The 60,948-nt window shown below is 48.2% G+C and overlaps 1 protein-coding gene across 2 annotated transcripts; it reads right to left on the bottom strand.

Moving 5' to 3' along the window:
* Nucleotides 1–440: 440 nt before the first annotated feature.
* Nucleotides 441–34,742, bottom strand: SLC25A33 (solute carrier family 25 member 33). 2 transcript variants are annotated; one of them, XM_030325658.1, is made up of 7 exons: nucleotides 34,533–34,742; nucleotides 20,351–20,530; nucleotides 9,654–9,731; nucleotides 7,775–7,875; nucleotides 5,240–5,306; nucleotides 2,121–2,401; nucleotides 441–923 (listed from the first exon to the last, which is right to left on the bottom strand). In XM_030325658.1, the coding sequence occupies exons 1-7, from the start codon at nucleotides 34,586–34,588 to the stop codon at nucleotides 721–723; spliced, it is 966 nt and encodes a 321-aa protein (XP_030181518.1). In that variant the 5' UTR covers nucleotides 34,589–34,742; the 3' UTR covers nucleotides 441–720. The 2 variants fall into 2 exon arrangements, with proteins under 2 accessions (XP_030181518.1, XP_030181519.1); XM_030325659.1 differs by lacking the exons at nucleotides 20,351–20,530; nucleotides 34,533–34,742 and adding an exon at nucleotides 10,587–10,777.
* Between the last annotated feature and the right edge of the window lie 26,206 nt (nucleotides 34,743–60,948).

Raw genomic sequence — 60,948 nt, 5'->3', positions numbered from 1 at the left:
CTGGGCTTGACCAGGCTTAACTTCTGGAAATAGGTCCAGGAGTAAGGCAATTGGCACATAGTTCGTTAAAACTCTTGCCTTTGGTTCAAACTGGGGATAAAGGATAACTTTAGAAACATGTTCACAGTTTAAAACATTTGGTGGCAGAAAGTTTTAATTAATTTATTTTTTTTTTAACTCAGTAGCCTGAAAGCTTAAATTATCAATCTGCACGAGACTTGGAAATGTATAGAAAAGAAAAATGGCTGGGAAGTCTGTCCTGGTCCACCCAGTGCCACCAAAATGTGACACATCTTACTGTTCAGCAGTGTGGCTTCAGATTACGAAACAAATTGGATTCTGATTTTACGGGTTTTCTCTGCATTTCTAGGGTTACATTTCACTAAATTCCTTAGCCATAGTTTATAGCACAGTGAACATAAAAAAGGACACAAACCAAATTTATACTGAAATTAAATAGCATGATTTAATTTAGCTGCTGCTCAATCCTGAATCCTTTTAAGTTAAAAAAAAAACCCACCAAAGTTATAATTAACTATTAACGTTAATGAATTTAAACCTTCCAGAAAACATGAATCCAAAAGGAAATGTCCGACAGGTGATACGAGCCACATATCTTATGGCCTTTCCTGTTTCCGTCCCAAACGTTCTAAACATCAACGGAAAAAAAAATTCTCTAGAGTTTTTCAATTTTATTCTAGAGCACAATTTTCTGGCCTCTTACTGAGTACGGTCTTCTAACAGGTACACAATTAACTCATACGTAGACAACACGATGGCAGTATTCGGTATCTGCCGGATGAGCTGGGCAAAGAGTCCCCTGTAAAAGGCAAGGTAACCTTCTTCCCGGAAGACCAGCCGAGCGGTCTGGATGAAAGACTTGTACTTGGTGCCTTCCTCCCGGAGCCGTGTCCTTATGACTTCTGCAGAGAGAAACACATACTTTATGCTACGAACGGACTGCATTATCAGGCAATACGATGAGAGAATTCAAAGCACACAGCCCCGGACTGTCAACGTACATCTCTGGCTATTTGCCATCTCAGCTCTGTTTGGACAGCACGGTCACTTCGGAACAATGAGAAGTCACAATCTTTTTAGAACCTTTTCTGACTCTGGGAAATGGTCAATTAGGGACATTACATGTAATACAAAAGTACAAAGTAATTTTTAAGGGATTAAAAAAAGCTTGGTTTGAATGGGACTTCATTTAAAGATAGTCTGTGGTTTTCTACTCTCAATTAAACCAACACTGTAATTTCACGGAAGGTGTAATTTTTATTAAGTGTGACAGTATCATTAACACGATTTTTTTTTCATGTACTCCCCAACCTTCTCTCCTATTAAAATCCTTCTCCACTCTGTCCAGCTTAAAAGCTGCCTCCTCCATTTTCAAACCTTGGCACACCTGGCCCTCCCCCACCCCGGCACCCCCAACATGACACCTGTCACTGCTTGTCTCGCGGACCTCAGTGCACACACTTCTGTCTCCCTACCCCACGGGAGGTGTCCCGCCCTCTTCTCCGTGAGCCCCGTGGGGCTGCTTCGTGCCCTAGTATATGATGGGAACTCAATTACCTGCTTGTGAAATGACAGGTACATTTGTCATAGCCGACAGTGTAGCAGGCTTTTGAAAACAAAACCTGTTTTTCGTGGTACAATAAACTAAGCTATTTTTTTTAAGTAGGTCAATGGAACATTACGTCTATAATTCCTTAAAAAATGGACTTAGCAGAGTAGCCTTACTCAGCACAAAGTGGAAGCTGAGAGGTTTGTTGTTTTGTTTTGTTTAGTTTGGCACTCGTGTCATTTTTTTAAATCGAGGAATGTAAAATAAAATCCAGATTTTTGGCTTCTTTGAAAACATCTCAAGTTCTACAACACAGGGCCCACATTCTGCACAGTACGTTTTGGCCACAATTAGCTGGAACGGAGTAGAGCTGAGTTCCTGCCACTCGGGTAACCTACAGACAGCTGAAGCCAGTTCCACACGTCCCCCGTTACTTAGCACCTGCAGGTGTCTGCACTTTGACGTGAGCCGCGGATACACTAGATAATACCGCCAAACGCCACGAACCGCACGGCTGTTCTACTGTTTGGGAAGAAAAAGCAAAACACACCGTGTGGATAAGCAATGCAGGAAGCACATCCTTTAGAAATAGCAGCGGCTGCCATAAGTCCAAAAAAACTCGTGGAAGTTTTCTCAGTCCCATTTGTAGAAGAGGCTAATGGAGCTTCTTTCAGATACTTCTTTAAACTTTCATAAATAGCAAAACAGATGATAGTTTCTGAAATCCCGGCATACGAGGCAGTTAATCCCCTGTAGAAGCCACGAATGCCTTCCGTCTGGTAAACGTAGCGAGCACACTGGAGTGTGTTCATCTGCTTGGAGCCTCTCACTCTGCGGACACAAGACCAGCGAAAAGCCGTTAAAAGGCACGCTCACGAGCCCGGTTCCTGTCCCAAGCCGCAAAAACTGAGCGCTGAGTATAAAGAGAAATGGTACGCACGGCAGGTGACATGTGTCTTCCTTCTTCTGTGTTCAGCTGAGCCCTAGCCCACCAGATGGGACACCCGATAAGCCCACAGAACACTACGTGCATCTGTACCAAGAGTCCTAAAAACATGTCCAGAGCTCCTGACCTAATTTTGCAAAGAGCTGTACAAAGGAAGATGTTCATCAGAGGAAAACACAACCGCAATATAATCAGAACAATCCAAATATCTAAAAATAGAAATAGATAAGTAAACCATGATACACACACCAGATTGAAATAGTTGTAAAGGCAGGAAGCTAGGCGGAACCGCGTGAGCAGAAAGCAGGACAAAATTACATGCAGAGTGTAATTCCAATCATGGTACAAACAGGCTTTAAGAAAATGCTGAAGGAAACCTCACCAACATTCTGACTGGGCACTGAGTGTAAGGGAGTGCTTTCTTAACCCGAGTCTCCAGATCCCATTATTTCTCAATTTATGAAATTATGAACATGGAAACGCTGCCCGGTAACTAATAAAAGGCCTCAGGCTTGGCTGCTCTTGGCTCACGATAGAAAGCATCCTAAACTGCCCGATGCAAGCCGAATCCTGGGACCTGACCCTGTTTCCACTGGCCCACATCAAAGACCCCTCCCTTGGGGCTGAAGCCCACCGCTTCCAACCGGTCACAGCAGGCTCCCTCGCTTCTTCACTGTGTCTTTCCACATCCTAGCTGGAGCGACCTTTCTAGCACCGAGCCAACCACACCACTGCCCTGCTTAAAATCCTCTAACGCAGGGCTTCTCAACCTGGGCACTGACACTCTCAGCTAGATGATTATCTGTTGTGGAAGCTGTCCTATGCATCATGGGAAGTTTAGCAGTACCCCAACCTTTACCCAGTAGATGCCAGCAGCACCCTACCTGAATTGTCACAAGGTCTCCACACACTGTCAAATGTCCCCTGGGGGACAAAGCGTTCCCCACTCCTGCCCTGAACCACGGCTCTAATGGCTCTCCATGGCCCTCAAAATACAGCCCAAGGCCAAATTCCAAGCCCTCCCAGGGTTTTTAAGAATGTGCCCCCCCCCCCCCGCATTTCTGCAGCCTTGGCTCTTCTCCCTGCTTTAGCACATGCACGCGCAGCATACTCCAGATGTTTCCCTTCTTCCAGCTCCCTGCGAACAAGGCTTCTCTAGACATTCCCCACACTCCGTTCTCTGCCCGATGCACCTGCCGTGCGGCCCACCCCCAGTTATTTTCCAGAAGGTAAGGGGGCCATCACTGCTGGAGGAGGCCCTCCCTGTGCCCACCCTGCCTGGAGTGCACTAGGGACCCTTTGGGGTCCTTACCACTTCCGGCCCCTATCTCGTTAGACTCTAATGCTCTTTATTTCTGTAAAGCTGTGAGCTTCTGGAAGGCAGGGCCTAGGTCTTACTCCCTGCTGTTTCCCCAGTGACCAGTGCACAGCAAGCATCCACGCTCGTTGTTGCAGGACGTGTTAGCAGAGCCCATCCAAACAAAGCTTTAAAATGTCCTCAACGTGGAGCGTTCCCAGGTGGATTTAAAAGAGCGCACATAAAGGCTCTGAGCTGACTTGCACACGTATGTGCTACTAAGCAGGAGTGACTCTGTGTGGCACACCTGAAGTGCAGAGTCATCACCAAAGGTTTCCAGGAGAGGATGCTGCTCAGAAGCCTCAAGGACAAGCAGGTGTTCTTGAGGGACCAGAGGGGGAGAGGGAGTCCTGGCGAGGGACAGCACATGGGGAGACGGATGCATAAGAGCACACGACAGTTTCAGAAAACTGCAAAGGACCTTGGATGTTAAGCCCAGCAGTTAGGATGTGACCGTGAGAGAAAACAAGACTCCTGGAAGGAGTGAGCAAGTGATCTGTCCAAAATAATGAGATCTGATACATTCTAGAAGGTTCTTTCGCACAGAATGGCTCGAGGGAAACATGGAATCTGAGACCAATTCAGAGGTTTTTGTGGTCACTAGAAAAGCTAAGGCAGACCCCTAGCTACGCTTCCAGGGGATGTTCTAGTTCTCCCTTTAGAGGTGGCTCAGAGTTAGACTAGACTAGCTGACAGTTTCCAGAGCCCACACACATTTCCCCACGACACAGTCACACAAGAGTTCTTAGAACTCTAGTACAGGGGCGCCTGCGTGGCTCTGTCAGTTAAGCATCTGACTCAGGCTCAGGTCATGATCTCACGTCCGGCTCTGCGCTGGCAGCGTGGAGCCTGCTTGGGATTCTCGCTCTCCCTCTCTCTCTGCTCCCTCCCCCCACTTTCTCTCTCTCTCAAAATAAATAAAAATAAACTTAAAAAAATTTTTATTAGCGTCCTGGAGGCCTGACAGCCCTTGCTGTCCTACCCTTGACCCACCATCCTACCCTTGTCCTACCCTTGTCCTACCACTTGAGAGAGAGGCCATCTGGAGGAGATCCCTCAGTGCTCCAACTGGGGGTGGGGTCGGCCTAGAGATCCACCAACCATCCGAGAGGAAGTCAGGAGCACCTCAGGGGCCACGTGAGTGAACTGCCAACCTCTGTTGGGTGTTGTTTCTGTTGGCCCTCACCTCCCCACGGTGCCTGGCAACACACATCTCAAAACAAAAGGAGTTTCTACATAGGCTTATGTTCAGAAAAAAAACCAGGATGGGGATGGCTAAGGACTCCGTACCCATCACTTCACCACTGGAATTGGGAGGAAGAAAAAGATCCCAAGAATATTAAGGAAGGAACAATTGGTAACTTACTTCCGTTCCAGCTGCATCCGGGTTTTAACCATCCATATAGGATTCATTAAGGTATTTGTGACAAAAGCTGGAAGATAAAATCCAGAAAATATCATCATTGAACATAGTCCATGTTTATTCAAGTTGTCTATTTCATATGATAAACTTTGAGGTCAGGAGTTAAATGGCTTAATACTAAAAATAGATACGGGCACTGGGATGGTTCAGTCAGTTGAGCATCGGGCTTTGGCTCAGGTCATAATCTCACGGTTTGTGCATTCAAGCCACACATCGTCCCCCATGCTGAGTGTGGAAGCTGCTTGGGATTCTCTCTCTCTGCCCCTCCCCTGTGCTCGCTCTCTCTCTCTCAAAATAAATAAACTTAAAAAAAAAAAAGGAATAGTAAGAAGCAGTTCTATACTGCAGATGGAAGTTACAGCCCTAAAATGTAACATCCATTGTTATGCTGGACCTAAAAGAAATCTCTCAATTTTCTAGAGCCCTGTCAAGTCTCTCCAACCTGTAGGTGGTGCTGTTGATATTTTGGTAAATCTAATCTCTACGGTAAATACGGAAACTATTCTAAACCTCAATTTATAAATTTCAGGTCCAGAAGTATGTTTTAAGGAGCTGGTGATCTAACCCAAAAAGGTCACCTTACATCAAATGTAAAACAGAAGCCACGAAATCTCCACTTACCTGAATTCAAACACCTACATTTTAATATCCAACTCATCACTTCAAGAAATTGAAGTTTTAAGACTGCTATGCTTCTAGGAACCATTTTTTTTTTTTCAACGTTTATTTATTTGTGGGACAGAGAGAGACAGAGCATGAACGGGGGAGGGGCAGAGAGAGAGGGAGACACAGAATCCGAAACAGGCTCCAGGCTCTGAGCCATCAGCCCAGAGCCCGACGCGGGGCTCGAACTCACGGACCGCGAGATCGTGACCTGGCTGAAGTCGGACGCTTAACCGACTGCGCCACCCAGGCGCCCCAGGAACCATTTTTTTAAAGTCGCTCTTCCTCATCTTAATACTACTGACCGTTCCAGACCAACCAGCACGCACAGTGTCACGGTGTCAGCCTGACACACAGCGAGTTCTGAATTCCTCGTCCTCTCCACGGTCCGAAGCAGGTTCATGAGGAACCCAGACAGTGGTTTAGAAAACTCCTTCCGGGTCCGCTTTCCTTACCAAAGGTTCCTCTGAGTTAATTTGGCAAAAGTTTCAAAACCGATGACAGGGTGGAGCTCCTGGCTCGCTACCGCCCTCGGAGGTGAGGACCCACCGGCTCCCGCTCTGCGTGTCCCCCCGCCCCGGACCTCCATGTTCAGTAGGGTCCCGTTTCTCTTGTGAGAAGCAGCTCTGCGTTCACTATCCTCCTGCTTGGGGTCCAGTAATTATCATCCGTGACTACTCAGATGGGCTACTAGAACTTCCATCTGGAGCGACAGAGGCAGACAAGACTGGCGGACGCACACCTCACAGGCCGGCAGAAGGCAGAGATTTTTCACAGAATGCCAACTTAAGTTCTCCGAAAAACCTTCTATTTACACAAGTCATCGAATGACACTTAGGGGCTCCTGGCTGGCTCGGTCAGTGTAGTGTGTGACTCTCGATCTCGGGGTCATGAGTTCGAGCCCCAGGCTGGGGGTAGAGATTACTTAAAAAAAAAAAAAAAGATCTTTAAAAACAAAAAATGAAAACCGCATACAATATCCGTAAAGACACAGCCTCCCCTCAGCAATCTGCAAGTCCGTGGTCTTTTCCAAGTATTTCCTGGGGGAATAAATCCTGTTATGAATTTTCTAGAGTAAGTACAATGACTCCCTCAAGAGAATAGATACTATCTGATCTGGTAGGAGCCTTACTCAAAGAACACTCCACAAGCCCCAAGCCGTCGTCACAGTGTCCAGCTGTTAAGGCCAGAAATGCCAATAGTACACAGGGTAACTTAGCTGGACACCGTGGGGAGTCACAAAAAAGCCCTCAAATTTTTAAAATAATTTAATGAAACAGAAAGACATGAAAATGCATTAATATGCCTTTATTTTTATTTATTTTTAGTTTTTTTCATGTTTCTGTATTTTTGAGAGAGAGAGAATGTGTGTGGGGGGGGGGAGGGGCAGAGAGAGGGAGACACAGAATCCGAAGCAGACTCTAGGCTCTGAGCTGTCAGCCCAGAACCCAACGCGGGGCTCGAACGCACAAACCGAGAGATCATGACCTGAGCGGAAGTCGGATGCTTAACCGACTGAGCCCCCAGGCGCCCAATATTCCTTCAAAAGAAACAGAACACTGACCAGCAGTATGCATGGGCACGTGTAAATTCTGAGGGAGAATAAAAGTTTTAGTTAGCGGGGAAAATGGAACCAAGTTACAAACTATTCTCACACATTCATGCTTCCTTAGTTCTAACATGAAGCTCCAGAAAAATGGTTTGAGGCAAAAGAGGAAGAGAGCTGATTTCTAATTCCTGGACAAAGCTGCATGGCACAACACGTGCTTCAGGAAAGCGAGAAGCTGGTCTCCACTCACTGGGGGGGTGACCTACCTGCAGAGCCGGCTGAGAAAATATGCACAGTATTACTGTTAGGCACGAAAATGCCATTGAACTGCTCTTTGGCTTTGGAGTAACACGCAAAGTACACAGCCCTGGTGGAAGAAAGAGAGAACACTACAGACATCGGCATGGCACTATATGCGTCCCTCCACGACCTCTGAGAAGTTTAGGAAATTAGGAGAAAGAAGGTTGACGTGTAACCAAAAGCTGGACCTTATCTGTCAAACCAAAAGCTGCTGCAGGCACCTGCAGAAAGCTCCTGCGTGTCCCTCCAGAAAGGGCCCAGTGATGGTCAAGTATCCAAAATAACTGAGGCCGGTGAGATTTGGGTAATATACAGAGTCCATTTAGATTCTTCATTCTGGATAAATGTCAATCCTTTAAGCATCAAAATACACACTAAACCTTCTAAAATCTCTAATACTACTTCTAAAATACAGCACGCTTGTCCTGCCTTACACCACAATGAGTACGTCAAATGTAATCTGACCGGTTTTTGAGGACTCAGGGTCAGTAGGAACTACCAGCATACGTGTTTTCAATGCAGAGCTTCCGCCATTGGACACGCACACCCCCCACCCCCACCGCCACCCCTATAGGAGGAGTCTGGCCTCCCCCACGGCTCTCTGGTCCGGTCTCTGCTTTCCCTCTTCTGACTCGGCTCTTACTGGGGCTGGGGAGTAGGCGCTGGTTGGTATTTTCCCCGCTTCTTCACCAGCAATGCCAGGGAAAAATGCTTCTTTATTTTGGCTGGCCAATGCATCAATCATAGAGTGTATTTTTCAACTTAGGATCTGGACTACTTATCTGTTATTTAACATTAGTCTGCTTTTTATAGGTCCCCGCTGTTCTAAACGGGTGTGGCAGCCAGGAACCTACAGCAGGTTAACAGGCGTTACCAAACTTTCCACAAGGAGATACAACTCAATTTCCTTTATTTGCTATATGTATCCACCATCTATTAATGCAAACCCCATATAATCTCACAGACTAGTACTTGTATTTCTTAAACAGCTTATACACCTATGCTATAAAATTCTAAAGGAACAAAGGGTTTAATAAGAATCTGAATTGTTACAACATTCTCAGGTCATTTGTGTATAAGTTGGGAGCACTGATCTGCAAGAATTCTAGGAAGCTTTTAGTCTTTACCTTGTATAAGACATTTTCGTTTTTGTTCTAAAAAATAATTCTCTTTAAAGTCGACCAGAGTATTATATGAAATAACAGAAGTACCTTACTCGTCACCCAGCTCCCCGCCGGGCCTCCAGGCCATTTCTAGAAGGAGTTTCTCATCTACTTTTCACAGATATGCTATACACACACTCACCTATTACTCACTCTTGTCAAACAGACTTTACAGGGCATTAAGCCTTGTGCTAGAAAGGAGGATGTTTTAAATCAAGTAAAGCCTACAAGCCTTGAGAATTGCTTCAGATCAGCAGTTCCAAGCGCATATGAATCACCAGGGGATCTTGTTAGAATGCAGATTATGATACATGTCTGGGGCACAGTCCGAGAGTGTGCAGTTCTAACCAGCTCCAGGTGACGCCCACGGTGCTGGCCACGCACCGTACTTGATGTAGCAAACACTCGTCTAGAGAAGACTCCAGGTGACGTGAGCAGATGAATTTTCATTTAAGAATAAAAGAACTAGATGCTTTCACACACACACACACACGACACACGTGCACACATACCCACACTAAAAGACACACCAGCACTTATCACTATTCCATGTGTCAGACGTTTATAGGCAAATCCCATACTGAAAAAGACACTGGCCATCTAGAAGTAATGCGCTTCAGTAAGAAAGAAGTCAGTATTATATACTACAGGTAGCGAGCCAGCTGAAAAGTTTAAAGCTTACCTTGATGGCGCAACTCCGACCAAATTTGGACCCAAGCCTCTAAAAAGTGACTTTGGTCCCTCCTTCTCCAAGATCGACCTAAATGATAAGAGAAGATCTTTAAAATCCTGAGGCAGAGCCTAGGCAAAACACTGAGGCGTCAGCCCTCACAGCTCCTTGAAGGAAGAACAGAATGTTTGCAAGACCCCAGACTCTTATCGGATTATAGTACAATACAGCATCCGAAATCTGAAGAATACTGCTTTCGTATTACAGTGGAAAAGCAGGTTTCAAAAGCATCAGTTTGACATGTTTTCAAGGAGCCTTTTCCCTGGCTCACACGGGACCGAGATATTCAGGGTCTGTACTCCACATGCACTCCTAGTAAGGTAGGACAAGCATCTGGCGGAGCATCTGATACGGGGAATAATGCCCTCATTATAGCAAAATTCACTGAGAAATGGGTTCAGAGATGTCTCTGGATGATATTTCTTTGGGATTTTTTCCTTATTTCTAATAATCCTATCTTCCAGATATTGACTTATTGCAGAAGAGCCCCAACCAGGGATCTACAGAATGGAAAAACCTAATGATTTTCACAGGCTGGATGAACGTTACTTAATTTTTCTTCTTGAACATTTATTTATTTTTGAGAAACAGAGAGAGACAGAATGTAAGTAGGGGAGGGGCAGAGAGAGAGAGGGAGACACAGAATCTGAAGCAGGCTCCAGGCTCCCAGCTGTCAGCACAGAGCCCGATGCGGGGCTCGAACCCATGAACCGTGAGATCACGACCTGAGCCGAAGTCAGACGCCCAACCGACTAAGCCACCCAGGCGTCCCTGGATGAATGTTACTTAAAGCCAAAGCATAGTATCTCAGGGTCAAAGAGAATATCCCTTTTGCTTCTTAATTTTTTAAATTCATGGTGACATATACACAACATAAAAATTTACCATTTTAGCCATTTTTTAAGTGTACAGTTCAGGGGCATTACGTATCTCCACAAGGTTGTGCGACCGTCACCATCCATCTCCAAACCTTTTTCATCTCCTACAAACAGAAATCCACACCGGGTTAAACACGAACTCCCTGGGGCGCCTGGCTGGCTCAGCCTTCAACTCAGGTCATGATTTAACGGCCTGGGGCCTGCTTCGGATTCTGTCTCCCTCTCTTTCTCTCTGCCCCTCCCCTACTTGCTCTCAGTCTCTCAAAAAAATGAATAAACATTAAAAAATAAAAACCACCCCATAACTCCCCATTCTCCTCTGCCGGCCCTTGGCAACCACCGTCCCGCTTTCTCTCTCCTGAATTAGACTACTTCAGGGACCTCATAGGAGTGGAATCGTACAGTATTTGTCCTTCTGTGGCTGGCTTATGTCACTCGGCAGCGTCACTGAGGTTCATCTATGTCACAGCAGGTGTCAGAATGTCCCTTTTGAAGGCTGAGTGATACTCCATTGTGTGTCTACCGCATGCGGTTTGCCCATTTATCTGTCAACTGCCTCCGCCTTCGGCTACAGTGGATCAACGCGGCTATGAACGTGAGCGTCCAAGTATCCGTTCAGGTCCCCGGTTTAAATGCTTAGGGGAACATGCCCAGAAGCGGAATTGCTGGCTCACGTGGTAATTTCTAGGTTTGATTTTTTGAGAATCTGCCCTGTTATCTACCACAGCGGCTGTACCATTTTCCGTCCCCACCGACAACGCACAGGGGTTCCAATTTTCCCACACCCTTGCCAACACACTTAAAAAAAAAAAAAAAAAAAGTGCTCATGTGTTTTCTTCTTTGTCTCTTAAGTAGGCTTCATGCCCAGCGCAGGGTCCAAGGCGGGGCTTGAACTTACAACCCTGAGCTGAGAGCAAGAGTCAGACGCTTAAACTGAGCCACCCAGGTGCCCCGTGTTCTGACTGAAAGCGACTAAGGGAGGATTGTGTAGAACATTCTTTAGAGGCATTTTCCCACTCCAACATAGGATTCAAATTGAAGAATAAATTTGGTTAAATGTATTCTTTTTAATGGCTCCATTTTCATGGTGTCCAAGAGAAATTTACGGTTACATTGAGGTCTTCTCTAATTTAATCTCCTTTTCTTACTGCAGATTTTTCTGCTCTGCACTCGGTAATTAGGGCCTCCGATCTGACAGCATTCTGAGTTTATCTAGAATTGTCAACAGTTTATAAAATGCTTTACCTTCATTATGACATTGAGAGTAAAATAAAAAGGTGTCTTCCCACCTCATGGAAAAGCTATTGGTAAAGTGAATCCTGCCAATTCTATTTCTGCTACCTTCCACTTTTCCCATAGAGAAAGTCTCTAAAAACAAAGCTGAAATTTTTGGTGAAGAGGTTAAATTGATGTTTTGGTCCCTGGCACGCTGGAAAATGTTCAAGTTTTATCCATTCGTAGCTTTCTTTCCTTTTTCAGGTCAATGTAATTTTTCACGGTCTAGAGTCCTTGAATGTACAAACTTAAAAATATAAATCTTAGCTTCTCGTCTTCAAATTTTTAGATGTTTATAAAATATTTCAATTGCTTAAAAATGAAAGAATATAAGGGGCGCCTGGGTGGCGCAGTCGGTTAAGCGTCCGGCTTCAGCCAGGTCACGATCTCGCGGTCCGGGAGTTCGAGCCCCGTGTCGGGCTCTAGGCTGATGGCTCAGAGCCTGGAGCCTGTTTCCGATTCTGTGTCTCCCTCTCTCTCTGCCCCTCCCCCGGTTCATGCTCTGTCTCTCTCTGTCCCAAAAATAAATAAATGTTGAAAAAAAAAAAAAAAAGAAAGAAAGAAAGAAAGAATATTTGTACCTGTAAGAGCTGCCCTCAAAAGTAGCAGACCAGCAGTTAGGTAAGAAAAAAGAAATAAAGTATCTAGACTTGAAAGGAAAAAGCAAAGCTATCTTTATTCATACAGACTACATAATCTTATTACACGGAAATACTAATGGGGTGCCCGGGTGGCTCCGTTGGTTAAGAGTCCAATTCTTGGTTTTTGGCTCAGGTCGCGACCTCACAGTTTGTGAGATGGGAGCCCCACGCCGGGCTCTGTGCTGACATCGCGGAGCCTGCTTGGGATCCTCTCCCTCCCTCTCTCTCCCTCCTTCTCTGTCCCTCCCCTGCTCTTGCGTGGGTGTGCTCTCTGTCTCAAAATAATTAAGTTAAAAAAAATACTAAGGAATACACTAAAAAAATTACTATAGTAAGTTCAGCAAGGTTACAGGACACAAGATCAACATATGAAGCAACTGTATTCATACACAGCGGCAATGAACAATCTGAATACGGAAATAAAAAACAATTCCATTTACAACATCATCAAGAAGGGTAACATTCCTACCCACAGAGAGATGAAGCAGATCAGTGGTCGCCAGGGGAGGGGTGTGGGGAGATGGGAAGGACTATTAATGGGTACATGTTTCCTTCTGGAGTGATGGAAATGTTCTAGAATTAGATAGTGGTGGTGGTTACAGAACTCTGTGACTATACTAAAACCACTTGTACACTTTAAGAGGATAAGTGTTATGGTATGTGAATAACTCAATAAAGCCATTATTTTAATCTTTATTTATTTTTGAGAGAGACAGAGAGACAGAGCGTGAGCAGGGGACGAACAGAGAGAGAAGACGACACATAATCTGAAACAGGCTCCAGGCTCCCAGCTGTCAGCACAGAGCCCGACGCGGGGCTCGAACTCACGAACTGTGAGATCGTGACCTGAGCCGAAGTCGGACGCTTAACCGACTGAGCCACCCAGGTGCCCCAATAAAGCTATTATTTTAAGTAATAAACTAGACCTCGGTTCCACCGAAATAATTAAGTTACTTCAAAATATTAGGGAGACAACAGTCTTATTTTCTAATCATAGAATGTTTTCCTTACTGGCAGTTATCAACCCAGGCCCTTTTAAGTGATCCCATGACATACTCTGGTTTGTGTGCAGCCCAGCCTAAACCCTCTGGCCCCGAGTATCACATGAAGGGCCTCTGACACACTGGACAACTAGACAGCACATCTCGCTAGAAGTACAATGGACATTTCTTTCTTTCTTTTTCTTTCATGGCATCTGGGGAATGTCAAAGCAATGCATTTAAAATGAGACCTAGTTACACAACGTAAGATTACTCGGCAATAAAAAAGGAAGGAAGTACTGTTACACAACACCAAGGCTGAACCTTCGAGAAACATTAGGTTACATGCAAGAAGCCAGACACCAAAGGCCGTGTGTTGTATGATTTCACTTATGTGAAATGTCCAGAGGACGCAAATCTGGAGACAGAAAGTAGACAGTGATTGGTTGCCTAGGCTGGGGGCAGGCGATGGGGAGTGACAACAGATGGGTGAGGGGTTTCCTTTTCATAGGGATGAAAACGTTCTAAAATCAGATTAGGGGTGTTGACTGCACATCCTAAACACAGTTGAATGGTATTCTTTAAACAGGTAAATTGTACGGTATATGAATTACATCTTCATAAAGCTGTGTTAAACCAAAAAACAACCCAGCGAGGAGGAATGAAAGGCTCACTGAAAAAGGTCTAGGAAGCAGAAAAGATCTTGGTGGGAACAGAGTTTTAAAATAAAATTTAGTTCTTCTGTGAAATCAATCACTTACGGTGACTGCTTCAATGGGAGTATGGACTGTAGATCACTTAAAAAGCAATATATGAATACTGAATGTCTTGAATTTGAAAACCGTGCAGTGATTTTAAGAGAATACCTTTGTCCTGAGGAGTTAAGGGTAAAGGGGCATGATGAGTGTAACCCAGGTTCCCAATGGTTCAGAAAAATACGTAGACGGAGCAAAAATAAAAAAAGCAAATGTGGCAAATGTTACAAACTGGTGACTTGAGGTATAACCAAGTTATTTGTACCGTTTCTGTAACTCTTCCATAAGTTTGAAATTCTTTCAAAGTAAACAGTTCTTAAAAAAAAAAAAAAGGTATAGGTCATAGGTTATAAAAATACCAAACTCTTGACGATAGCTCATAAATTCACAGAAGCAAGGGTTGGGGTAAAGCTGGGTTTCTGTAAAGCTAATCCACCAAATGAAGCTCATGCCCTCCGAGTAACCTTTCACACTGGCTGAAAGATAACTGGCTCTTAATCGAGACGTGACAATTTAGTGTTTTCAACTGTAAATACTTTTCCTCTTTCTCAAAACAGCCCTGTGCTTTTATTTTACTTTTTTTTTTTTTTTTTTTTTACTAAGCGCAGCAACTTTTCACCCAGAGAAATCAGGACCGTGCTTTTAAAAAGCCAAGCTGTCTGAACAAAAACTTCTCTCAAGCAACACCTTGAAGTGACCTACAATTCAGAATATAGTATGTAAAAGATTTCAAATGGTCAGTATGTTCAAACATTTTGAAAGTTTGGACTCGGTCTGTGGCCCCCGTTAATGTGCCCTGGGCAGCCAGGCCCGGGAGTCAGTCAAACACAATCAAGGGCGTCTCTGGCTCCAGGAAGCTGGAAGCCCTCATCTATAATGCAGCAGGGAACGCGTGTCCTCAAGTGACTCAGGCCTTTTAAGAACTGCAGAAAAGCTGTCTCCATAGTGACGCATATTAACAGTGGGCAAAAAGTCAAATCTGTTACATAATTCAAACTTCTAACCTATCGGGATGTTTACAAAATTTTTCTGGAACAATCAAGTTTCTACTATAAATGGCACACTTCAAGCTTCATAATAAAGCATGTTGGGATCCAGACTAACTTTCCCACAGTCGTATAAACTTTCATGTAAAAAAAAAGAGATACAAAAGGAAATTAGGGTCTCGTTTGGAACATTTCCTTGTCTTCACTAGTTTTAAATCATAGCACGCATACTACGGACTAATCCAGAACAAAGATCTCGTCAGAACAGGTACCTAAGTTTTCACAAGATGGAGACTAGCTCGCTAATAAATTGCTTTACAGATTAAAAAAGGTACCTGAAAAAATAAAAATAAGGTAATGACGGCGTAGTTTACAGAATAGGAGTTCTGACTGAAAAGAAAAAGATTAACTCACAAGATTGTTTTAAAAGCAGACCTCAGAGATAAAACGGATATATTAATACTCCCTTTAGCGAATCTAATAGAGCCTAAATATGCTAGCATCTTGCCTTTTTAAAGTAACTATGAAAAATGTGAAGGTTACTGGTGCTCAACGGAGGATTCTTTCTTTCCTTACATGAGACACACGCAAACACTGACTTGCAGCTTGAAAAATAAACTCCCCGTAAACAAAGTCTGTTGGCTGTTAAGTCTTCTAAAGTGGCACCGCCTGAGAGAGTAAGACTAGAGAGAAGGTGCTGAGTTTTAAATGAATAACCATTTTATTCGTTTGGGTTTCCGGTAGCAGTGCTTCTAAAACTGCGAACCTTGCCGGGCTTTGTGGTCTAGAGAAAAGGCCGGACACCTGTCACTTAGCAGGTCAAAAGCCCTGTCTGCGGACCATCATCGCTGCCCTTAGCTCAGCCACGTCGAAGGAAGGAGGAAGCTACCTAATGATCTAAGTGCAGGAGGAGGGGGAGCTTCGACCAGGGTGGAGGCGGAGAGAGGCGGAGAGTGGCGTGGCGGAGAGCAAAGTCGTCAGGGTCTCCTGGGCCACCCTGAAAGACCTCTCAGGCCCCGGCGCTCTCTCTCTCCACGCCAGTGCTGAGCAACAGACTGCCTTCGGAACGTGCAACAGGGAAAGACACACACTTCCCCCGAAGAGCAAGTATGCTTTCTTCAGACGAGAATTATGTAATACGATAGATATTTCCCTTTTTGCCTTGGCCACCAAAAAACCCAGTCGTAAGTCATGTTAAAAAAGCACAGGAGGTACCTATTGTGACAGCAGTCGGTTTTTTTTTTTTTTTTTAATTTTTAATGTTTTTTTTTTTTTTTTTTTTTTTTGAGAGACAGACACAGCATGAGCAGGGGAGGGGCAGAGAGAGAGGAAGACACAGAATCCGAAACAGGCTCCAGGCTCCGAGCTGTCAGCACAGAGCCCGATGCAGGGCTGGAACTCACAAACTGTCAGATAGTGACCTGAGCCAAAGTCGGACGCCTAACCGACTGAGCCATCCAGGCACCCCAGCAGTCAGTATTCTTTACAAGGCGGGGCGCGCGCATGCGTGCGTGTGCATGTGTGTGTCTGTTGAGCACTTTATACTCCGTATCTTCCCAACAGGCCAAAATTCATTCATTCGATTTGTACTGAAAGCTTAAGCTTACTACGTGACAGGCAACATTCTAGGTGAATGGCGACACCTCAGGGACCAAAACAAATCAAAGTTCCCTTCTGGTGGGGGTAGAGAGAGAAAATAAACAATATAAATATGTAAACCACACTGCTGGATGGAGGTGAGCGCTGTAGATAAAAATAGAGCAGGAAGAAGGGATGGGGCGTGAGGGGAAGGCTGTTTTAAATAGCATGGTCACGGTAAGGCCTTCCCGCAAAGGTGACGCGAGCCAGCCATGCAGATGACGTCCAGTACAAAGGCCCTTCCCGGAAAATGTTCCAATGTTCCCAGTTGAAAAGACTGCGAAGGAACAGCAAGGAGGCCAGCGTGGCGGGGTGCGGGCGGGGCGACGTCAGAGGTGAAGTAGAAGTCATGGGAGGGATGGCACCTGTGCAGAGCCTCGTGAGGGGGTGAGGGGCGACTACAACTTTGGCTTTTCCTTGGAGGGAGAGGACAGCCCCTGGAGAGATCTGAGCCAAAGACCTCCCGACTGCTCTGCGGAGCACACACTGAGGACTGGGGTAAGGGCGGGGGTGGGGGAGACCACTAACACCGGTGAGACATGGCGGCTTCCATCAGGACAGTGGCGGAGCGAGTGGCGCAAAGGGGTCAGAGCCCGCACGCACTCTGAAGGCGGAGTTGGGAGGTTTTCCCGTGGGACCGCGAGAACAATCTCAGGATGACTCTGGGCTTCAGATCCGCACAGAGGGAAGGATGGCGTTGCCTTTGATGGACACAGACAAGACTCTGGGAGCAGCAGGTTTGGGGAAGTTCAGTGGTGCACAGGTTCCACTCTGGACGCCCGCTAAACACCCGAGCAAACAGGCAGGGGGACCAACGTGCGAGGCTCGGAGGAGAGACACGGTCAGCTTACAGATGGCACTTAAAGCCGCAAGACTCAATGTGATCCACTCCCGGAAGGAGGGGCTGCCGCTAGGGCAGGGGCCACCAGAGGAGCCCCGGGGCCCTCCAACATCAAGAGGTCATCGGGAGACTCGGAGGCGGAGCAGAGGCAGCGGCCGGCGAGGCGGGACTGTGGTCCCGGGGGACTCTGGCTGGAACTCGGCCGTCTCCACGCGGCAGCGGTGTAGGTAAGGGGGCCTGCCGTTGTCTACTCTCAGCTGCTTCCAGTCGTTCTCAGAAACAGGTGAATGTACACGGAACGACACTGAGCAAGTCGATTTGCCTTTCCTCGTCATAAAACAGGGGTAACACCACGCCAGGGTGCTAACCTCAGGGTTCTTGTGAAAAATCGATGAGATAATACCACATAAGTGTAGTCATTTTTTAACCTGAGAGCTAACATCAGTTGAGAATCTTAAAACTATATATACACCAAGTTGAGGGCATAAGGCTTAACGAAACAGCTCTTGGGTGAAAAATGCCACTTTACAAATACTTTTCTGACAAAATATCACTATGACAAAAATTTTACTTAATACTTCCATTACTCCTATTTTGACGTGAATATAGAATAAGCGGTTTTAAAAAGTATTCACGTGTCGAGGCGCCTGGGTGGCTCAGTCGGTTAAGCGTCCGACTTCGGCTCAGGTCATGATCTCACACAGTTCGTGAGTTCAAGCCCCGCGTCGGGCTCTGTGCTGACAGCTCAGAGCCTGGAGCCTGCTTCACATTCTGTGTCTCCCTCTCTCTCTGCCCCTTCCGTGCTCATGCTGTGTCTCTCTGTCTCAAAAATAAATAAACATTAAAAAAAAAAAGTATTCACGTGTCAGTGACGGCTCTTTTCTGTGTAGCTGAGGCTGCACGAACTGATGGCTGCTTTGGGTCCACAGTGAAAACAAATTGTCTTGTGTGTAGTGTGATGTGGGCACTGTTCCTGTATTTTACAAGATGGACAGGCTTTTTTCCCTCTGATTTACATTTTAATACATAATTGTGTCCATTTTTGGGGGGGGGAGGACATACATATAGAGAGACAGGCAGACAGAGACAGAGCAGAGACTTACAAGAGGTGGAGAGACAGATACCCGAGATATAGAACAGACACCCTAGAAACTTCAACTAGAGAAATATCCTCATGCCACATGCGTGGCCCTGCTGATACCCACAACTTCTGGGTAACAGTCTCCCAGTTACTGTAAATATATAAATCTACTTGTCATGAGTTATTTGGCAAGCACCTAAGGGGAAGTTCTTTTTGGATGTCAGTAAAGTTGGCAAATTACCTGTCTGTCTCATTATGTCCAAAGCACTTTGTGTTCCTCAGAAGAAAGGGGTCATTTGAGACACTGCCACCGCCCAAACATATAAGAAGGCAAACCAGGATGGGGATGTTTTCACAGTCATGGATTTAAGGATGCGGGCTTGTCTCTCTCTCTACTGATCTCGAAGTGTTACCTCCACGTCTCTGTGTTTCTCTTTCCCGGGCCTACCTCCAGGCGGGCTTTCTGCCTTTCACGTCTCCACTCCTGTCCTCGGTGTTTATCTGAACTAGCTGATCCTCCTGGAGTCTTGGGGACCAGCCTCCTTTTTCTCTAGCTGATTCTCTCACTTGGGTCCTTGCCCTCAGCGGCCGGTTTTGCTGTCCAGTTTTGCTCAATAAACTCAAAGGCTCCTTCATACACATGTCTGGCATGGACATCTGGGTGACTCATCAGTAGACTTTACAAACAAAATGTCCCTAAAAATAAATGAACCACTTTCCAATTCATTCCACCTTATCTGAAATGTGACTGAATTCTGTCCAAAGTGCTAAGTGATGGGGTTATTAAGACAGAACATTTCCATTTTATGGCATCTTTTTCTGATGTTTCCCCAGTAAACATCTACAATGATAAACAGCATTGTCTTCCTTGAACACACCCTTTCCCAGTGATGTCTCAGAGGTCTGACAACCACGTTTAGCTCAATTCAACGGCACCTCTTTTCAAGTACACAGCCCCCCACTAAAAGGCCGGCATTGCCAGGTGCCCTTCTGAATTTCTGCTTCTGCCTTAAGCATAGAGACTAATAAGCCAAATTCAGCCTATGAATATTTAGCCACTTTGTAATCAAATAAGACATATTTAATGCAGTAAAAATAATACACCACGAAGGCAGCCTCAGTATTAAACAAACACGGGAAAAAACAATTTCACCAAACAGGTGTTGCAACTTTTCTGTAAATGTAAATGATCTCCAAACAAAAAGTAAAAAAGCCTCAAACATTTTGTTTCTGTGTTATTTTCTCTTAAAATAGTCACAACACTTCTCTGGTGCAGCTTTAACATTTTTAACTTCACTCTGCCACCCCAGATCTTGCTGGCCCTCAAAAGATCTGGGGCAAGAGCAACTCTGATGCAACACTTTCAACATGGATTTTTGGTTTGCTCTCTTAGGTTATTCTGACCATCGCCGGATGATCACAGGCAGCCCCACTGCCAGGGGAGGTCAGAGCTCAAAGGTTCTGGTACAGGAACCAGATTCTTCAGTTTGGACAGAGGCTGCAAGCGGAGGACCGTCTCATCTGACGGGCCCGATGAGAGCGGGGGCAGGGGTCCAGAAGGGGAGGGAACTTACTTCAGAACCTGGAAGAGCCCAGGCGTCACCGATGCTGGTCTCACCATTCCAGCCCCACTAATGGTCCCCAGATGAACCTGAGGATAATAGACTGTCCGAAGAGCTAATCTGGAAGACTGCAACCGTGTCTTAATGACTTCCAGCGGACAAGTGAAAATAGCACCAACCGTGCCCCCACACCTGTCAGAGAAGAAATCACAATCACATCAGAAATGCTATACCATTCCTTGTACAAAGAAAATGTAAAATTTAATGTTCCCCTATTAAGAAAAAAGGCACCGAGGTTTATTTCATAATTAGAACATGCTGGGAGGGCAAAAAGAATTTGTTGAAATCCCAGCAGCTAAAGAGAGAACCACGGTTAACACATTAGCGCATCCTTTAGGGTTTTCATTACTGACTTTTTAATCCCCATGACCCCCCCCCCCCCACTTACCTGGATGCTGTCTCTCTGTGTCACATCCACACCTACATCATCACTTGTAATGACAACGTACTATCACTCTGTGCCAACATTTTAGCCTGTTACTGTTAGTCTTTTCCAACTTCACTGCCATGCTGCAATGAATATTCTAGAAAATGCAGCTTTTCACAGTCAAGTATTATTCAGGTAATGCTACTATTTTGAAAAATCAACGTTTACCACAACACAGACTTCTAATAAAATAGGATTGATTTGGGGGTGCCTGGGTGGCTCAGTCAGCTAAGTGTCTGACTCTCGGTTGATCTCACAGTTCAGGAGCTCAGTCCTGCATTGGGTTCTGTGCTGACAGCGTGAAGCCTGCTTGGGATTCTTTCTCTCTCCTTCTCTGCCCCTCCCCTGCTCATGCTCTCTCTCTCAAAATAAATAAACTAAAAAAATGAAAAGAAATAGGATTGATTTGAGGGCACCTGGGTGGCTCAGTCGGTTAAGTGTCCAACTCTTGATTTTGGTTCAGGTCATGATCCCAAGGAGCTTTAGCTAAAGTTCCTTTTTTTTTTTTTTTTAAAGGTTTATTTTTGACTGAGAGAGAGACGGAACAAAGCAGGGGGGGCAGAGAGAGATAGAGAGGGAGACACAAAATCTGAAGCAGGCTCCAGGCTCTGAGCTGTCAGCACAGAGCCTGACGCGGGGCTCAAACTCATGAACCGTGAGATCATGACCAGAGCCAAAGTCGTACGCTTAACCGACTGAGCCACCCAGGCACCCCATAAAGCTCCTCTTAATGATGAAGTCCTCACGTGTCCCTCAGTCTCCCTCAATCAGGGCTCTCCTAATCACCCTTTACCATTTGTTCAAATCAAAATATTACCACAATTAAGAATTTAAGTATTTTTCTTCAAAACAACTCACCTGGTTTATCCTAAAATACCCACTTTCACTTTTCTTAATAATATCCATGAAATTAGGCAACAATCAGCAAAACTAAAAGGCAACTGACGGAATGGGAGAAGATATTTGCAAACGACATATCAGATAAAGGGTTAGTATCCAAAAATCTATAAAGAACTTATCAAACTCAACACCCAAAAACCAAATAATTCAGTGAAGAAATGGGCAAAAGACATGAATAGACACTTCTCCAAGGAAGACATCCAGATGGCCAACCAACACATGAAAAAATGCTCAACATCACTCATCATCAGGGAAATACAAATCAGAACCCCAATGAGACACCACCTACACCTGTCAGAATGCTAACATTAACAACTCAAGCAACAACAGATGTTGGCGAGGATGCGGAGAGAGAGATCTCTTTTGACTGTTGGTGGGGATGCAAACTGGTACAGCTGCTCTGGAAAACAGTATGGAAGTTCCTTAAAAAAACTAAAAATCGGGGCGCCTGGGTGGCGCAGTCGGTTAAGCGTCCGACTTCAGCCAGGTCACGATCTCGCGGTCCTTGAGTTCGAGCCCCGCGTCAGGCTCTGGGCTGATGGCTCAGAGCCTGGAGCCTGTTTCCGATTCTGTGTCTCCCTCTCTCTCTGCCCCTCCCCCGTTCATGCTCTGTCTCTCTCTGTCCCAAAAATAAATAAAAAGCGTTGGAAAAAAAAAAATTTAAAAAAAAAAACAAAAAACTAAAAATCTAACTACCCTTCGACCCAGCAATTGCACTACTAGGCATTTATCCACGGGATACAGGTGTGCTGTTTCGAAGGGACACATGCATGTTTATAGCAGCACTATCAACAATAGCCAAAGTATGGAAAGAGCCCAAATGTCCATTGATGGATGAATGGATAAAGGAGATGGGGTATAGATACACAATGGAGTATTACTCGGCAATCAGAAAGAATGACATCTTGCCATTTGCAACTATGTGGATGGAACTGGAGGCTATTATGCTAAGTGACATTAGTCAGTCAGAGAAAGACAAGTGTCATATGACTCCACTCATATGAGGACTTTAAGACACAAAACATGAACATAAGGGAAGGGAAACAAAAATAATGTAAAAACAGGGAGGGGGGCAAAACAGAAGAGACTCTTAAATATGAAGAACAAACACAGGGTTACAGGAGGGGGTGTACGAGGGGGGATGGGCTAAATGGGTAAGGGACATTAAGGAATCTACTCCTGAAATCATTGCTGCACTATATGCTAACTAATTTGGATGTAAATAAAAAAAAAATCCATGAAATTGCACGTTTGACGTGCTAGTTATAATTAACAACGTGACATATCATCTAAAACCATCCTACCACCACAAATAAATGTTTTATTCTTTGGAAAACACTGATGATCAAGATCCGTGTCTGAATCATCTTTGTATCCCTGGCATCGGGACTCACGAGTTCACAAACAGTATTTGCTAAGCAAAGGAATTATTAAATCGAGATTTCAAGAAGAATGTCTTTCAAGGGATCTAAATGTTTGAAAACAGCACATACTCTCTACCTTCTGTCACAGGCTCCCTTAGCCCAGGAGCTCCGCGTGGGGAGGGACTGTGTATTTACATGTTCTTGCACTTCAAGGACAGCACCTGGCAGACAGGTGGCTCAATAAAAATGATAAGCACCAGCACCTGTGATTGGGAAACAGTAACAACAGGAAAGGACAGGCGCTGGCAGACACAGAATTACTTAAGTTAGCTTCCCTACCCCACCAGAAAGAAGTGTTGGAAATCTGGAAGTGAATCCAGCACCCGGCACAGACCCTGAAGTAGTAAAACCCCATACAGTAGTAGTAGTAGTAATAATAATAATTATTATTATTAATAATTATTAATAATAATAAATATAATCACGATCTCGCGGTCCGTGAGTTCGAGCCCCGCGTCGGGCTCTGGGCTGATGGCTCGGAGCCTGGAGCCTGTTTCCAATTCTGTGTCTCCCTCTCTCTGCCCCTCCCCCGTTCATGCTCTGTCTCTCTCTCTCTGTCCCAAAAATAAATAAATGTTGAAAAAAAAATAAAAAAAAATAAAATAAAATCAAGAGCCCGAAGTTTGATAGAGCAAGTGAAATATAGATAACTAAGAGCTGGAAGCTAACTAGCTTCCAGTGATTATCACTTTAAATAATAGCATTATTGCCAATGACTGATTACGGTAGGCATTCAATCCTCCAACAAGCCTATGAGGTAGGAGTTATTATTTACCCCAATTTACCATGAGGAGTATGAATGGTAGAAAAAGAAAACAATATATACAGACTGGGGGGTGGGGGCTGTGGGAGGGTGGAGAGGAAAACAGTAATTTTTGGTTATTTAGGCAAACCTGCTTTAAAAACATGATAATAACACACCGTAAATGAAGCTGTTCATGCAGCAGTGTTTTCTGAACTGTGGGCCAAAGCCCACCAACCACAGATGCAATTTAGGGGATCACAATCAGCATGGGAAGGGAGAAAGGCAGGAAGGAGTTGAAGTATCAAACCACTATCATTTGACCCTCACGGACTTTGCAGGTGGCATTAGCCTTACTTTTTAGATGGGGAACACGGGTCTCAAGGAGGTCAGTCACACACTTTCTCAAAGTCACAAAGTGACTACGTGTCTCAACGGAGACCCAAATCCAGACCCTCTCCCTCCAAAGTCAGCGCTCCCCTCACTATACTCTTCGGGAGTATGACAGAAAGATGGTTTTGTTGGCTCATTTAGGCTATTTACTTTCACACTCAAAATGGGAAACGGCTGATTAGACAACTAGGTCTTTAAAACTCTGTGTTCTTTTGCATCAAGAAAAAATTGTGAGCGTAACTGAATACTGGCCTGTGTAAGTTGCTCTAAGCACTGGAATATATCCAAAGAAAATGGGTCACCACTAAAGAAAGTGGTGGTGGTGAGGTGTTAAAAAAAGAGATAAAAATTAACTTTCTAACTCAGGTATATTCACACAAAATAAATAACCGACTTATGAGGAAAATGACCACGTGCTTAAAAGGTGTAACATTTGGAAATACTGGAAAACTTACACACTGCAGAGTAAGATAAAGAAATATCTGCAATCTATTCATGTTCAATAACACCACTCCACACTGCGGGGAAAAAACAGAACTTCTGGGTAGTCGTTCATAAGAAAGTCAGTAAATTCAAACACAGGTCAACCGCCTTTGCTTTGTCCCCATGTCAGTTACATTCCTTCATCTGGCCAACCATCAACCAAATCCACGCCACCGATCAAAGGAGGACCCCCTGGAAGGTGCCCTCACCCAACAAAGCCAAGTGCCCCACTGAGAGCAGGGCGGTGACCTCTTTGAGGGCAACAGACCACACTCAACGCCAGTCACTTTTTGTGTTACACACTGTGCCTATGGCAAGAGGGGCAGGGGTGTGAAAAGGCCCTGGCCTTCTAGACCACTCACCAGGCGCCTCTTCTACTAGACAGAGGGGATGCCGCCTCAGGCTGTTACAGGAAAAGACTAAAGGGAGAAACACTGCCAACTGTAAACAATGGTAAGAAGTCACTACTCTGGGTGAGCCCCTCCCTGCCTACTAGGAAAAAAACCCCTCAAATGAGAGAAATGACCATCTATTTTAAGACTTTTTTTTTAAGTTTATTTATTTTGAGAGAGAGAGAGAGAGAGCGAGTGCGTGCGAGCATGAGCAAGGGAGAGGGAGACAGAGAAGGAGAGAGACAGAATCTCTCAGTGCAGAGCCTGACATGGGATGGGGCTCAGTCTCACAAACTGTGAGCTCATGATCGGAGCTGAAACCAAGAGTCAGACGATGCTTAACTGACTGAACCACCCAGGTGGCCCTAAAGTCATTTTAAGTCACTAGAAAACATTTTAAGTTATTAAGCTGTGATGGATACATAGCCGCTAAAATACTCAATTTTAACTAGAAGGAAAGAAGTTCCGATACTGAATTGAAATTCCCAAAGAAGATTCTTCCTGAAATTCAGAACATTTCATAGCAGAATATTTTAAAATACCTTTCAGCTCAACTTTTTTTTTTTCCTTCATGAACCAGCAAGTATAAGACCTTCATCTGTCTGAGAATATGTAATAGAAATGTGGACTTCTCTGAACTGGCTTTCCAACTTTTTCTAAAAATATTTAATCACGTTGGGTCCAAAGCACTTATGATTACAACAAATCAATTACATTAAATGTAGGAAAAAGTTCCTACATCAATTCTCAATTCTATGATACAAAGACGACCTGTAATATTAGCTTGGCTCCTAACCGTGGTCACCTCAGCTCGGATAAAGCCCTGTCCACCGTGACTCTGTATTTATTTTTTTTAATGCTTATTTATTTATTGTGAGAGAGGGAGAGAGAACACGAGTTGGGTAGGGGTAGGGAGATAGGGAGAGAGAGAATGCCAAGCAGGCTCCACACTCATCAGCACGGAGCCCGACGTGGGGCTGGATCCCACAACTGTGAGATCATGACCCAAGTCGAGACCAAGAGCCAGACACTCAACTGACTGAGCCACCCAGGCACCCCATACAGTATTTTTTAAACTGGGCTCTTCCTGAGTCTCGGTTCAGAAAAAGACATTAACTCTGTCCACCAGCCCTCCCCCATCTCTGCTCTTCAGGTGCGCTGAACTGGATTCCCCCCTTTCTTATCTATGACACCGTGAGCAGATTCCATGATTTTTCCAGTAACTTCCAGACCTTCAAATTCAGTCCTAAAACTTCAATCCCAAATCTGATCCAAAACGTCCCTCCAGCACCGCCAGCTAGAAGTGTGGCTTGATGGGACTCGGTCCGCTTTTTCTTCCCTTCCTTCCAGGGTGTTCTGGGCACGAGGACAGAGAGGAGCGCAGCGGTCTTCCGCAATTGGTTGGTCTTGCCGCGGGTCCACCTGGCTGTGTGTTACGTTAATGGCCTCGGCAAATGTTACGATTCCAGATTCCAGCGTAGATGCTGTGCAAGCCTGCTGGAATGGTGTTCGATCTCCACCGCGAGCCCCAACACCGGGAATCCTCCTACTGGTCCGACCAGCAATTCGTCCCCCGATTTCCTTTCAGCTTTACCTGCAGGCAGCACTAGGCGCCTTTCCTTCCTCTGCTCCCCATGCTCCGTGACGCCAAGCCAATGGGCCCACCAGAGTATGCTCCCATGCTAGTCAGGGGGCAGCAAAACTGGCACTTGGTGGGAAGACACCCCCATGTCCGCCCTAAGCACACCACACCGGTCCCTTCTCATCCACCTGGCATGGCTAATGCAGCGGCCTCCCACCTGCAGGGGGCACTGGCCATGGCGCAAGGTACCAGTCAGTCCTGTATGCTTCTAGTCCCCTCTAACTACAGCCCAGATCAGTAGGGACCGGGACAGGGTATGGGACGGGACAGCAAAACCCTCTCTCAACACTCCACATGGCTGACAACTATAACCTGTCTGCTCCGTATATACAGTGTGGGGTGAAGTGGTCAGCGGCAGTCAGGCAGATTCTGCCCCCTTTTTCTAAGTTTTAGGATAGACTCCTCTGGGTTCAGCTGTGGGGCGAAGGCAGCGGACGCACGGACAACAGGAAAAGTCACACCCATGGTGACAGTGCTGGCATCACATCGTCAGGAAAGCAAGTCTGACTGGATGCCAATATTTAAGACCACTCGTCTCCAAAGCGGGGGACACGCTCTAAGTGTGCACAGTGGAATACAGGAAAATAATTACAGGAAAAATAAAATAAAATTCCAGTTTATTTCTAATCTCCACCATTTACTTTCTATTTTGTGTATATGCTTTATAATATGTATGAAATGCACAGAATATAAACATATGCAGATATGCGCAAACATTTTAATCATAGGGCTGTGCGATCAAGATTTGCAGAACACTACTCTAGGCCAGTGGTTCCCAACTGTGGCAATGATGCCCCTACCCGAGTGACACCCAGCTGGGTCTGGAGACATTTTTAGCTGTTGCTCTTGGGGGAGGGGGTACTGGGCATCTGGTGGGGAGAGACCAGGGATGCTGCCACACATCCTGCACGGGGCGCGCAGGAAACCGACAGTAACACCCTGCCCCTCCCCAAACGATGATCTGGCCAAGGTTGAGAAACGCTGTTCTGTATCAACAAACTGGACATTATATTTGAAGGCAGTAGAACCAATGTGGAGGGCACTGCTGTTTGCCTCGCCGGCCTCCACTCCCCTCTTCCTCTGTCTTCATAAGATGCCTAATTTCTTAAGTCATGCAGTTTGGACCACATCGAACCCATTTCTGGTTTTAGCCCTGACTCACTTAATCAACGTAACACCATCTATGTTGCCATGTCATCTGTTCAGAGTTGGGCACATGATTCGGCCCAAAATAAACGGCATAATCCCCTGGGAGCAGTAACTGGTTTAGAGATGGGTGCATTAGAGTCGGCCCAATCAGATTAAGCTCAAGACTTTTCTTTTTAATTTTTTTTTTTTAACGTTTATTTATTTTTGAGACAGAGAGAGACACAGCATGAACGGGGGAGGGGCAGAGAGAGAGGGAGACACAGAATCGGAAGCAGGCTCCAGGCTCTGAGCCATCAGCCCAGAGCCCGATGCGGGGCTCGAACTCGCAGACCGCGAGATCAGGACCTGAGCCGAAGTCGGCCGCTTAACCGACTGAGCCACCCAGGCGCCCCAAGCTCAAGACTTTTCAATGGTGGAGAAACACTAGGAACTTCTGGAAGCCATTCTGTGTTCATGATCTCCAATCTTGGAATCATGCGGCTGTTTCTGGAACACAGGAATCACTGAGGGGTCCTGCAGTGATGATGTCGAGCCGTTTAAATAAGCCCTCCCCGAAGCCTGTTCTCTAAAATTTAGGTGTATGTGCCAATAATCAAGCCAGTTGGAAGTGAATTTTTATTACTTACAAATGAAAGCCTCCTAAATGAGCCTAGTCAATAAGAAAAAATTTACACCCTCACTAATTCAAGAAACCACTTACGGAATTTTAGTATTATCAATAATCTTCCAAAAAGCAGTTAGGACTTGTGTTTCTAGGAGGCTATGTTTCTTCCAACAGTTATGAGGAAACTCCCTGGATAGGATTTTGATTTTGTTCCTAAGGTAATACTGCTCTAACTACTGATGCCCAAGTTCAGAGATAACTCTCTGTGGGATATTCTACTCAGTGAAACCATGGAAAGGGTTTGAACAGGGTAGCAGAAAGGCCATGAGCAGCGAGCGGTTAAATTATGTCTTGAAGCGGTCATGAGAGAGAGCTGCTCTCTAGAATCTATTTGCCCAATTTTCTAAAAAATCTATTACCTGGATTTTTCTATGTCTTTTCCCCCTCTTACTAATTATTCTTATATGCACCACCCCCCCTCATTCCTTCAGCCCAGAACTGAAGTCTTGTGTTTATCACATAAACATGTATTTAACCTTTTCATTTTACCCACATAAGCCGTACCTGATTATTTTCCCGCTATGGACTAGGTTTCTCTCTTCCAGTTTATGCAGAACAAAGCTAGACTATCACTATTACAACATTCACACTAGATTTTTTTCTATCTTTATTAGACCAGCGACACAAAAACGTTTAATTATGCAAATTTTTACCTTTTAAACTCTGAGTATCAAGTAACAAGGACACCTTTCAAAAGCTAGATGTTTTCAACAAGAACCAGTTTTCTACAGTCACTCATCCTAGACACTAAAGCCGAGATCAATATGCTCTTTATTATAATTGCTACCCAACTGAGAGTAAACTGTTTTTCAGATTCACAGCTTCTACATAATAGCTACAACGTGGATTCCACCAACAAATGATACCCGCCAGACAACCTGTGATCCCAATCTATGGAGTTTTCAGTAATTCCCCTTTTCATTGGCTACCTCCATAGTCACGACTTGAAAACACTAGTACCTGTTTATATATAATATTCTGGAATGTCTTATTTGAATACCTAGCATAAGGCTTAGAAGATTTCAGTTAATGCAAATTCTGTATTTACTCAAAGCAAAATGCATCGTTTTTATGCAGCTAATTATCTTTTAGATGCTATTTCCTATATTCTGTATCATTTAGAAAGAACATTTAAATAGCACCCTACTTTCTTTTTTTATTTTTGAGAGAGAGAGAGAGAGAGAGAGAGAGAGAGAGAGAGCGAGCATGCGAGCGAGTGCAGGTGGGGGAGGGACAGAGAGAGGGAGACACAGAATCTGAAGCAGGCTCCAGGCTGTCAGCACAGAGAGCCCGCCGCAGGGCTCGAACTCAGGAACCTCGAGATCATGACCTTGAAGTTGGACACTCAGCCGACTGAGCCACTTAGGCGCCGGTAAATAGCGCCCTACCGAATGAATAAAAAACTCTTCAGTATTTTCTAAACCTGAGGAGAATCATTTTTAGCAAATCCACAAATCCAAAATAATGTTACTGTATGCCAATTAGAGTTTCAGCAAATCTTAATAGAGAACCATGTTCCCAGTTCATAAATAATCAAAGCACTACTTTTATTTGGGACAATTTAACAGAGCACATAAATCTAAACCCCAGATAAGCCACACACTACCTTTTATTCAGTTAGTCAATCATTAAATAAGTATCGATTAGGCATCTGTAACAAGTGTGATACTGTACTTGAAGTGTACCGGTGATGCAAGGTGATGAAAACTGACACGGTTGCTATTCCCATGAAGGCTACTTCCAGCGGGAATCCTTCATACAAACACCGCACGGCCTTTAAAACCGTCTGTCACAGGGGTGCCTGGGAGGCTCAGTAGGTTGAGCGTCCGTCCATCCAACTCTTGATTTTGGCTCAGGCCCTGATCCCGGGGGTCTCGGGATTGAGCCCTGTGCTGGGATCGGCACTGAGCACGGAGCCTGCTTGGGATTCTCTCTCTCCCTCTCCTCCCCCGACTCTGCCCCTCTACCCCGCTCTCACGCACTCTCTAAAATAAAATTAAAAATTAAAAAAAATGTCTGTCACATATGTAAAATACACTGAAGAAGCAAAAGCCAACGTATATTCTCGATATACGTAAGTCTTATATAAAATATTATGTGCACACTGTGACGTGTCTTTTACTAAAATTTCTTCCAGCATGGCAGGCCCCCTGTCAAACACAACACGCGCCTCACTCCCAAGGGGACCATTAGCTGATACAGATTACATTCCTAGGCACAAGCAAAGTACAAGTATACCAGGTGACAGATGTCCATAATGCAGGGGAGGGGGGGGCGATACTCAATCTTGGACACACCTTGGATTACCTATTTTAAAACCTTAAAGACATACTATAGTCCCACTAAAATACATTTTAAAGGCTATGGTGAGTATATTTGACGACAAAGGAAAAAACACATGCCACCAAAATAGGACTAAAGCATATAATCCAGGTCATCTGCCTCTAACTCCCGGGACAGCTTAGCCCGGCTCTTCCAGGTGCTGAGCACGTCTACTAAGTCGTCGCCTGGCTGTCACTGCTTCTTCAGCAGCCGAAGGGTGTCACTAACATTATAGGGACTGCCAGAACCCCCGAGACATCTGAGAAGGAAAGTTTAAAGGATTTTTCTTTTATTTTTCTTAACGCCTTTTTTGAGAGAGAGAGAGAGAGAGAGAGAGAGAGAGAAGGGGGGAGGGGCGGAGAGAGAGGGAGACAGGATCTGAAGAAGGCTCCAGGTTCTGAGCTGTCAGCACAGAGCCTGACGCGCGGGACTTGAACTCACCTGAGATCATGACCTGAGCGGAAGTCAGACACTTAACTGACTAATCCACCCAGGCACCCCATTAAAGGATTTTTCTTAATAGATATAACGTCTGGACCCAGAAGGGCCACTCCAAAGGATTTCGGTGTTTCTCTTCCTGAGAATGCTTAAACAGTAGAAAAGGAACCACAGGTTTTGTTATGTAGTAACAAAATCTGTTTAAATATGCTTTTTATTTTGATAACAATACAACCCAGATTTGGGGACGAGAGGGAAGAAAGCAGAAAACTGCAGTATCCCTAAAGATACTAAAAATCAACATCCAACGAATGACGTTCACCCATGCAGAAGTAACACATCGTAAGAGCTGGTTACGAATCAACGTGCCACAACAAGGTAGGTGTCTAAACCTTAAAGATGGGTTTTGCCTCAGTGATTGTACATTTAATGGTTTATCCTAAGAAACCAATCAGAGACCTACACATACATGTACACGCAAGGATGTCCAGTTATTTGTTTGTAAAAAATTAGAAATAAGATTAAAAAGAAATTATGTCATCAGAATAAGTTAGGGAGCCCTGTCATAAAATTACTTTAACATCCTCACTGAACTCCAGTCACTGGGCTTGGAAATTGTGTTCACCTTTTTCATGGCAACCACTGAACAGTAGAGTGACTACAGGTATACTCAGAAAATTCACTCCCGTGCTGTCATTAAAACTCAATATATTACTAAGAAGAAAGCAATTTAAAGAATACGAGCCTATTTTAAAATTAGCTATGAAATTACATTTGGTACACATATACATGCAGAGAACCTTTTCCAAAGAGCTTATTTTTAGGTGTTGGTTTGTGGGTGGTTTTTCCTGCAGTTCTCTTCTTTAAGGGTAACACTGTGTTAAAAAGAGGACTATTACAGATTAATGTAGGAGTACTTTTTGCCTTTGCAAAGAACCCAAGAAACTGTCTTTAAAAACAAAGAAACTTAAAGGACTAGGAGTTGTTTGGGACGCAGTTTTTATTTCCCAGGCTCTAATGTTAATTTTCAACTTAGTCATAAGCCTCTTATACCTGATAAACATAGTTATTCGATGTCATTAATTACTGATAAGTTAAACTTGCTTGGTATTAGTTCCCAATGGCTATTCACTAAATGGGAGGAATGTGACAAATTTACAAACAAAGGGCTCTGACTTCCTTACAAAGATAATGAATCTTAGAGTTTTGGAAAGATGCCAGCTTCACAACAATGGAAACTACTAGTTAGAGCAAAGCAGGGAGTCTGCCTTTGGGCCAGGTGGCCCCACTGGGTTTACTGATTTTAACTATATGATATACTAGTGTTCTTTCATAAAAGGAAAGGGAAGTCACATACATATCTTAGGCTAGTGGGAATGTATCAAAATCCAATTCGTTACGGCCAAAACAGCCCTTCGAAGATTCATTCTGTCTTGAGTATCTACAAGAAATCCCGAGCTGCTGTAGAAGATGGAACTGAAACCTGTTAAATACGATGGCTTCAGGCACCACCCTAATAAACTCTACATTTTAATCAGTCCGTGTGAGTTGTGCCGCTGCTGCAATTTTCCTCCATCACAAGGGAAGAGGCTGGAGCTCCAGTAGGAGAATTAGCAGCCAGAGGGCACTGTGAAGGGCAGGTAGGGAAATTCATCAAGACAGGGCGACAGATTTTGCAGTAAGCCTCACAGAAGCTGCTCCACACCAGGTAACTCTCCTAGTCTGGGATACAAAGAATTTTTTTAAAAAAACACCTCACTAAAAACAGGAAATCAAAATTACGGAGTAAGAAATCATTTTTAAAAATTACCCTTCTTGGCTTGAGAAATGACTTTTGCACGGCCAACCTGTTTCAAACTCCCCAGAATGAAAATTAATACACTAGATTAATTTAGGAATACACCCCCATACCCGTTATTCTCAGGAAACACTGGGGGATGATGTGACCGGATGGAGAAGGAAGGACAGGTTAGAGATGAATGAGAAATTCTTCCTATCTATGAAGAACCAAAACTTTTTGGCTGGAGAAACAAAGTGGGTGATCACCTACATAAGAACAAAGAGTTCAAGAACATTTTCATCCCTTACTTTTGGGCAGGTTAAGTTCTCCACCCTTACTGGTTTGTAATAAGGAGCACACTTCAGGCCAAGCTGCAACTGAAATACTCAAGTCAAGATGATAATCCACAATAAATTCTATTTTATGCAGAATGTCCCACACTTAAAAAATTGCTGTGCCAGGCCTCTTATTTGAGGTCCTCAAATAAGACCAAATACCTGGAAGACTGCAAAAGGACCCAAAGCCACCAGCTGTATTAAAAGGGAAAAAAAAAATTACTAATACTCAAAAATATTTTCACTACTATTTTCCGAAGAATCGAAAGATCAGCTCCCTTCCTAACCCCCCTACCACCCAACCTCCCTAAAACTGCGTTGCCACCGCTGAAAAATACAAGGTGCACGACGATCACAAAAATGCAGCTCTCAAAACAGGGCACATCTTACGGTGGACGCGTCCACCGGCAGGTGAGAAGCATTTCAACACACCGCCCCGACCTCATCCTCCCACCCCCACCCCAAGGCCCCCAGAGGCCCTCCCGCGGGTTGCGGGCCAGCATCGCGGCTCGCCAGCGCTACTTTCCAGGCCCCTGCTGATGCCCAACACCTGCAGCCCTCTAGGCTGGCGGAACTCGCCGCGGCGCGACCCCGAGGACCCCCCGGGCCCACCCCAGCACCCGCAAGACTGCCCAGGCCCTTGGGAAACAGGCCCTGAAGCACAATCCGGGCAGGACAGCGAGTGCAGCACAGCCAGGGCGGCCGGCCGGGAGGATGTGGGGCGGACCGAGCCACAGTGGCCAGGCAGGACCGCCCCCGAGTGACACTCGTCACGCCAGCCTCTGATTGTTTAAGAGGAGAAAAAGCCAGACTCGCCGAGGCGGGGGAGAAAGGGCGTGGGAGCGCGGCGGGCTCCGGGTGAAACCACCCCCGGGGGATGCGGCCCGAGGTGGGGGAAGGCCCGCGCCCCCAGGGCCTCCCCACCGCCGGGACTTCCTCCTCTGGGAGCCGGCGTTCCGGCCCGGCGAGGGCGGGTAACCGGGGCGCGGGGGGCGCCCCAGGGCGTGGGGGGGGGGAACGCAGGGTCTGGACGGGACGCTCACCCGCCGGCGAAGAGGTGAAGCAGCGTGTTCTCCTTCTGCTGCGTGCCCGTCGCCATGGCCGCGCCGGCTCCACGGCCCGCCGCCTCCGGGTGCCCGGGGAGCGAGGCCGCTCGAGGGATGCGCGAGGTGGCCCGCTCCGCTCTTCCCGCGGCCCTCAGGCGGCTGCCGGCGCCGCCTCCATGCGCGCGCGGCCGCACAACCCGCTCCCTCGCTCAGCGCCCTCCGCGGCGTGGCCGCCGGCGCCTCACCGGCCTCTGCGGCGCGAGCCCAGCACCAGCCGGAGCCCGGCGCGCGGCCGTCACGTGGCGGGGGCCGGGCCGTGACGTCACGCGGCGGCGCGAGCCCGGGGCGGCACGCGGCGGGGGTGTGGGCCCGGATCCCGCGCGCCCATTGGCCGGCATGTGAGCGTGGGCGGGGCGACGGCGCAGCCTGGGCGGGCGTCTGCTCCGAGCGAAAGGCTGGGCGGGGCCGGCCTGGGCCAAGGCACCGGGAGTGAGAACCGGCCGACGCCGCTCGGTCCGCGCTCTGATGCAGACAGAGCCGCCTTGGCAAAGCCTAGGGGGACTCAGGGCCGGGACTCTTCCTTTTTTTTTTTTTTTTTTTTTTTTTTTTAGTGTATTTTTAGTTTAGTTTTTGTGATACGATGTGCAAAAAGGTGTATAAATTACATATTGCATCCCGCAGCTCTGTATTCAACGTCCAGCTTAGGAAAAACACATAAAACAGCCTAACTTATTTTTGATTTTTCTGTAATTAGCATTATGTCCTGCAAAAAACGCTTTTGGCCTATCCTTTCTGATCATCTGCCACCCAGGCTTCTGAGCTCCAAGCTTCTATATTCAAGCTGCTTCTCTACTTGTCCTTGGGTCACTGTCAAACTCAGCTGGCATCTTCCCTCCAAGTCTGATAGGCAGGCCTTCCCTGGTCGCCCTGCAGCACCCTCTATCACATGATTCCACTTCATTTGCTCACATAGGCCCCTGCAGTTATTTTGCTGATTTATTCCTCTAAGCTGACCGTCTACCCCTGGAGTGTAAGCTTCAGGAGAGCAGGGATCTTGTTTCTTATTTCTGGTTGTTCCTGACAAGGTACCTGCCGCCAGTAATGACCCAAGAAGCTAATGAATACTTGTGCCCAACTGAACTCATCTTTCCATTCTGCCCCTTCCCCAAACCTGCCCTGCCTCTTGTATTTCCCGTCCTGGTGGTGACACCAGCATCTGCACAGCCACTAACACCAGAAACTTTACCTTGGACTCCCCACTCTCTGTTTCTCTCAGCAGCCCCTCACTCACCTGGCATTTCTGTCTCCTGAAATTCTCCCAAAGCCATCTCCTTCTCTGTGTTCCTTCCATTACTGCTGTTGAAAGTTTTCATGCCTCTCACCTACTCTGCAGTAAAAAAAAATCTGCCCCTTTACCCAGTCTGTCATTCCCCGCTTCCATCCCCCTCCGGAGCACTACGTACAGAATATACCATGTTTTCAATCTCCAGAGTTGCTAAAAGCAGTACCTTGACCTAACCAAGCTGCTAGATGTCCAGTGTGTAAACACAAAGAGAGCTTAAGCAGAAGGGAAATTGTGTGCAAACACAGGAGCTGGGTATTTGATTGCCGGGACTCTTTAAAAACAGCTTTTAGGAGCAGTCATCCAAAACGCAAATGCAGTGAATACTCCATATTAAAACCATTACTCCCAGGCTTAGAAAGAGGGAAAGCCATACGAGTGCTCCATGATATGAGGAAAAAGAGGAAAGGAAGGAAATAAGGCAAACAGGAAGAAAAAAAAATCAAGTTTCTTCGTGTTTCCTGGATCTCCCAGATCCCTTGCTTTAGCTGCTTGTGAAGTCAGCGTTGGTCTTAGCTGAAGATGATTTATGGGGCATGAGTACAAGGAAGGAGAAAGTAATACAACCCTGTTAACCAGGAAGGAACCTCTCTCATCTAGGCAGGATTCTAACCCGAGGGGATGCCATCCTTGAGACACAGCCCTCCACATTGGCTGCTCTCACGGAAGTGTCTGAGGCTGGGACCCAGGCTTCTAACACCAGGGCTGGGTGCCAGCCTCTATTTATTTATTTATCTTGGTGGCGACTCCACGCTCAACGCAGGGCTTGATCTCATGGCTCTGAGATCAAGAGTCACATGCTCTATCAACTGAGCCAGTGGGGTGCTCCCAGCCTCTGGCTTTTTTTTTTTTTTTTAAGTTTATTTATTTTGAGAGAAAGAGAGAGAGAGAGAGAGAGAGAGAGAGAGAGAATGTGCACGTGCAAGTGGGGAGGGAGCAGAGAGAGAGGATCCGAAGCAGGCTCCACACTGTCCACGCAGAGCCCAATGCAGGGCTCGAACCCATGAACTGGGAGATCACAACCAGAGCAGAAGTTGGATGCTTAAAAGACTGAGCCACCCAGGTGCCCCCAGGCTCTTGCTTTCTTTTGCTCAGCTAGCCTAGGCTGTGCTGGACGCATGCACAGCCCTCCCCGCCTCCTTGTTAATAGTAACTCTGCCTTCATGTTAGAGTTTTTCCAAGGTCTTTCATGTATATTATCTTGTTGGATACTCACCATGTTTGGCAGCCCTGTTGTTTTCGTTTCCTTTTTATGGATAAGCAAGACAAATTTGCCCAAGGTCACACAGCTAGTGAGTGGCTGATGCAATGATCTTTCATGCCTCTGTGCCTTAGAACATGCTGTTGCCTAGGATGCCCCCTTCCTCTGCTGGCCCGATGCCTTCTGGACCTCATCTGAGACCAGCTCAAAAATCAGCTTTTCTGTGAGGCCACTGCTGTTCGCGTGGGGGCATCGAGTGCTTCCCTCTCCTGTTACCTGGCACTCAGCAAAGGGATCGTGGCTGTGGCTACCAGGTCATGTTGCTGTGCATTCTTGCAGTGCGGGGCACCAATGTTCCCTCCCTGCCTGGCATACGGGTTGGTGGGAGTGAAGGCTGGGACAATATTTTCAGAAGGAAGTCTGGACGTTTTGCCAAAATGTTGAAATGTGCACATCCTTTGACTGCCACGTGGAGGAAGAGATTTCATTCATTCATTTATTCAACACCTATTTATTGAGCATTTACTCTGTTTAAGGTAGTGTTCTAGGCTCGGGGTACATCAGGGGTTAAAATGGGTAAAAATCCTTGTCAAAACAGGAGCGCTCAGATCCAGCGACACATGAAAAGGATGATGCATCAAAGCAAGTGAGAGATGTCCCCAGGACGAAAGGTTGGTTAACATTTGGAGGTCGATCAATATAGCATAGGAACAGAATAAAAGAGAAAAACCAGGTGATTGTGGCAGTAGATGCAGAAAAAGCATTTGACAAAACTGAATACCCATTCCTGGAAAAAGCTCTTGGCAAACTGGGAATATGAAGGAGTTCCTCTCCCTGAATAAGGGCGTCTACAACAAATCTACAGCTAACTTCATACCGGTAATAAGATTGCTTGCCTGCCTCCCTAGGATCAGCAACAAGACCATCTGTGCTTACCACTTTTCAGTGTGGCACTAGAGGTCCCAGTCAACGCAATAAGGCAAGAAAAATAAATACAAGATATAAAGATCAGAAAGGAAGAAGTAAAATCGTCTTTAGTCACAGATGATATAACAGTTTACTACGGAGTCCTAATGAATCTGTATAACAAGAACTAAAACTAGTTAGTGAATTTAGTAAGATCACAAGACACAAGGTTAATTATACAAGAAAGAAATAATTTTTGCTAGCTACGAGCAATTTGAATACGAAAAAAATTTATTTTAGTGTTTATTTATTTTTAAAGGAGAGAGACAAAAAGCATGAGCGGGGGGGAGGGGCAGAGAGAGAGGGAGATGCAGAATCAGAAGCAGGCTCCAGGCTCCGAGCTGGCAGCACAGAGTCTCGGATGCGGGTCTCGAACTCATGAGCTGTGAGATCACAACCTGAGCCAAAGTCGGATGCTTAACTGACTGAGCCGCCCAGGCGCCCCCCCCAAAAAAATTCTATTTACAACAGCATCTGAACAACAGCAACCATAACAAAGAAGTCAGACATAAAGGAATGCATGATTCCATTTATATGAAAATCTAGAAAAGGCAAAACTAACGTATAGTGACAGAGAGCAGATCAGTAGATGCCTAGGGCTGGGGCTAGGAAGGGAGGTTGACTGCAAAGAGGCCAGAAGACATTCTTAGGGTGATGAAAATGTTCTCAAGCCCGATCGAGGTATACATACTTGTCAAACTTCAGTAAAATGGTTGCATCTTATTGTACGTAAATTATATCTCAATAACATTGATTGGAAAGGAAAAAAGCCAAGCAGACTACATGTATAAGCATACATCCAACATATCAAGTTTAGGGATGAGGAAGGGCACAGACAGATGGTTCTACAGGGAGATCCACTTAGGCGCTAACCCCATTTAAGCCACCACTCCCAGACTTGGTGGGTGGGGGAGGAGAGGCTTGTTTGGGTTTTTTGCAACTGTTCAAATTTTGAAGGGCCTGAGGCTCCCTGATGACCCGTTGCTGGTTTCTTCTTGCTTTCTTCCTCTGATTGGTGGCTGTCAAACCTCTAATTGCTTCTGTAATCCTTGTTTTTCTGCAAAGCTGCCCGCTCCTGGGAAAACACCTCCCACTGCACCCCCACAGGCTAGGATTTCAGATCTTTCCAGGGAATTGTAAGGAGCATTTTGCTTCCTTATTAAGCCTAAGGTTGGAACAGGGCTCTTTTCCCTCCTGAGAGGCCTCCCCTAGAATGAGCTGATGTTCAAGGCCCCTGTCTTCCCAGGGGCTGGTGGGTAGCAGGGGCAGGGGGTATGGTTGGGGGGCAAAGGACAATTGCCCAGCGGGCTGCTGCGCTCCTCCTTTTGTTTCTCCTTAAGAAATCCAGCCAGAGCCAAGTTTCTGCCACAGTCCTAATGAGGCTCTGCGAGCCCAGCCTCCTTGCTCATAAAAGGCCTGTGTTGTCCCGGCTCCCGCAAGGATAAGCCTCGGCCAGCAAGTTGCCCTCTTCAGGTCCGCCAGGCTGGAACCTGTTTGTCCAAGCTCTTTGTGAGCCCATCGCCCCTGCCCCCATGCTTCCCTGTTCCTTTCTTAGAAGGAATGCACTGTAGGGGAGGAAAAAGAAATTTGCTTCTACCCTTCTAGGTTCTTGGCTGTGACACCTCCTGTAATAAAAGAGAGATTAACAGGAGAAAAACGATTTAATTTCATACGTTTGGGGCCCCCAAAGACATCGGACCCAAAGAAGTGACCGGAGCAGATAGGTTTTCTACCTTTTTGACAAGGAAACCATAAAATTTGTGAAGAACTGACAAGACAAAGAAGTTTGGGCTTTTTTGGAAATTGGAAAGGAAGTACCAACGTTTGTTTATCTGGCCTTCAGTACTGAGCAGCAGACCCTGTTACGGGGATTCTTCCTCATACCTATTGGCAGCCGTTGAAATGCACAAGAAGTCTAGTTCCAGAGTGGGCTGGAGACAAAGAGGTTAAGGAGCTGTGTCACCCTAAAAGAAGGGAGGGTTGTCTTTTATTGAGTACCTGCTGTCCGCCAGCTTTGTGTGGAGGATGCTGTAAACACTTAACCCCTGATCCCAAACCGCCAGAGCTGTTCTGATGACCTCAGAGAAGTCCCAGGACAGATGGTCGCAGCTACCCTATACTAAATGACACCCCCAGGGCACCACACCCTCTTCAAGCTCCAAACGGTTTTGAATAGTTCTCCTTCCTGGGATTTAACGACCCCCTGTAAATGGCCTCCCGGTCAGGCAAGGTCAGGGTTTGCCATCAAATGGGGCGGACCAAGGTCGGGCTCGGCTGCTGCTGGGGGAGTTAGCCTCCGGGCTTCAGGGCCGGAGGTTCCTCACGGTTCCTCCAAGCCCCTTTCACAGATGAGCAGACCGAGCTCAGGAGAGGCTGAGGAAGCTACCCCTGCCTGCAGAATGGGGGCGCTTCCCCGCCAAGCTGAGGCCGAGGTGAGCGCACCCACCCTAGAGTCAGGCCGTGTGGGCTCAAGTCCCAGAATCTGGGGCAAATCAGCCTCTCTGAGCATCTGTTCCCCAACTGCCAGAGATGATAAATAATAGTACCTGCCTCCCGGGGTTGTGGTGAGGATTATGTAAGGTAACTGCGCCTTGGCCAGAGGAACACAAGCCTCGTCACAGTCCTGCTTCTGGCTCCCCAGCCCCTCAGTATGGGATCAAGTCACATTATTGGTGGGACGTGGCTGGCAGCTGGAAAGGCTGTATAGGGCAAGAATCTTTGAGGACCCTTGGTATAGGAAGTGGGGTCTGGGTTCTCGTCCCCAGCGTGGGGCCCTGAACTGAGGAGATGCCCGTTGCCCTCCTCAGCCCCACAGCGCTGAGTCCTGAGGGATGCTGGGCCGGGAGCGTCCACATGGGTGTCGCCGTTCCAGAAGCAACGGTGACCGGACCCTCAGCAGCTTCCCCCGGTTGAGGGGGGGGGGGGTAGGGCAGGGCAAGAGAGAGAAATGGGGTAGACACCACTCACTCACTCATTCATTCCACGGGACAAATGCTGCCTTGTCCCCCACTCTGTTGTATACCTGGGTATGGCATGGGGCATCCGTGGCGGGTGAACTTCACGGTCCCGCCTGCCTGGAGTTTCAGTCTTGCAGAGAAGAACATCCCGGGTGGGGAAGAGTTCTTGTTCTCCGGGCAGCTTCACCTCAGCTGCACCTGACAGAGTTTTGACAAGTAACAGCTCTCTCTGGCTTTCTGGAAGACAACACAGAGTTGCTAGGCAAAGGATGGAGAACGGGGCCAGGAGTCCCAGCGGCTCAGGGCACGGGTCCCCACCTGGGTCCCGGAACCGTCGGTGAAGCAGAACGAGCTTGGAGGAGTCACTTTTTTTCTGTTTGTTTATTTAATTTAATTAATTTATGTTTAACCTTATTTTTTTTTTTAAATGGCTTATTTATTCTTAAGAGAGAGAGAGAGAGAGACAGAGCAAGAGCAGGGGAGCGGCAGAGCGAGAGAGGGAGACACAGAATCCGAAGTAGGCTCCAGGCTCCCAGCTGTCAGCACAGAGCCCGACGCGGGGCTCGAACTCATAAGCCACGAGATCATGACCTGAGTGGAAGTCGGACACTTAACCGGCTGAGCCACCCAGGCGCCTCTAATTTATTTATTTATTCTTTTTTTTTAAAAATTTTTTTTTTCAACGTTTATTTTATTTTTGGGACAGAGAGAGACAGAGCATGAACGGGGGAGGGGCAGAGAGAGAGGGAGACACAGAATCGGAAACAGGCTCCAGGCTCCGAGCCATCAGCCCAGAGCCTGATGCGGGGCTCGAACTCACGGACCGCGAGATCGTGACCTGGCTGAAGTCGGACGCTTAACCGACTGCGCCACCCAGGCGCCCCTTATTTATTTATTCTTAAAGGGAGAGAGAGAGTGAGAGCGAGCAGGAGTGGGGGAGGGGCAGAGAGAAGGGGAGAAAGAGAGAGAGAATGAGCAGAGGAGGAGCAGAGAGAGAGGGCAGTGCGGAACCTGATGCAGGGCTCGAACCCATGAACCGTGAGATCATGACATGAGCTGAAATCAAGAGCCAGCTGCCCAACAGACTGAGCCACCCAGGCGCCCCCGATGGGTCCCTTTCCAATGGGCTTTTTTTCCGGGCCTGCCCGCTCAGGGAGGCAGAACCAGGCCACCCTTCAGAGGGCTGAAGGGGTGATGTGCCAACAAGCCCTGGGGAGTTTGAAGAATTCATTAGCTCCTGGAAACGATCCCAAGTGCACCGTGCTCTCTGGGGAGCTAGCTCCGGTTGCCGGCCTGACGTTGCTGCGGTCTAAGTAGGGCAGAGCTGGGATGCCGGGGCCCTGGCCCTGGTCAAGGGAGGGGCACAGGTCTGCAAAAGGGACCCAGAATCCTAGCTAACATTTATAGAATGCCCATGCTTGTGTCAAGTCACCTGACTATTACAACAGCACGGTCAGGGGGAGACTATTATTATTGTCCCCATTTTACAGAGGAGATCACTGAGGCCCAGAGGATTTCAACCAGTGTGTTTTGGTTCCAGGGTCTGTACTGCAACCTCCTCCCAGGACTGGACTAGAGGCTCTAAGCAGAATGCATCCCTAGACTTTCTCCCTCTGACACTCAAGTTAAGCTGATCTGTGAGCCACTTTTCTTGGCGCTGATATGCAAACCTGTTAGAAGTGAGGGAAGAGGGAGGCAGGGTCAAGGAAGGAGAACAGGCTGGGGTCTCATTACCACGGGCTTTATCTGCCACGACCGTGGCCATCGACATCAAAGCTAAAAATAACTGGGGTGGGGGCGGAGCCTGGGTGGCTCAAGTCAGTTAAGCAGCTGACTTCCGCTCCGGTCAGGATCTCATGGTTCCGGAGTTCGAGCCCTGCATCGGGCTCTGCGCTGACAGCTCAGAGCCTGGAGCCTGCTTCCGATTCTGTGTCTCCCTCTCTCTCTCTGCCCCTCCCCCACTCATGCTCTGTCTCTCTCTCTCTCTCTCCTTCAAAAACAAATAAAAATTAAAAAAAAAAAAGATAACTGGAGGCACCTGGGTGGCTCAGTCGGTTAAGCGTCTGACTTCGGCTCAGGTCATGATCTCACGGTTCGTGAGTTCGAGCCCCGCTTCGGGCTCTGGTCTGACAACTCGGAGTCTGGAGCCCGCTTCGGATTCCGTGTCTCCCTCTGTCTGCCCCGCCGCTGCTTGCACGCTGTCTCTTGCATTGTTTCAAAAATAAATAAACATTAGGGGCGCCTGGGTGGCGCAGTCGGTTAAGCGTCCGACTTCAGCCAGGTCACGATCTCGCGGTCCGTGAGTTCGAGCCCCGCGTCGGGCTCTGGGCTGACGGCTCAGAGCCTGGAGCCTGTTTCCGATTCTGTGTCTCCCTCTCTCTCTGCCCCTCCCCCGTTCATGCTCTGTCTCTCTCTGTCCCAAAAATAAATAAACGTTGAAAAAAAAATTTAAAAAAAAATAAAATAAATAAACATTAAAACAAAAAGACAAATAAAATGCTTGCCTCTTACCAGGTGATTCAGGATCTTCGCAGCACAAACCCGCTCTGAATTAGAAGCGGCCCCTCCTGCTTCCTTGAGGCTCAGCCCATTGTTTCCTTATAGATCTTATTTACCTCCGGGCCTCTCCCACTAAAAGGGTGGGGTCCAGGACAGGGCGTAGTGTTCCCCAAACCAGTGCTCAAGGGCACTGGGGGAATGTGGTTTGACTGTTGACAGATAAGGTGGGTCATGTGGCCCGTGGCGATTTTACAGATGGGGAAACTGAGCTCTGGGAGTTGCAGGTTACTGAGCTATACAGCTGATAAGGGCAGAGATAAGACGAAAGCTGTCTTATCATTCCAGATTCCAGGCCCCTTCTGTCCCATCCTGATGCCCACCCCCAAAGGGGATGTTCTGGGCAGTTGACAATGCAGTTTAAAATGTGGTTCCTACAGCTCAAATATTGCCAAACTTCCCACTCTGTGATTGAGGGGCCACACCCTCTCCCCGGGTGACCTTACCCAACCTGATAAGACTTTAAAAACCATCTCTCTGGCATCCCTATGACCCCACCTCTTCCCTGAGATCTGTTCTGGAGTATCCACTTACACACACAGGTTGCTTTCTAGGTGTGGAATCAGTCCGGCTCTTAATGGTGTCATTGAATCATGAGAAGTCTGAGTTATATATATGGTTTTTTGGGAGGGCATACCTTTTTTTTTTTTAAGATTATTAATTTATTTGGAGAGAGGGAGTATGAGCGGGAGAGGGGCAGAGAAAGAGGGAGAGAGAGAGAATCTCAAGCAGGCTCTGCACTGTCGGGACAGAGCCTGACATGGGACTCAAACCCACAAGCCACGGGAACATGATCTGAGCCCAAACCAAGAGTTGGAGGCTTAGCCAAATGAGCCACCCAGGTGCCCTGGGAGGGGTAGAACTTCTGCCTGAATTCCTCCTGATCTGGGCACTAGGGACTCAGGTAAGAACAAGGAGTGATTCCCATCTTCGTGGAGGTCAAATTCCAGTTGGGGAGACTGTCAACCACAAAGAAACAAACGGTACATTAAATCATTCCCTGGCGTCCAATACTCTAAAGGAAATGGGTAGGTTCTGGGATGGTTAAGGGTGTGACGTATCTAACATTCCCTTTGGAAAGGCGGTTAGGGGAGAACACTCAGCAGAGGTGCTGAGGGACTATGGGGCCCTCCACTCTTTGGTTCCAGAGCCTCTACTCCTGGAAAGTGGCTTATTTGGGATCCCAAAAAAAAACCCTCGCTAGAAAACTCCTCCCAATCCAAGATGAGACACAACAAATAACTTTTATTTAGTTTAAAAAAATATTTACTTATTGGGGGGCGCCGGGGTGGCTTAGTCGGTTAAGCGCCTGACTTCGGCTCAGGTCGCGATCTCACCGTCGGTGGGTTCGAGCTCCGCGTCGGGCTCTGTGCTGACAGCTCAGAGCCTGGAGCCTGCTTCATAGTCTGGGTCTCCCTCTCTCTCTGCCCTCCCTCGCTCATGCTGTCTCTCTCTGTCTCTCAAAAATAAATAAACATTGGGGCGCCTGGGTGGCGCAGTCGGTTAAGCGTCCGACTTCAGCCAGGTCACGATCTCGCGGTCCGGGAGTTCGAGCCCCGCGTCAGGCTCTGGGCTGATGGCTCGGAGCCTGGAGCCTGCTTCCATCCTGTGTCTCCCCCTCTCTCTGCCCCTCCCCCGTTCATGCTCTGTCTCTCTCTGTCTCAAAAATAAATAAAACGTTTAAAAAATAAATAAATAAATAAATAAACATTAAAAAATTAAAAAAAAATTACTTATTTTGAGAGAGAGAGAGAGGGAGAGAGAGAGAGAATCCTAAGCAGGCTCTGTGCCGCCAACTTGCTCCCACGAACTGTGAGATCGCGCCCTGAGCCGAAATCAAGAGTTAAAAACATTCAGCCGACTGAGCCACCCCGGCGACCCCAATAACTTTTACAGCACAAACCTGAGTTATCCTCGGCTTCATTTATTTTTGAGAATAATAATACGGATGCAACGAAACTTGCCATTGTAACCATCTCTAAGAACACCGCTCCGTGGCATGAAATACACTCACGTTATTTCACGGCCCACACCAGCATCCGTTTCCGGAACTTTTTCCGTCTTCCCGAACAGGCACTCTGTCCCCGTGCAGCGCTAACTCTCCGTGCTCCCTCCCGGCGTCCCTGGGAACCACTCTTCCACTTCCTGTCTCTGTGAACTTGACAGCTCTCAGTGCTTCGCGTGGGTGGACTAGTACAGCCTGTCTCTTTGCGGCTGGCTCGTTTCACTCGGCGTAACGTGTTCCCGAGGTTCACCCGTGTCGCAGCAGGTGTCAGAGCGTCCTTTCTTTTTAAACGCTGAGTACTTTACTGCGTCCTATGGGTCAGCCACACTTTGTTTATCCATTCGTGCGTTGGAGGTCACTTGGGTTGCTTCCGCATTTGGGCTGTTGTGAAGAAGGCTGTTAGGAACACCGGGGTGGGGGTGGGGGGTACAAATAGTCTGTTCGTGATCCAGCTTTCAGTTCTTCTGGGCATGTGCACGGGAGTGGAATTGCTGGATGACGAGGTCATTCTATGATTACTCGTTTGGGGAGCGGCCATAGTTTTCAGCAAAACCACGGGAAACCTCCAGGGGTCAACAGGCAGCGAGTTGTGGCTCCCCTCTGGTTGCTGAACTTTATAACCCAGGCGTTCAGGGTCAGATGGTTGAGGGAATAAGGGTGCAGGCGGGGTCTTCCAGGGGCCACGGGCTCTCTGAAGGGTGGACTTTAACCCATCTGCCAGCAAAGGTAGGTGAGGAGGCTCGTCTGTCATCTGGCTGCAAGGAGGGGGAAAAAAAAAAGCTCCTCTGGAAACGGGCGTTCACAGGCTTGCCCCCATGTGAGTTTGGGGCTTGAATTTGCACCGCCTTGTGATCCAGAGAGAACCAAATGGGAAAATTGTGCTTGCCTTTGCTTTTCTCCAAAGCACGGATGGGACGGTGATCCCGGGCACTGGAGTGAGATGAGGGAAGGAGGAAGGGGGTGAAGGGGGTGCTAATGAGCTGTTAGCACTGGGGGCACACGGGGCCAAATCCTCCTGGGACCCCAGGGAGGCTGTGTGGGACCTCAGAATGTCCCCCCGAGGGACCTGGAGGCTGGGTGTCTATCCACCAACTCCTCTTTCTCAGGGGCCCAAGGTTGCTCCCATGGGGCTGACTCCCGGATCCCTCAGACTGCTGGCGACTGGCCTCCTGGAGGATTCAGGAAGCCACAGGGGCCTGCCTAGGTAGTGTCTGCCCTGACTTTTGGGGCTGGCCGGGGACACAGGTGGGTCCCTGACAATGTTCGATCCGTTCCGTTAATAGCCCCGGGGGGCGGGGGGCAGTGCTGGGAGGTCTGAGGGAAGCCCCACACCTCCCCCAGTGGTTTTACAGGATTCCCATCCTTCGGCGCCCAGCTGAATGTGAGCTCAAACCCACCATTTCAAAACACAATCTGCCTCTGGCAATATTTCCAGATTCTTCTGTCACGGGACATTCCTGCATGCCTCGTGCCTTCGTACACGCTGTGCCCTCTGTCTGCACCCCTCCCCTTTCCCTGCTGGTCCATCTACCTCAAATGTCACCCCCCCCAACGGGGCCCTCTGCTGTTCTGCCCCAGCTCTGGCTAAGCATTCCTCCCCCCCCCCCCCCACCTCTGCCGGAAGTCCCAACCCGGGAGCTTTTGTTTACATTTGTCTTTTCTGCTTTAGTTTTTACTGCACGGCCTGTGCCTCGGGAAATATACGGAAATGAACAGACAACAGAGTTGTCTGGTACCTTCTTCAGGCGAGCCTTGCTACACAGAAGCTGGCCAACTTAGTGTCGATAACCCCGTGTCCTCGAAACTCATAGCACTTAATTCTTTTTTTTTTTTTATGAATTTATGAATTTTTATTTTATTTTTTATTTTTACATTTATTTATTTTTGAGAGACAGAGCACAAGCAGGGGAGGGGCAGAGAGAGAAGGAGACACGGGATCCGAAGCGGGCTCCAGGCTCCGAGCCGTCATCACAGAGCCCGACGCGGGGCTGGAACCCACAAACCGCACGATCATGACCTGAGCTGAAGTCAGACGCTCAACCGACTGAGCCACCCAGGTGCCCCAGCACTTAATTCTTTAAAACAGTCTGGGGATTTTAGATCACAAAGTGTGGGTATCAATGTTTTTGTTTCCGTGTTTTGTTTTTTTTTTTTTAACGCTTATTTATTTTGAGAGAGAGAGGTAGAGAGCAAGCAGGGGAGGGGCAGAGAGAGGGGGAGGCAATCCGAAACAGGTGCCAGGCTGTCAGCACGGAGCCCAATGCGGGGCTCAAACTCACCAACCATGAGATCAAGACCTGAGCCAAGCTCAAGAGTCAATGCTTAACTGACTGAGCCACCCGGGCGCCCCTTGTTTTTGTCTTAAATGAGCTCCCCCTGCTACTCAGTGGGGTTTTAAAAACAGGCAACTCTGGGCTCAGGACTCAGGGCTCCCGGGGCCCATCCCTGGGACACTGGCTCCTCCTGGCAGTGGCCCAGGAACTCGCTGTTCTGTGACAACAGCGTGGAGAAGCTTCTTCCCCAAGGGCTTTCCCCTCGGGGAGGGCAGGGGCTCGGCTAAAACTCTAGGACAAGCCTGGGGTTGCCAGCACTCCTCGGGGCAACCGCGGGGACAAGCCAATCTTTCCACGGAGAGGCACGGCTGGCACTTCAACCCTGGTTGTTAAGGACACCGGGCAGGGACTTGGCTCCTGTCTGTGCCCTCACTCGCAGCCCCAACAGTCACAGATCACGTTGCGATCCTGAGGCCTTTAGGAGTTCCTGAACGGCAGATTCGGTCACAAAAGTCTTCCGTGAGGAGTGAACTGGGAAAGGGAGTTGGAGTGGGTGTTTTTTTCCTTTCAAATGTTTATTTTTGAGGGCGGGGGGGGGGGGGCAGGGGCAGAGAGAAGGGGACAGAGGATCTGAAGCAGGGTTTGCATTGACAACATTGAGCCCGACGACGACACGGGGCTTGAACTCACGAACTGAAGTCAGACACTTAACCGGGCCACCCTGAGTCGGTGTTTTTTTTACCCCAAGTCCCCAGGTGGAGAGTGGAGGCGGGGACTCCTATCCCACAGAGACCGCCCAGCTTATCTTTATGTTTTATAGCTCAGATTTGACATCAGGAATCATATCCATCAACAAGGACTGAAACAAACAAACAAAACCCTGATGAATTAGTTAGACTTAGGGTCGTTTCATTATACATCGGGCTTGATTATTTTTTTTAATTAGAGTGTCCTCAAACTATAGCCGCAAAACCTGCTTTTGTACCACCTGGGCTTTAAAAATGGCTTTTACAGGGGCGCCTGGGTGGTGCAGTCGGTTAAGCGTTCGACTTCAGCTCAGGTCACGATCTCGCGGTCCATGAGTTCGAGCCCCACGTCGGGCTCTGGGCTGATGGCTCAGAGCCTGGAGCCTGTTTCTGATTCTGTGTCTCCCTGTCTCTCTGCCCCTCCCCCGTTCATGCTCTGTCTCTCTCTGTCCCAAAAATAAATAAACGTTGAAAAAAAATTAAAAAAAAAAATGGCTTTTACATTTGTAAATGGTTGGGCCGGGGGAAACACTAGAAGAATATTTCACGACAGGTGAAAAGTATAGAAATTCAAATTTCCCCTTCCTTAAAAAAATTTGTTTAAGGATTTTACTTTTTTTAAATTATGTTTTAAACATTTTAATGTTTATTTATTTTTGAGAGAAAGAGAGAGACAGAGTGTGAGCAGGGGAGGGGCAGAGAGAGAGGGAGACACAGAACCCGCAGCAGGCTCCAGGCTCTGAGCTGTCGGCATAGAGCCCGACGTGGGGCTGGAACTCATGGGCCGAGAGATCATGACCTGAGCCGAAGTCAGATGCTTCACCGACTGAGCCACCCAGGCGCCCCTAAGGATTTTATTTTTAAGTAATCTCTACCTATGCTCAACGTGGGGCTTGAACTCACAACTCCCGACATCAAGATGGCATATGTTCTCCTGACTAAACCGGCCAGGCGCCCATCGAATTTCCCCATCCTTAAATAAAGTTTTATGGGGACACCATTCAATTACATAGTATCCATTCAATTACATAGTATCTGTGGCTGCTTTCCCTACAAAGGCAGAGAGGGCTGTGTAGTTGAGACATAGATCGGATGGCTATAAAGCTGAAAATAGGTACTGATTGGTACTTTACCGAAAGTTCACTGAGGCTTGGGTTAGAATATTGGTGCTAAAAGACTTAATAACGCCACCCATCCGTAGCATCTGGTAAAATGCTGGGCGACCCTGAGCATTCGGTATACGTGTGGTGAAAAAGAAAGAAAGAAAGAGAAAGAAAGAGAAGGAAAGAAAGAAACAAAGGAAGGAAGGAAGGAAGGAAGGAAGGAAGGAAGGAAGGAAGGAAGGAAAACAAGGTAACTCGGTCTCGCACAGAAGTTTAAATACGGTTGTCCCCAGATTCAGACTGCACCCATGCTGGGGGCTCAATACAGGAGTGCTGGTCATGGACGGCAGGGTTGAGCCAGTGTGCTGGGCCTCCGGGCCTCAGGAGACTGCCCTCTGGAGAGTCACCAAGCCAGCTCTGCTGGGGACCACACCTGTGCCAGTGTAAACGCCACTCCCTGACCCTCAGAGCTAGGAATGTCCGGTTACGCTGACATTTGCCCCGCCTGCCCTAACAAGTCCCGGATGCGGGTGGCACCAGGTTTGGCTTCATGGGAGGCCTCTCTGCTTGGCTTGCGGTGGCTCTCTTCTCCCTGTACCCTCCATCGCTCGTTCCTCCATGAGTGGACACCCCTGATGCCTCTCTCTCCTTGTGAGGACACCGGTCAGTCCTATTGGATGAGGGCACACCTATATGGCCTCATTCAACCTTGATCACTTCCTTACGGGCCCTGTCTGCAAATACAGTCACGTTCCGAGGTACCAGGAGTTAGGATTCAACATGAATTTGGGGGAGGGGGGAGACACAGTCCATTACACTTAATTTTCTTTAAAGCAAAGTGTAGCAGGCACTGCAGCCCCCCCTCCCCCCTCCCCCCCCCCACCTCCCCGCTGCAGACGCCCTAAGGGTGTTCTGAGGCCCAGACCCTGGGGCCAGGACCTGAGGAACTTGGGTGTTGCTGGCAGCTGCCTATGGAGCGGCCCTGCCTCCCAGCCATCTTCTTCTGGGGGAAGCCGGAACCCCACGCCCGCCTCCTCCAGGCAGTGGTTCCTCGACGGCCCTCATCGGCCCTCCTCTGCTTCCCTCAGCCCCCAGCCTCAGACAGTTCAACGTTTTTTGGAAACAGAAAAAAAAAAACTCTGAGCTTTGTCCCAGAGCAGAGAAGCCCTGAGTTTCCAGTCTCAGAGCCTGTGTTAAGGTGGGGAGAGAGAGGAAGGGAAAAAGAATGGCAATCGTTCTTCCGAGAGTAGGAAAACAAAATGCTCATTGTTCTGCAGCTCCCTAGGTGATGCCCCGTCCTCCTCTGGGTGCTCCCCTCCGCCCCGCAGTGGCCTCTGTAAATGTCCTTTTTGCTCAAGACCCTACCAACTCTTTCTGCCTCCAATGAACACCAGCTTGGCTTCAAAGAGAAAACAGATGTTGGGGCTGCTGGCCTCCAACTCCCGGGGCTTCCTGCCAGGGATCCACTCAGTGTCAACCCGTCTCCTTCCTTCCGTGCAGTGGGAGGGGGTCCTCCCTGTCTCTGGCCGATCGCTCCCCCCAACCCCCTCCAGCTCCTCTGATGATCTCTTCTACATTTAAGCTTTTTTTTTAATTAAAAAACATTTTTTTAATTAAAAAACATTTTTTAAAATTAAAAAAAATTTTTTTTAAACATTTATTTATTTTTGAGACAGAGAGAGACAGCATGAACAGGAGAGGGTCAGAGAGAGAGGGAGACACAGAATCCGAAACAGGCTCCAGGCTCTGAGCTGTCAGCACAGAGCCTGACGTGGGGCTTGAATTCACGAACTGCGAGATCACGACCTGAGCCGAAGCCGGACGCTTAACTGACTGAGCCACCCAGGCGCCCCAGTGTTGTTTTTTAATAAAACCTTTAATTTTAGAATCGTTTTAAATTTACAGAGAAGCTGCAAACATAGTACATCGAGTCCCCCCCCCCCGACCACTGTTCCCCCACCAATATCTTACACAACTGTAGTCTGTTTGCTACGACTAATGAACAAGTATTGATACATTATTAATAACTTAGGTCCATCCTTTATTCACATTTCCTCAGCTTTTACCTAATATCCTCTTTCTGCTCCAGGATCCCCTCCAGGACACATGACATTCATCGTGATGTTCTCCTTAGGCTCCTCTTGGTTATGACAATCGCTCAGACTTCTGTGTTTGATGACCTTGACAGTTCTGAGGAGGACTGACTGATGAGGTGTTTTGCCGACCGTCCCTCCATTGGGAATTATCTGATGCTCGGCTCATGATCAGACTGGGCTTGTGAGTTTTTTGGGAGGAAGACCACAGAGGAGCAACGCCCTTCTCATTACATCATATCAAGGGTACCTGCTATCAGCATGACTTACCACGGTTGGTGTTGATCTTGGCCGCCCGGCCAAGGTAGTGTTTGCCAGCCGTCACCACTGCGAAGTTCCTCTTTTCCCCCCTTCTATGGTGTCCTTGTTCGCAAAGATCACTGTGCATAGCCCACACTTAAAGGGTGAGGGTTGTGCTTCACCTTCTTGAGGGCTCAGGGTCCACATCCATTATCTAGAACTTCTCTGTACGTGTTTGTCTCTCCAATGTAGGTACTTATTCAATCGCTTATTTGTACCAGTATGGACTCACTGAGCTTGATTTCATACTTCGAGTTGTTATCAACACTACACTATTTACTTTGTTGTTCAGATTGTTCTAGAGCTAGCCACCAGGAGCCTCCAACTGGCACCCGTCTCTTTGACCCGGCCCCACGGTTTTGCTTTTCAAGCACCTCCTTACTTTCTGAATCTACAAGACGCTTCAACTTGCTCTTACCTATTCCCCTTACCTATTACCTATTCCTCTTACCTATTCCCGCCCCATCCTAGCACCAGCCACCTCTCCAAGGAGCCTTGGTCCCTGCCGTCGAGGAGACTGGGATCAGAAATCCAGGTCCGGGAGCGCCTGCGTGGTTCAGTTGGTGAAGTGTCCAACTTCAGCTCAGGTCATGATCTCACGGTTTGTGGGTTCGAGCCCCGGGTGGGGCTCTGTGCTGTCGGCACGGAGCCCACTTCGGATCTCCTGTCCCCCTCTCCTTCTGCCCCTCCCCTCACTCGTGCGCATACTCTTTCTCTCTGTCTCTCAAAAAATAAATAAACATTGAAAAATTAAAAAAGAAAAGAAAAGAAAGAAACCCTGATCCGGGAGCTACGTGTGCTCGTGGCCAATGGGTGCCATTCCCTCTAGCCCTCCTCTGGGACAAAACTGAAGATGTACCCATAAACACAGTAACCTGTGCATGTATGCATAGCTACGATTTGCGTGTTCATCCACCTGTACTCACGTGAGGCTGAACTTGAGTCCCTACTGATGTCTCCAATGCTAAACCCACACCGATCGCCTTGTTTGTTCTACGTTTTCCCCGGGCTTGTCTGTCGCTGCCGGTCCATCAGGGAGAACCTGGCTCCCACCGTCCACCAGGCACTGTCTTGTTCCTTGAATCCCGGCACACGCGTGTGATGCTGGAGAACAGTTGGCCCGCACACCGTGAGCAGCGACTTCAGCGACCAGAGTGCAAGGGCTTTTCCCCTGTCTTTAGTCCTCTGTTCTCTGGTGTGTTAGGTGACTCCAGGCGGGCGCCGCCCTCAGTGAGCTCACGTCACATGTTGTAACACGGTCAGGTTCTTTCCTCACTGTCTGCCTTCCATTCTGGGATCCCCCAACCTCCCCATTGAGCTTTGAAAATTTTGCCTCCATTAAGGGTCTCCCCTCGTGCCAGGGATCTTGAAATACACAGTGTCTCACGGAACAGGTTTGCTGCCCCCGCCCCCCCCAAGTCCCCTGTGCGTCACCTACTCAGCCTTCCTCCCAACCCTGGCAACCACTGATCTGTTTTTGATCTCCCTCCTCTGTGTTTTAACTGAACTTGACTTTCCCTGTGGCTTCCTGTCCTCTGGCATTTAGTGTCTTTGAAAAACCTTCTCCCCAAGCACCTTGGGTTCCTCCCACCGTGGCACTACATGTGTCCCCCCCCCCCACCCTTTAAAAAAATTTTTTTTTAATGTTTGTTTATTTTTGAGAGAGGGAGAGACTGAATGCGAGTGGGGGGAGGGGCAGAGAGAGAGGGAGACACAGAATCCGAAGGAGGCTCCAGGCTCTGAGCAGAGCTGGAAGCGGGGCACGAACTCACGAACCACGAGATCATGACCTGAGCCGAAGTTGGACGGTCAACCAGCTGAGCCACCCAGCTGCCCCTTGTATCCCCCTTTTACAGCCAGACTCTGCATGTGGCCTCAGCCTGACTTCTCGCCGCTGAAACTGCTCCCGCCACGGTCACCAATAGCTTCCTTGTTGCTAAACCCAGAGGGCCCTCCGTCCGCCCCGTGGCCACCTCCCGGTGCAGGAAGCCGGCCCCCCCTTCTCGCTCTGCACTGTCTCTCCCTGTGACTCATTTCCTCTTGGGTGTTAATACGCACCCACGTGCTGGGGCTCCCACGTGGACACCTCCGCCCAGACTTGTTTTCACTGAGCTCCTCCTACTCTCCTTGCAGGTGCCTGTGACACCACGGGACCCGCAACAGCCTCAGTCCCTTGTTGCCCGTCCCGATACTAGAAGTCACCACAAGGTGGGCGACATAGAAAAATTGTGTTTAGGGGCGCCTGGGTGGCGCAGTCGGTTAAGCGTCCGACTTCAGCCAGGTCACGATCTCGCGGTCCGTGAGTTCGAGCCCCGCGTCAGGCTCTGGGCTGTTGGCTCAGAGCCTGGAGCCTGTTTCCGATTCTGTGTCTCCCTCTCTCTCTGCCCCTCCCCCGTTCATGCTCTGTCTCTCTCTGTCCCAAAAATAAATAAACGTTGAAAAAAAAAATTAAAAAAAAAAAAGAAAAATTGTGTTTAAATCCAGAATTAAAAAGTCACTTAAAAGTTAATCCGCTGGGGCCGGGGTGGGGGTGGGGGGTGGCGCCTGGGTGGCTCAGTCAGTTAAGCCTTTGACTCTTGGTTTCAGCTCAGCCCCTGATCTCCTGGTTCATGAGTTCGAGCCCCACGTTGGGCTCTGCACTGACAGGGAGGAGCCTGCTTGGGATTCTCTCTCTCTCTCTCTCTCTCTCGCTCTCGCTCTCGCTCTCTCTCTGCCCCTGTTGTGCACTCTCTCTCTCAAAATAAATGAATACACTTAAAAAAAAATACAAGTGAATCAGCTGGCCAGCAGCCTGCTGCAATCTTTTCCCTGCATCTGGCTGCATGGTCTTGACCTTGCCAACCGCTGTCACCGTGTGGGGTGAACTGCTTCGAGCAGTGGAAGGATTTCTAGAAGCCTTTTCTGCCGTCACTTAACATACACAGACTTGGCTACGGATCATATAGACAAACTCCATGAAACCCAACTCGGCGACCTCCCCTCACCAGACCCTGGAATATGGCCCGCAGTCATTGTAATAAACCCTGAGAGACGGGGCGGTGTGGGGGGGGGAAGGGCGTTGAGTTGGGAGGGGGTCTCAAAGGAAGAAGCAATATTTAACTGACTGCAGTTGATTATGTCACTTTTGCAAATTTTGCAAAGTTTTGCAAAAACATTTGACCATTCCTAGGGTGCCTGCTGCGGAATCTACATCCCCCTCTGTGTAGAGAGGGCCCCTCTTTCCCTGGAAAGAGTTCGTGACCCAAGCTCTCCAGATGAGTGGGCCAGATGGTGCCCACGATTCTCTATCTTTTAATTTTTAAATGTTTATTTATTTATAAATATAAATGTTTATTCATTTTTGAGAAAGTGAGAGAGAGAAAGAGACGGAGCGTGAGCAGGGGAGGGGCAGAGAGAGAGGGAGACACAGAATCGGAAGCAGGCTCCGGGCTCCGAGCTGTCAGCACAGAGCCCGACGCGGGGCTTGAACTCACGAACCGCGAGATCATGACCTGAGCCGAAGTCGGACGCTTAACCGACTGAGCCCCCCAGGCGTCCCTGCCCATGGTTCTCTTAAGGACATTTGTACATTTTCTGCTTGTGGTCCCAAAAGAAATGCAATATTTTACAGACTTATTTACACAAATACTCACAGCAACATTATTCCTTAGCCAAATAGCATAAAAACCCAAATGTCCATTATCCGATGAACAGATGAACAAAACGTGCTCTATCCACACGATGGAATATTACTCAGCATAAAAAGGAATCGAGTACCGATGCCCGCTACAATATGGATGAACCTTGAAGACATTACGCATAATGGACACAAAAGGCCACATATTACATGATTCCATTTGTATGAAATGTCCAGCCATGGGCAAATCCATGGAGACGGGAAGAAAGTAGATTAGTGATTGCCAGGAACTGGGGGGAGACAGGGATGCCTGGGTGGCTCAGTCGGTTGAGAGTCCGACTTCAGCTCAAGTCATGATCTCATGGTTCATGAGTTCAAACCCCGCGTCGGGCTCTGTACTGACAGCTCGGACCTTGGAGCCTGCTTGGGATTCTGTGTCTCCCTCTATCTGCCCTTCCCCCACTCATGCTCTGTCTCTCTTTCTCTAAGATAAATAAACCTTAAAAAAAAAAAAAGAAACTGAGGGGAGACAGAATTAGGGGGCAATGCCTAAGGCTTCTCTGTGGGGTAGAAATGTTCTAGAATTGATTGTGGCTCTGGTTGCACCTATCTGTGAATATACCAAAAGCAAACGGTACGCTTTAAGTGGGTGAATCGGACGGTATGTGAATTATAGCTCAATAGAGCTGTCGCTCAAAACCAAAACAAAATAAAACCCTCACTGACGGCTTTAAGACAGTCTTCATTTAGAGGAGTAACACTTCTACTCACAACCGGGAGGTTGTCACTGGGTAACTTCTCAGGCTGACTCAGTGACAGTCGTTTTCCTGACAACCCCCCCTTGGGTGGAGCCGCTTTCGATCAATCTATTACCAGCGGGTGGAGGCCTATTCAAAGGTGTGTAAAACCGCCTGACCCGGGGTCGGGGAGGAGGGACTGGTGGTGTAAACCTGCGAGGTCCTGGAAACTGAGTGGGAATAAAAAGGGAACAGGTTGTGCACAAACCAGAAACAGTCACCCGGTTCAGCTTCTGATTGTCACGTCTCTCCCCTCTAAGGCACGAATTTGAGATTGCAGCCTGGGACAGTTTTGCAAGCTACAGAATTTTCACCCCCTCGGCAGGACCCTTGACCTGCCTCGGAGGGAGGCCACTTTCCTTTCTTCTTTAAAAAAACTAAATTTTTTTTTTACATTTATTTATTTTTGAGAGACAGAGACAGAGTGTGAATGGGGGAGGGGCAGAGAGAGAAGAGACACAGAATCGGAAGCAGGCTCCAGGCTCCGAGCTGTCAGCACAGAGCCCGACACGGGGCTCGAACCCACGAACCGTGAGATCATGACCTGAGCTGAAGTCGGACGCTTAACCGACTGAGCCACCCAGGCGCCCCTCTTTTCTTTTAATTGAAAAAAAAATTTTTTTTTAATTTTAGGGAGAGAGAGAGAGGGAGCACAAGCAAGGGAGAGGGGCAGAGCGAGAGAGAGAGAGAGAGAGAGAGAGAGAGAGAGAGAATTTTAAGTAGGCTCCAAGTGTGGAGCCAGACACAGGGCTCGATCCCACAACCCTGGGATCATGACCTGAGCCGAAATCAAGAGTCGGAAGCTCAGTGGACTGAGCCACCCAGGCGCCGCGGGAGGCCACTTTCTGCTGCCGGATCGAACACAGACATGGTTACAGCAGCTGAATTTAGGAAATAGCCACAAAGCAGCTAAAGGATTGGATTGCAGAGGCTAATCTGAGAGGGAATGTCTCTCACACGTCCATTCTCAGTGAGAGTGACCCATCACAGGGGGTTGAGGAGAGAGGTCTGGGGGTGGGGGGGGAGCTCTCCCTGCAGACTTTTCCGCTTTGTTTGTGACCTCTCAGCACGTTCGCGACGAATTCGGGCACCGTGTGGATTCCTGGTGCCCCGTTCTCCATGTTCACCCCCACTGGACACTGAAGAGGCTGGTTTTAGCGTCCCTTTCCCCATTAACTCACCTGGGCATTAGGCCTTGTGCTGGGTTGAATGGTGACCCCCAAAAACGTGTGCATTCAGAACCTGTGAATGTGACCTTATCGGGGAAAAGGATCTTTCCAGATGCGACTAAGGATCTCTAGATGAGACCGCCCTGGATTATCTGGGTGGCCTTAAGTCCAATGACTGGTGTCTTTATTAAAGAAAACAAGACACACACAGAGGAGAAGGCCATGAGTAGGGGAGGCAGAGGTTGGGGACCGTACTGTCACAAGCAAGGATGGCTGGGAGCCACTGGAAGCCGGAGGAAGTAAGGAAGGATCTTCCCCCCGGAGCCTCTGGAGGGAGCGAGGTCCTGTGGACACTTGATTCCTGACTTCCAGGCTCTGTGACTGTGAGAGAGTCCATTTCTGTTGTTTGAAGCAGCTCACTGGTGATTTGTCGCAGAAGTACGGGAAATCAATACAGCCCTTCCGAGCCTCTGTACCTCATTTATAACAAATTTATCTTAACATAAAGCTGCACTCACCACATGCCAGGAACGATGTGGGTTAAGCATTAACCTACTTACGCCATCTAATCCTTGGGATAACCTGCACGGTGGATATGTTTCTCTACTCCCACTCGGCCGTCGTGGGAGGCAGGTGCACACAGGTTGAGTGGCCTGGCCGTGGCTGGACCAGGACTCGAGGTATCTCAGCTCCCCCAGGGCTCCTGCCCTCCTGCCTTTGACTGCGTAATCCTCAAGCCCTGGGAAGCAAACACAGACACCCTCTGTCTTTGCCTGTCCCTGAGCTCTGAGATGCTTTGTACCCGCTAGTGCTGCAGGGACCCGAGGGGCCAGGGTGGTTCGAGGGCTCAGTCCAGGCCTTCAGCGCCCGGCCTGGAGATGATCCCGGGAGTCTCCTGCCGCCTTGCTCAGCAGCTCTTCCCGCCCCTGCCACCCCCCTGATGTGCCCTAATCAGAAGAGAAATGCTGAGTCAGGTGGGAAATGAGAGGAAGTGACCCTGGGCCCCACCCTCGCCTCGTACACGTGGGAGTCTGGCCCGGAAGGCAAGACGCTTGTTGGCCCCTTGCTGTGTTTCGCTGTGCGTGGGCAAGAGTGATGTCAAGATGTTGCAGGCTTGGCGGGCACAGACGGGGCCCGGTCACAGGGACAGGGGCCATGCACAGTGCACAGGGAGGGGGCGGGCTCATGCCACCCCTGCCTTGGGAACGGAGACTCCTTGTCCCTGCACAGAGACCCCGCTTCTAAAGGTGGATGGCTCTTAGAAGGCTGTCCAGGTATACCCCCTCATTGCTCATCCTTGCACCCGGAAGAAAGCAGCATCGGCTGTTAACAAAACACTTAATAATAAAGTAAACAAGTGCGGGTCCCGGGTCCCAGGGCTCTGACGGACACCCATTCAAGGCAAGTAACTTTAGCCGCGTGACCTTTCCCACGCCGGCCAGGAGCACAAGTGCATCTACGAAAGTCATCGGAGCCCTCCCCCTCCCCCTCCCCCTCCTCCCCTCGCGCTCGCAGCAGCCCATGGACGCCAAAGGGGAAAGCTGGGCCTTCCGGACAGACTGTGAGCACCAGCTTCTGCGGGGCCAGGCCCAGAGCCGGTATTTATAAACCCTGGCTCCCGCCCACGCTCCTGGATCAGACGGGTTTGTTTGCGTCACCAGCGCCAAGTTTTTTCTCTTCTTGTTTCTTTTTCCAACGAGAATCTGAACCCGAACAGAGTCGGGTGAACCCAGAATCGAATCGCTGGATCGATACTTGCTCGCCACTCACCGCCGAGGCCTCCGAGGTTCAAAAGCGTCTTTGCCTTCCATACCCTCCCCCCGGGGCACAAATCCCTTTATGGTGGGCAGGAAGCAGCGGGGCTGTGGGCGAAGGGCCGTGGGCTCCCAACGGCATCTGCTTAGGACCGGTCCTGGGTGGCGTCCTTCTCGGGGAGGGACATGGTAGAGCTTCGTTGTTGTTTACGAAGTAGACGGAGGTTCCCAGAGAAAGGCCCTCCGAGAAGGCGCGCGGTGGGGCTCGGGGATGGGCCAGGACTTCCAAGGGCTCTGGGCGCTTTTGCTTCCGTGGGTCTTTTGTCCTCCATAAAGAAATCATTAAAGGTTATATTTTATAACCGCATCAGTACAAAGACAGACATAATTCAGGCTGGATTTGCTATCACGTATTTATTAGTAACGTATTCACTTTTTCTGATTTCATAAAGTTGCTGAAACCTCTTTGTGAGCTCCCCAAAGTAGCAGGGCCTTGTGTCTCCTGCGCTCTGCCCGGGGCTGCGGGGGGCCCCTCGCCCACCGCTGTTTTATTCTTTAATGGAGGTTTCCTGTGCTCGGCCGTCTACACGCAAACTCATATTTCTTCGCCACAACAGGCCCCTGGGGTGGGTACCCTTGTTACCCCACCATCCACGGATGTGGAAGCTGAGAGGTTAGCTGACTCGTCCGAGGTCACACACAGCTAGGGCTGACCCCGTGGCTTGCACGCTCCACGAACCCCGCTCGTCCTTAACCCCTATGCTGGATGCCTCTCTACCCACATTTGACTTTGAAAAGTTCACGGCCCGCAGCTCATTGTAAAAGCCTCAAGCAGGTGCCTAGAGGCCTCTGTTAATCAGTAGCCACCTGCACCTGGCCCAGCGGCCACCGCCAGGGCGGAAGGCACAGCTCGAGGAGAACCGTGGGGCCGTGTCTTCCTGCCCACCCCCTTCTCTCGTCTTTGCTGGACCCAGCGTCCTCAGTGTGGTCCCAGGTGGCTTGTTCCCTCCAGCCTCGGCTACCTCAGGGCCAAGGCCATTGCCCCGAGAGAATCGGCAAACGGCAGCCCTTCCTCAAGCCCCTCGACTGTCAGGAAATCAGTGCAATAAACATACAGCACGGCCAGCCCGCGCCTGCTGCGAACAACACCCTCTTTTAACGTGTGCTGTGCGAATCCTGCCGGTCCATGCAGGGTGACCCTGCTCAGGCCTCCAAAGTGCCTCAGCGCCATTGCCTGCTTCCAGGAGTCCCGGATGTCAGTGATGATAGGCCCGTCCTGGGAGGAGGCTGGCGACTGAAGCGTTTGCTGCAGGAAGAGGGGGGAGACTGGGAAAGTGATGTGGTGGCCACATAGGGACACTGTCCAGCACTCTACTATCCCAGGGAGTTGTACTTGGCATCAGGACCGTCTAGGATAGTGTGCCCTGGAGGTGGGGCCTGAAGCCTGTGCCAAGTGCTCTAAAAACAAAGATGAAGGGGAAATTAATTCTGCTTGGGCAGAAGGGACAACCAAGAAAGTTTTGGTGGAAGAGGGA

This window comes from Lynx canadensis, chromosome C1 (assembly GCF_007474595.2).
Source record: "Lynx canadensis isolate LIC74 chromosome C1, mLynCan4.pri.v2, whole genome shotgun sequence".
NCBI classification, from domain to species: Eukaryota; Metazoa; Chordata; class Mammalia; order Carnivora; family Felidae; genus Lynx; species Lynx canadensis.
This window is presented reverse-complemented; position numbering and strand designations above follow the sequence as displayed.

Coding starts and splice junctions, on each gene's coding strand:
- SLC25A33 (XM_030325658.1), bottom strand. CDS start 34,588: ATGGCGACGGGCACGCAGCAGAAGGAGAACACGCTGCTTCACCTCTTC. Junction 9,732..20,350: donor GGGCTCTTCCAGGTTCTGAA/GTAAGTTCCCTC, acceptor CTTATCATTTAG/GTCGATCTTGGAGAAGGAGG. Junction 5,307..7,774: donor TTTCTCAGCCGGCTCTGCAG/GTAGGTCACCCC, acceptor TTTATCTTCCAG/CTTTTGTCACAAATACCTTA.